The sequence below is a fragment of the Ailuropoda melanoleuca genome, chromosome 1 (assembly GCF_002007445.2).
Source record: "Ailuropoda melanoleuca isolate Jingjing chromosome 1, ASM200744v2, whole genome shotgun sequence".
NCBI classification, from domain to species: Eukaryota; Metazoa; Chordata; class Mammalia; order Carnivora; family Ursidae; genus Ailuropoda; species Ailuropoda melanoleuca.
Genome location: NC_048218.1, coordinates 206,852,798 through 206,922,231, shown reverse-complemented (window position 1 = coordinate 206,922,231; position 69,434 = coordinate 206,852,798). Strand labels below are relative to the sequence as shown.

Below are 69,434 nucleotides of genomic sequence, written 5' to 3'. Positions count from 1 at the left end.
TTTTATTTATTTATTTGACAGAGATAGAGACAGCCAGCGAGAGAGGGAACACAAGCAGGGGGAGTGGGAGAGGAAGAAGCAGGCTCATAGCAGAGGAGCCTGATGTGGGGCTCGAACCCATAACGCCGGGATCACGCCCTGAGCCGAAGGCAGACGCTTAACCGCTGTGCCACCCAGGCGCCCCAACAGAGCTGTTTTTTTAAAAAAAGCAATGCAGAGTCCTCCGCCTTCCTCTGCCCCTGCAGGAGAGGCCCAGTGTCCAGCCTGTCGATGGGCACGTTCGGTAAGGCCTTCAAGGAGCAGATAACTTGTAGGTTATTTACATTATTTGAGGGCGTAGAAATGATGGCAGCTTCCCAGCTCATTCTGTGAAGCTAGCTCGATCCTGACACCCAGACCGGCTGATGTCGCACACAGACGAGCACAGACGACTCACCTGGCCTTGAGAATACAGACAGAGCGCCCACACACGCATGCGCAGGAGGAGCCTCTGAGCTGCCCGGTGACCGGTGTTGTCCCGGTGCAAGAAGGCTGCCATTTATTAAAAAATCACCAAGGAATTAACGTCCGCCAGTTTAAGGAGAGGAGCTTCCGGTCATCTCAGTAGACACCGAAATAGAAATTGAACAAGGTCAGCATACGTTCCTTTAAAATAAATCCTTGGGGCGCCTGGGTGGCACAGCGGTTAAGCGTCTGCCTTCGGCTCAGGGCGTGATCCCGGCGTTCTGGGATCGAGCCCCACATCAGGCTCTTCCGCTATGAGCCTGCTTCTTCCTCTCCCACTCCCCCTGCTTGTGTTCCCTCTCTCGCTGGCTGTCTCTATCTCTGTCGAATAAATAAATAAAATCTTTAAAAAAAAAATAAAGTAAATCCTTAATAAGCTAGAGGGAGAAGGAAACATCTTTAAGTTGCTGGAAACGTAGCTGACGGAAGCCACTGGCGGCCACGAGGTGGTTCCTGGCATTGTCCCCATCAGGGCGACCCCAGCCCTGCCGACCTGGTGGGGGCTCGCGGCGGGATCCTCACCACGGCTTCGGCTGAGTGGTCGGTCTGTGTCCTGAGAACGAGGGAACATTGGCTGGTGTGGATGTTTCAGCCGTGTGGCTCCCAGAATTCAACACGATGCCATTTTAAAATGAACGGGAATCACATGTAATTTCAAGGTCATGGCTCTGTTTGTCTCAGGCTTTTAGTGCAGCCGGTTTTGACCGAGCTGGAGAGACTGTGTACCTTTACCCACCCACACTTCTTTCCTACCACGTCTTTGCCCTTCCTGGAAGAGCCCATGCACTTCCCCTTCAGTGGGGACTCGCTGCCCATATGCACCAAACCAAATGCAAACGGCATGGAAAGAAAAAACCTAATGCATTTCATTTATTTTGCGAACTCTCAACAAAAACAAGATCCTAGTTCTTGAAAAGACCAATAAGTGGGTAAACCTTATACCTGTAAAATTATATTTAAGCATTGACTTTAACGTTTGTGTTTCTAAGCACTTTAGGAAAACTTACATGAGTCTGAGCTTTCCCATATACTTTAAGCTCCATGTTCCCCATTTTTGGTCATTTCTTGCTCAACCATTTTAAATGGTTTTCTAAAAAATTAAAGATATCGTATGTGAATAGTAAACTTGTCTTTCAAAAAGTAGAATAAAGAAAAAAGATACATTTTTAAAAACTAACATATTGATCGTTTGTGGAATTACAATGAAATGTCTATATATTAAATTAAAATTATGGGGATTGGAAGTAAGGAGTTGAGGCTTTTGGTTTCAGGGTGGTTTTAAGTGAAGTTTGGGGTGATACGTGAATTTTGTTTTAAAATGCCTTCATCAGGGCGCCTGGTTGGCTAGTTGGTTAAGCATCTGCCTTCAGCTCAGGTCATAATTTCAGGGTCCTGGGACGAAGGCCCACGTTGGGCTCCCTGCTCAGCAGGGAGTCTGCTTCTCCCTCTCCTCCCTGCTGTTCCCCAACCTTGTGCTCTCTCTCTGTCTCTTTCTCTCAAATAAATAAATAAAAATCTTTAAAAAATTTAAAAAATAGGGGCGCCTGGGTGGCTCAGTCATTAAGCATCTGCCTTCAGCTCAGGGCGTGATCCCAGGGTCCTGGGATCAAGCCCCACATCAGGCTCCTCTTATGGGAGCCTGCTTCTTCCTCTCCCACTCCCCCTGCTTGTCTCTCTCTCACTGGCTGTCTCTCTCACTGGCTGTCTCTGTGTCAAATAAATAAATAAAATCTTTTTAAAAAATTTTAAAAAATATAAAATGCCTTCATCCTGGGGTGTCTGGGTGGCTCAGTCGATTAAGCATCCAACTCTTGGTTTTGGCTCAGGTCGTGATCTTAGCATCATGAGATCGAGCCCCGAGTTGGGCTCTGTGCTCAGCAGGGAGTCTGCTTGAGATTTTCTCCCTCTTCCTCTACCCCTCCTACTCGTGCTCACACATGCTTGCTCGCTCTCTCTCTCTCTCAAATAAATACTTTTTTTAAAAAATGTATTCATTCTTGCACACTCAGCTCTTTGAGACTTGGTTTGGATCTGTTGCTCTGACCTGTGATGGCTTAAAGAGCAGTGTTGAGTCGTGGTCAGTGAAGGAGGTGGGACGTGCCTTGGAGTCGGGTGTGTGTGTGTTGCAGCCGTGGCCAAGCAGAGCCTCTTCTCTGTGGTGGCTGGACAGTACCTTGAAAAGCCAGCCCCCAAGGAGAGGCCACCGGTCCCTTGGAGGGGCCCACTCCTCCATCAGTCCTGTAAGCCCCCAGTCCCCACAGCTCTGTTAGTAAAGTGTTCATAGACTGGCAGCGGGAAGAATGCCCTCGGCTTATTGGGTGAGGACAGCACACCATCAGGAGCAGTCCCTCCGTCCTGTACGGGCTTCAGTTACGTCCTCCGACTTGCAATCTGAGGAGAGGTTTGCTGGGGCATCCGGCCCAGAGCAGGCAGAATGAATCCTGCTGCTTCCGGTGTGGCCGCGAGCTTAGGGGATCGTGAGGTCACTGGAACCAGTCCCTGCTCTTTTCTCTGCCGACCCCACTAGAGAGCCATCTGCGAGCCACTCCTGGCCAGCCTTCCAGCACCTTCCACCTGCCACCTTATCTTGCCTTTTTTAGACTCATTAGCAGTGACAGTCTGTCCTCTTCATCTTCATAGAGTTAAGGCTAGAAATACCAAGGAGTCACACCATCTTAGAATTCATTTTTTACAAATTCTCTCTAAGTTAAAATTCTATGTAAATAGGTTTTATAAAAAGTAATTTATGACTCTAGTGATTATCTCTGAAATGTGAATTCATCGAGTTGTTTTGCTGTATTTTCAGGTTTTTAAAATATGTACAGTAGTGAGCATTTTAATGTCTCCTGCAGTTGTATTTAATTCAGTTACATTTTTTTTGTCCAAGAGAATTAGAAAATAGTCTCAATATAAAATATGCTTGCAAACACTTTTAAAGCTTTAAATTAATGCTGTTATGCTTTAAAAAGAAAATTGCATTGGGCACTTCCATAGATGCATTATTGCTATGACAAAAAACATCCCTTTTCAATCCTTTAGTCTTACAAAGGTGCATAAATTAAAATTTCTTTTCTGATCATTAAATCTAGATTCATCAATATTCTTTTAAATTTGGGTGCTTTGGGGCGCCTGGGTGGCACAGCGGTTAAGCGTCTGCCTTCGGCTCAGGGCGTGATCCCCGCCTGATGGGATTGAGCCCCACATCAGGCTCCTCTGCTATGAGCCTGCTTCTTCCTCTCCCTCTCCCCCCGCTTGTGTTCCCTCTCTCGCTGTCTCTTTCTCTGTCAAATAAATGAATAAAATCTTTTTAAAAAATTTAAAAAAATAATAAATTTGGGTGCTTTGTTAGGATTTTTCTCTTGAGGGATAGACATGCAGTACAGTAATCTTGGACTCATAGTCGGTCCCCTGCATTTCACTTACAAGTTTTTCGGTGACCTGCCATTTAGCAGGCAAGAGCTTGTCCCGGCACCTGAGGGGAACTGGCTGGATCGGGTGCCTCTCCGGTGCCTCAGGAAGCTACAGTCGAAAAGGAAGGCAGACCCACAACTTTGGTACAAGGCATACAACGACTCCAAAAGTGAATTCTTCACAAAGCACTGACGAGAATGTCAAAACAAGCAATTACTTCTGACTTGAAGTCCTCCGAGGAAGGCGTTCCAGGCCCTTGAACTCAACTTGGAAGCTGCATCAGTTTCCTGAGGCCACCACCACAAACTGCCACAGACGTGGCAGCTTCGGACAGGAGAGCTTTACCCAAGGGGCTGGTGGCGGGGGTCCCTTCTGGTGGCTTTGAGGGGGCGTCTGTGCCCTGCCTCTCTCTCAGCTTCTGAGAGTTGCCTGCAGTCCTCGGCATCCCTGGGCCCACGGCCTCATCACTCAGCCTCCGCCTCGTCTCCACGTGGCCCTTCTCGTCGTCTCTGTTTTATAAGATCAGTGGTCTTTGGATTTAGGGCCCAGCCTAATGCAGGCTGACTCATCTCAAGGTCCTTACTGTAGTTACATCTGCAAAGACCCTTATTCCAAATAAAGTCTCATTCTGATGTTCCAGCTGGGCTCTATTTTGGGGAGCCCTGTTCAGCTAACCAAAGGCAGGCAGGGTCTCCGTGGGCCATCATGGGAGGGGAAGCGCTCTGAGAACAGCGCGAGCAGAGCAGAGGCATAAACCCAAGGAGCACATTCCCAAAGCTGAACTTCCCAGACTTCAAGAAAGCCTTTGGGAAAGAAGTATCAATGCGATGTGAGAGTGGACGATTCCTAGGGGGTGTGGTAGGGAGGTGGCTAGAAAGCTGGATTGATTGATATGTGGTGTGTGGTGCAGTAGCGAGGGCTTTGGGGGGTGGGGTGCAGTCACATCCACTCGAAGGGAGATGCTTGCTTTCACGCTGTCCTGCCTGGCACGTACGGTTGCTTGCATTTAAACAGATGCTGCATTCTCAAATTATTTTGTCAACCATCGGAAGTTCAACACTCCGACATACACTTTCTACTTCCCAGTAGTGCTCGTTCGCAGCTGCCTCGCCCCGCGGTGGGCTCCCGTGCTGTTGGGGATTGTGGGGGTTCACATCCGTCTATACCCAGGTTCCTCCCATACCCAGGAGCGCCAGTGCCCCTGTAACGCTCGGTCATCCTGCTTCTGGCCGGTGACATAAACAAGAGCAAGAACGGAACCCTGATAATATCTGAACCCCAGTTGCCCTTTGAATAAGGAGGGTTTGAACTCCTTGTGTTCTCAGGAATTTTAGTAACGCATTCCAAACAACCTGTTACTGTTGAGTGGTTTTGGTTTTTTGGTTTTTTTCCTTTCCGTTTAACTCCACGTTACTCTTATTTTCCATTTCATTGCATTTCTGTCTTCACTTGTAATTTGAGACTTCATCATAGTGACAGTAATTCAGATGGTGCCGCATATGAGCGGAAAGTTTATACTCAATGTAGGGAAGCCATGACATTTTACAGTAGGTCACTTTACCTTCCTAACTTAAATACTAATACTTTGTTATAGATGTAGTTGTGTTACAACAGTAATACTCTCTATCCTTATTACAGAGCAAAATAAATTTTATTATAATTGTTTTACATATGTAACGTTTTGCTTTCTTTGGTTGGGCTTCTTACATTTAAAACAAATGTTGTGGGTCCTCCTCCACGCCCGCACCCCCAGTGTAATTGTGAGGAGCAGGCCCGACTTCCCAGCCACGGGGCTTCCTGCAGAGCGCCTCCCGGGATTCCTCAGGACCAGCAGGACAGGGAAGGTCCGGGAAACCGCCTCAGCCGAGAGGAGCCTCAGGAGCCAGGGCTGAATGTCATGGGCTATCCTGGAGGAACCAAAACTGAGAAATTCTGAACAATGAATGGACTTCTCTTAATAATTTGTTCATCATTATTTTCCTGGTTTGTGAACTATAATAAGTACCATGCTAATAATGTCAAATGCTGGTGACGGATGAAACACGTCTGTCCCTGTCGTGGAGGCTGGGGCGTGCTCAGACATGGAGAGAGGGAGCCCCCCTCACACCGCCTTCGCCGACTGGGACAGCGCTCATGGGGGAGATCGCAGAGAGCCCAGATCCCCCCAGACTCCTGGCTGGTGTGGGGGCCATGTGTCTGAGCAGGGAAGTCCAGGGGGCCCTGGTGGAAGGCAGAGCAGGGCAGAAGGCTGGCAGCATGCTCCCCCGCTGCACACATAGCTGTCCGAGGGGGGCGGACGCCCCAGGGGCTTCCGTACCCATTCTCACGTAGGAGTGGGGTGTAACTCAGAGTATAAAAGGAGTATTATAAATCCATACTGATACGGAAGAATTCCAAATAATGGATGGAGATGCTCTGCCCTCCAGGAGGTGGGGCCTCACTCCGGACATTTTCAGTACGGGCTGCCCATGGTGACTTCCTTGCAAAGACTGCAGGGAGGAAGGAGGAGAAAATAACCACAGTGCAGAAACCTGACAGACCTGCGCTGGGCGATCCAGGTGATGAGTCATGTTGACAGCAGGTGCGCTTGATATGGTGGGTTGAGATGGCACTTGACCTTGTGGTCTCCCTCCCAAAACACATCACCCCAGGACTGAGATCATGAGAGAAGCATCACACAGATCCAGACTGACCGGCTTTGGGAGAGCCCACATGGAGAGCAGAGCGATAAACAGTAACTGACGTCATTGATGCAGTGGGTGAGTCAAGTCCTGGCCACTCAAAGGAGGGATCGGCCCAGGAGGAGAGAGTTAGAGTGCACAGACCACTGTGAATGAGATGTCCAGTGACCGCGATGAGAAGTACAGGTCGAGGTCCTCACGTACTCAGAGGAGGAGGTCGTTAGACTTCCTTGCCTTACTGACGCAGGCTTGGTTGTCCTCCCGTGTGATCTCTCGTGGTCCAGGGCTTCTCCTGCCATGTGGTGTATATCCGGGTGCCCTCACTCTCCACCAGCATGTGGGCTCAGAGGACTGCCTGTTGTGTTCACCTTCACGTATCAACACCAGGGACAGTGCCTGATAGAGCGTAGCACCCCACAGGCCTCTGTCCAACGTGTGTGCGTGCGTGGGTGACGCTGCAGAGTTCTCTTGGGAACTGTTGGGGTCCTGGGCGTAGATTTAAATCCTGCTTTGGTTCCTTCCTGACTTTAGGCCTGACTTTAGGCCAGCTCCTTAGATTCTCCTCACCTCAGTTTGCTCGTACATAAAGTGAAGAAGTTCGGGCATACCCTTCAACGTTGTTACGTAAATTAAATGAGGTATACGATACAACAATGCTTGGCCCATAGTAAACATTCAAATGTTCACTTTTTTGTGGATAATATGGCATTTGAGGTTGGGCTGAAATTGGACAAGAAATCGTAGAGAAGGATGTTTAAGTTAAAGCAGAATGAACAAATTCAAGAAAGTGAGATTAAATACAGTAGGGAACTTCGCAGGGAGCTGTTTGCCTAGATGTGGGGACAGGAGGTAGAGAAATGAGGTCTGTGAATGCCGGACCAGGATGTCCAACTGTTCCACCAGCAGTCAAGGAGATACTTGAGAGGGGGACTGGCCGGGAGGTGATTGGAGCAGTAGGATTATGCATTCCAGGACCTGGGAGAGCAGTCAGGATTGAAAATAGAGATTTGGGAGTGTTCGCATAGTCTGTCATAAATTGGCAAACCAGGCCGCATGTGTGGAGTGTTTACTGTGGGACGTACAAAGGATAACGAGCCCCTGTGCACAGTTGAGGAACTTGGTCGGTGTCAACGCTGTTCAACGCTTACTTTGGTAATTACTAAATACAGTAAAGGAATTTTTTCTTTCCCCGGTATTTCCCAGGTAATCTCAGTCTTCCCAAAACATACAGATCAGTGTGGGCTAAAGTGAAGTTTTGGAAGAAGTCCCTTGGACGTAGTATACTTTGCGCTCAACTGTGAAGACCAGTTAGGAGTTAGGCCCTTGCAGGCAGGGGCGGTGGGCGACCATCCTGGCTAGGAGCCCAGCTTTGGAATCGCGGCATCCAGGTTTAAATTCTGGTTCCACAACTTCTCAGGTGGACAGTGTTGCAGACAGAGGAGACAGTAGTTGAAGGCCCTGTGGCAGAAGAGAGCTTAGCGTCAGGAGGGACTAAGAGAAGACATCGTAACTGGAGGTGCACTGGAGCGCGGGCACGTGACCGCCGAGGCTGGGGCGTCGGAGGGGCCGCACCTTTCGGGCTGGGTCTCATAAGTTACACCAGGGATTCGGTCTCTTTTGGAAGCCATTGAAGTGTTTTCGGCAGAGGAGTGACATGATCAAGGCTGCGTCTGGCAAAACCATTCTGGATGCAGCGTGGACAGCTGTTGAAGAGACTTGGATTGAATGCAGGGAGACCAGGTGGGAAGTGAGGGCATTTATCGGACCCAAGCCAGCGGAGGTGGGGAGAAGTGGATGGACTACAGAGAGATTTGCAGTAAGTCCTGCAGGGCCTCATGATAAACCGGTGAGGGTGGAGGAGGCGATATGCGGAGGAGGAAGCCAGATTCTGCCTCATCGGTTGGATGGTGGCGCCACCCGGTTCGCTTCTAAATAAGCTGAAACCCCCCCCAAATACTTGCCATCCTTTTGCCAACTGTCCACTCACGTTTACAGAGATTTAAAGGATCTGTGTATTTGTCCACATAGTTACCGTTTTCGGTGCTTTGTCTCCTTGGGTAGATCCGTATTTCCGTTTAGCATTTCTGTAAATTATGTATTTCTGTTTATTTATTTGCAAATTATGTGTTTGTTTTTAGTAAAGCTGAATTCTGTGACCTTGCTCAACTCACTTCTTCTAGGTCTGGGAGCTTTTTTGTCGATTCTTTGGCATCTTCTTTGTAAAAAATCATATGGTCTGCCAATAAAGACAGCTTTGCTTTCTCCTTTTCAATCTGTATGTGTTTGTAAATTCTCTCCTTGCCGTACTACCTGGGCGAGGTCTCCAGGACGGCATTGGATAGGATCTGCACGCATGAGCGCCCTTGCCTTCTCGCTCTTACGGGAAGACCTGTCACAGTGTCCCTAAGTCTGCCATCCGCAGGTTTTCATACGCTCTCTCCAGCTGATGAGCAAGTCCTTCATTGTTGCTGATATTTGCCTTTTTTCTTTTCTTTTTAGCAGAAGACTCAGAAAGTGGTGTTTACATGCGCTTCATGAGGTCACACAAGTGTTACGACATCGTTCCCACCAGTTCAAAGCTAGTGGTGTTTGATACTACATTACAAGTAAGTGTGCACAGTTTTCACGACCTGCCATCCACGTGGCTCCTTCGTCAGGGAATTCAAGTCCAGCGACACCAGCAGACATGTCAGGTGTCGTGCTGAGCTTTTGTCTGCATTCTCCACCCCCGTGGCAGCCGTGGAAGACACATGCTGTCACCCTCCTCTTTCTCTAGATAAGGAAACTCGTTCTAGAGTCAACCTAAATCACAAAGTTTAGTCCACAGATTCTAGAATTTAGTAATTTAATCCACAGAGCTGGTGAATGATGGGGTCTGTCCCGTGTGTCAGAGTCTGAGCTATTAACCTGTACCACCTCCCTCAGCATATCCTGATCTTTTTTCTCTCAGTTATTTAGTAGACTATATAATAAATTAATTTGAAATAGTACAAGTTAAAAAGAAAAAAATTACTAAGGTAGATGATCTCTTGAGAAAGAACTTTATTGATCTCTTTTAGCAGAAAAAATTGAACCTTGTTGTTTAGGTATTAAAATTGTGCTTATTGCAGCACATTTTATACCCATATAATGTACAATCACATATGAAAAGTCCTAAATGATACATTCACTGTAATGATTGAATCACACCTAGTGTAATAAATGCCTATATACAGTTAGGTATCTAGTGTCTGTAGTTGTACATAAATCTTTACAAAGGAGTGGCTTCAGTTGTGCTCCCAGAAGCAGCCACCAAGCCAGGAATTCATGGGCAGTCAGTGCTTTATTAGGCTGTGCTCCCGGGAAACCCGCGGAGGGACTGGGGGAGAACCCAGAAAGGCAGGAGCCCCGCCAGGGTGGCCTCAGCTGGCCCCTCGGCACAAGGGGGTGGGTAGGGGCAGGTGCCCTTGTGAGCTCACCCCAGCCTCACCGTTCATCCAGGGCTGTTCTGGGAGAGAGGTGCCCAGACTCCGCGAGCTCTGGCCCTCAGTCCGGGGCCTGTCCTCGTCACTCCCCAGCCTGGTCTGCGGTCCCCCCAGCAGCTTGCCCCTGTGGCTCTGCACAGGACACCTGGGCTCTCGGGGCCACTTTGCCTGCATTTGGTGCCTGCTACACAGGACTCTTGGGAATGTGAATACGGCTTTGTTCTTGTTTAATTTCATTTGCCAGCTGTTTTTTGTCATCTGATTTTTATAAATTGACTTTATATCCTATGACTTAGTTAAATTCACTTCAGACCAGGTAACCTGCACGGTTTCTCCTCAGCCCTAAGATTCTCTGATTCTTTGAGACAACGAGGACAACAGGGAAGCATCCAGTACAGTACTACATGGGGAACGGGACAGATAGTAGCTTCCGGAAATCTAGTCTTTACAACTGTAACCATAGATTTCAATAATAAAATAGCTAGAAATTCTCAATTCCCAAAGTAAAGAACTACTCCAGCAACCCATCTCACCTTCACTCCTATTCCCCAAAAGGCTTATTACTTGTTCAAGACCCACATCTTCTGACCCTGGGTTTCCCACCAACAGCAAAGTCAGTGATGGCTGCTAAGACCTGTGTCTGCTTTCACTCCTACTCAGCTTGTCCCTTGCAACGGAATTGACTTTCTTCCGAATTTAAAATTTAGCCAAAGTGGGTGATACATGAAAAATGTGCTATTTTTGTGGATTGTTGGAGGTCCCTGATCTGGTAATGTCGTTTCCGAGCTGCTCTAGCTGTGAGTGCACCATCCCCTGGCAGTCGTGAGTCCTGGGAGGCTCTCGGCTTTGAGGGAGCTAAACTTTGTCACCAGGGAAATAGGAGGCGGGGGTTCTCATGGGTAGAGCCAAGTTAAACATGCATTTGAAAGGTGTGAGTAGAGTATTTTCTAGACTCAATAGTAGTCGTTGATACATCTTGAGAGCAAAGAAAGCACATAGAGAACATCCACAGGGATGGCAGAGTACCAGAAACAACCCACATATGCTGAGAGATTGGTTCAATAAATCCTGGTGTAGGCATCTCACGGAGTAATACCACGTAGCCATTAAGAAGAACGGAAGACGTGTTTGTCAAGAAACTGTTTTTAAGTAAAACAATTTGCAGAAGACAAGTATTATGACCACGTTATTCTGAGGGTCCAAAATATCAGAGTCCTAAGTCCTAGATGCACCCAGACCTGGGAGATGAGCACAGAGGTGGAGAAGAGTGGAATGAAAGGCTCCCCCAGACGAGGGGAAAGAACAATCTAGGACACAGTTTNTAAAAAAAAGAAACTGTTTTTAAGTAAAACAAGTTGCAGAAGACAAGTATTATGACCACGTTATTCTGAGGGTCCAAAATATCAGAGTCCTAAGTCCTAGATGCACCCAGACCTGGGAGATGAGCACAGAGGTGGAGAAGAGTGGAATGAAAGGCTCCCCCAGACGAGGGGAAAGAACAATCTAGGACACAGTTTCAGCCTCCAGCTTCCGTCTCTGAGGGGCCCGCTCGGCTTTCCACAGCCGGGTTCGGCAAAATTCCCGTTTCCTACTGGAATTCACTGAGGACCAGCATCCATCTGTCCATCCCGACAGAGTGGAAACCAAATGCACAGCCTGCAGTCCTGTCCACGTGCGGTCCTGCTCACGTGCAGTCCTGTGGCCGCTCCACGTGGAGCAGGAGGGGGGCCTGCTTGCCAGGTGAAGTGTCCGTAAAGCAAGCCAGTTTCTCGTCGGCCGCACCCCCAGACCATGGCGTGGAACAAGCAAGAGAAGGCAGCTCCGTCACAGTCGCACTGCTGCCGCTTGCCGACCATTGGCTGTGCTGCTCGATGGTCCGAGGACCCTGTTCGTGGTGGGAGCTCAGGCCGCACAGCTGCTCAGCATCTCACGGTCGGTGGTTCCGTCTCTACCAGGCCCAGTAGCAAGCCAGGAATTATTTCTCAGAAGGACAGTAACTGTCTCCAGAAGAAGGCGTGGTTTCCTGCTGCTGCTTTTCTCAGCCCCGGACGTGAGCCCCCGGAGTCTCCTGCTGGTGCTTCCCGGGGCTTCGTACAGGATCCCGCGTGTTGACGCTGCTGGTGACAGGCCCCTGTGGACGAGGAGCCTAGACTTGCTCTGGTCACTCTGAAAACAGCTTTTATGGGCCACTCGGTGGATGCGTCCAAGTAGCCACTTTGTAGTGCGTGTTGCTTCCAAAAGACACCCCCCCCCCCGCCGTGATGTGTGGCTGGCTGGGCATGTGCTCTGCTCCCGGTCCACTCACCCTGGAAACTCACCCTCTCATTTCCTTATTTCCTTATTCCTCATGTCTCAACACTCTCACTCATCGTCTGAGTGTTGCTGCTTCCTGCCCGTCCGCTCCAGTCGGCACAGTATCCTCAGCGTAGTGGACCAGGTGGCGTGCGGAAGGTCGAAATGATGAACGTCTCTGCAGACGCTTGAAGGCCGAGAGCAGGAGGGCAGCGTAGCCTCCGGGCACGTGGCGAGGGGGCCCCATGCCAGGTCCGAGCAGACGCTTCCGGGTGTCCTCGTAAGTTGCTGTGGAGAGAAAGTCTGTGTCCAGGCATCGTGGCAGGTCCCCCAAGATGCCACATCGGGAACAGTGACCACAGTCACCACGTGATCGATTTGACAGTCATTCACAGCTGGTCCAGAGATACAGTTACAGGCCAGACCGGAAAGGTCTGGAGCCGAGACACAGCAGATTCTTACGTGGCCCTGTGGAGAAGGAGGACGTGGCCCAGCCCTTCCAGAGAAGCCTGGTAGTTCAGAGAAAGATAGGGTCTAGTGCTTTCACATTCTAAACAGTGACACCTCAATAGTGATGAGAGGCTCAAAAATAAATAAAATTTCCCAAGATGGGGGGGAGCATTAAGAATTATGCAGGCCTTTCCTCACAATGGCAATATGACTTTTTTAGCAATACTCTATAAACAATAACTATTTTTAATAGACTGTTTATTCTAAAGTAGTTTTAAATTTATAGAAAAGCCGTGACGTGAGTCTAGACTTCCCAGGCACCCCACGCCCCGGTTCCCCCATTCCTGCTGTCTGCTATCAGTGTCGCAACACTTGTCACAATTCACGAACCAATACTGATACATGATTATCACCTAAAGCCCATAGTTCATTTGGATTTCCTGACTTTTTACCTAATGTCATTTTTCTGTCCGAGGATCACACCTAGACTGTCCCGTGACATTTGGTCTCCTTGGGCTCCTCTTGGCTGTGGCAGTGTTTCAGACTTCCCTTGCTCCTGTGGCTGTAATGGTTTTGAGGAGCACTGGGCAGGTGTTCTGTAGGATACCCCGCTGTTGGGATTTACCTGATGTTGTTCTCGCCATCAGACTGGGATTACGGGTTTTAGAAGGAAGGCCACAGAGATAAGGTGCCATTTCATCCCGTCATGTCAAGGGTGCCCACACTGTTGACCTTAACATGGGTCAGCTGGCTGAGGCGGTGTCCGTCAGGTTTCTCCACGTCCGTGCTGTCCTCCTAGAAGGCAGTCATTGGGCTCAGCACACGGAGGCGACACAGGGCTGTGCTCCACCTCCTTGAGAGCGCGGTAGCCACGTAAGTTAGTTGGAATGCCACTGCGAGGGACGTGGTCCCTTCTCTCCCACTTATTTTTCTATTCAATCATTTATGTCAGCATAGATCTGTGAACATATGTATCCCATTCTATTATGATCCATCACTCTTTTGTTGCTCAAACTATTTCAATCAATATAACTTTTAATAAAATGCAAGAGCAAATGAAGGGAGAAGCAGGCAGACATCCAAGTAAGTGGCTGTGTGCTAAGCCAAGTTCTAAGAGCACGTAGAAAACAAAGAAGGAAGAGCATAGAGCATGAAAGCAAGCTCAGGGAGGGGCATGACCAGGAGGGGCCGCCCAGGATGGTCTTAAGTGGGGACGCGAACTGAGGTCCACCAGTGGAGAGGGTGCAGGGCTTGCTGATTTTAAAAGCAAGAAGGGGGGGCACATGGGTGGCTCAGTCGGTTAAGTGACTGACTCTTGATTTCGGTTCAGGTCGCGATCTCGCGGTCGTGAGATCGAGCCCTGCATGAGGCTCTGTGCTGTGTGAAGCCTGCTAAGATTCTCTCTCCCTATCCCTGCGCCCCTCCCCCCCAAGAAATAAATAAATAAAAATAAATAAATAAAAACAAGAAGGAATGTGAGGGCCAGGGCTATTGCTGGGGATTCTTGCTGCAGGTGCCAATAAAGAGAAAGTAAAACTCTTCAGGTTTTTTTGAGCTTTTTCCCTATCAAGGAAAATGATCTTCAAAATGGAAAAAGTACAATAGATGGTGATTAGAGGAAATTGAAGCCTGAGATGGGTGTAGAGATTATGGGAGGGTGCCCGTCTGCACTAAACCAGTTTGCTTTCTGACCCAGATGAATCACATTCTAGTGTAATAAAGGGATTTAGAAAGCAGATTGCCAAGCTGTTAGTGATATCACAGGAACTGTGAAAAGTGTTCCGGGCCCCAGGCTAGAGAGGAAAGAAAAGAAAACACGTTCCAAAAAAAAAAACCAAAAAGCCTGTGGGTGGGGATGTGGTGCCAGTCCCAGGTAAGATGTGTGAATGACTTATTAGTAAAAGTCCAAGAAGCAGTAATCTCTAGGAACCTATCATGAATTGACAAAAAAAGGTCACAGAAGTCGAGCCCGATTTCCTTTTTGGATAGTTCCATAGGTGAGGTAAAAGCAGCACAGGCGAATCTCGGTGTCAGCTAGACCGCTGACAGCCTGGCACGGTGTCCTGGTGGATAAGGTGCCGAAGTGCAGTCTGTCAGCCCAGTGACTGAATTCATGCTCGTTATGGACCTCAGAAGAATGTGAATTCCATCTCAGCCTGGAGCAGGGTTTCCAGTTGCGTTGGATGCCTCTCGTGCACCATTTTAAAATCCTCGGATGTCACCTGTGCCTCCAGCCACGCCTCACCTCATGCAGGGCAAGGCCTCAGCCCGGGCCCGCCAGCATGCCTCCAGCTCCTTAACCAATGGAAGATAGAAGCCAGTGGAGAAACGGCTCCACCTTGCACCCTCAGGGTGGACAGTCCTCAGAAGATCCCAGTGGACTGGAGTCAGCCTGCCCATGCTTGTGGCCATGTCAGCCACCCGTCGGCATACTGGCTCACCTGCTAGCCTGTCTCACCCCCATCCTCCAAACCTGCTTCTCTGGTCACATTCCCCGGGGAAGGACGTGCAAGCCAGACTCTGCTTTCTGGGGAACCCAAGCTAAGAAACAAGGATTCTTTTCCTTCTCGGCTCGTCAACATTTGGGACGATGACTTCAGTACTGACTTTGCTGACGACATCAGCTACTTCACAGAGGACTTGAAACTCGGGGGTGGGGGGGCAGCTAAGAATAAAATACAGAGAGATTCCTCAACAAGCTAGAGTATTCTTAGGACCAGTGAATAAGTAGATGGTATGCAGAACGAGGGACATGATAGCCTATCAGTGTTCCAGAAAAGAATAAAACTGGGGACCGAGCACTGTGCTGAGGGGGGGGATGAAGAAGCGGTGGCCCTGCCCTCAACAAGCCCGCGCTGACTAGGGAGGGCGCGCCTGCCGACTCCCACAGGCAGCACACCAGGGGCCCATGTGTGGGTTTTCAGAGAAGGAGTTGGAAGTATCTTTATTGTCAAGTAGTATGAAAAGCTTACAATACAAAACACCAGCTTCGGTCCCTGTTCCTCTCACCCTTGTCACACTGCCCAGAAACAACCAGTTCAGCTATGAAATCTAGACTGGACTGCCACATTACCTCAGTTCGCTGACTTCAGACCTGTTTTACTTCCAGGTCAGGCAGATGGGGGTTCCTGCTCCTTGTGTGGCCTCCGTTCTGCCCCCATCTTCCCAGCGTAGCCGGGTCTCTTCCGAGCTTGCTGTCATTATTCTGTCAGTTTTATTCACTGCTGAACCCAGTGGAAACGAGTTACACTTAACGTTTCCCTTTTTTGTACAACTCAGGGTTATTCGTACTCTCCTCTTTTTATTTTAACCATCTATGCCTTTCCACACCTTCTGACTTCTTGATGGAATTTTCTGTGCAGTCAGACCTGTTGGACATGTTTTCAGCTCCATTCGGTGCCACTCCTTCTGGGTCCTTGGTCTTCCTGCTCTGGCTGTCACCCCCCAACCTGCTCATCACTGTCTCCTGAGGCCGGGAATACCTCCTCCCTCTCCTTCATCGCAACACCTGTCTTTTGCACACGTGCTTTCTGCTTCTTTGATTTATTCCCTGCTTCGCAGGGGGAGCACATCTTTCCGTAGCTTCTGTCTTAGCCGGCTCAGGCTACCTTATGTAACACACCAGCACAGCCTGGGGCTTAAACAGCAGGATTGACTTCTCACATAGTTGTGGAGGCTGTAAGTCCAAGGTGGAGGTGATGGCCAATTCAGTTCCCCCTGGGGGGCTCCCTTCCTGGCTTGCAGATGGCTGCCTTCTCACTGTCCTCACAGGGCAGAGCTCTGCCACTAATCCCATCGTGGGGTCCCCACCCACGTGACCTCATCTAAACTCAGTCACCTCTGAGAGGCCATGCCTCCAGATACCATCAATATTGGGAGTGAGGGCTCCCACCTCTGAATGCTGGGGGGACACATTCAACCCTAACTCTTCCCATGGACAGATGCACGGGAGGTAATTATGTGAAATTTTAGATATCTGCCTCTCTCATACTCACTGTGTAGACTGCTGTGTATAGAATTCCATAATGAAAATAATTTTTATTTAGAATTGTGAAAGCATCATTCCACTGCTTCTGGATGCAGTTGTGACTTTTTAAAGTTATTCTCCACCTGTATGTGAGTTTTCCCACTCTGAAACTTTCGGGATTTTCTCTTTATATCTGGAACTCCAGAATTTCAGACTAATGGGCCTCGTTGTGGTCTTTGTGTTCCTCGTGCCGGGCCCACGATGCGCCTTCAGAACCTGGCGTGCGCGTCTCTCTGGTTTGTGTTCCACGTCTTCAGTCGTTTTCTTCCTCCTGTTTTCTTTCTGTCGACTTCAGTTCCCGGGTCTTGGGCTCGTGATCCTTTAATATTCCTGTCCCGCCTCTTTCTCTCCTTGCCTTTGGTTCTACCCCTGGAGGTTTGGGGTCTGTGTTCTGCAGCCAGAGCGTCCGCCGCTTCGGTGCTCCGGGTCCGGTCAGGCTGTGAGTCTGGGCCGCCTGCTCGCAGTGAAGGGTGCGCAGCAAGAGTGTGCGTGGAGGCATGAGTGGGCTTCTTGCCAGCTGTCGCTGGTCGTTCTTCGGCAGCCCCCCGGTGCTCCTGTCCATCTGTATGTCATAGTTTCAGGGCACATTCTCCAGAAGATGGTGCTCGGGGGGTGGGGGTGCGTGGCCGCGGCGGTTCCCCAATCTGAACCAGGCTTCCTGCTCGTGTCTGGCTCCGTCCCCACCCCCGCCAGGGTGGGAGACTCCAGTCTCGAGTCTTCCACGTGCAGGGAGAGACTGTCAGTCAGCTTCTCTGCCCACCCCACCCCTCCCCTGCAAGGCTCCGTCGCTCATTAACCTCCTCCGTCTGCTTTCTGCCCTGCAGACCTCCTACCTAGTTTATCCCATTTCCAGCTGCTTTTCCCTGTAGTTTGGGGTGGGGGGGGACTTTTCAGCAGGAAAACTTGTCAGAATTGTCTTTACTCTCTGCCATTTTTAAGTCTAAGGAGACACGAGGGAAACTCCAGAAGTAACAGGGGATGAACGAGGTACTGTGGGAGTAGAGAGAAGGGAGTGCCAGCCTTGACTGGGGTGATGTGGTTAGCTCTGGTTGTGGTGTCAGAAGTTAAAGGTCAACCGGGTTTTCATAGGTAGAGTTGAAGGTAAGTGCACTTGAAGTAGGAGGAACTTGGTGACGTAGAAACACCACAAAAAAAAAAAAAAAGACCAGTTCAACACGTGAGCTGGGCTGGAGCGAGGCGGTCTTGGATGGATACCTCACTTACGAAGCCGGCCCTCCTCCCGTGCCAAGAGCTATCAGACAGGAGAGATGCCGCAGGTCGGATTAAATCCACCAGCCAAGCTCTGATGTAAAAATTTAGTAAGAAACCAAATTAGATAGTTTTCAAGAGCTTTAGCTGTTCATCAGCGTTAATTTTAAAAGCCCCGCAATCAGCTTAATTACTGAAAATCAGGGTAAAACTGTACAGAGAACAGTGAAACGTTAGAGGAACCAGATTCCCATTTTTTGGAGCACAGATGTGCCACTTGGCGTCAGACTGCCAGAATCTCTTAGAGCTTATTACTGTTTTAAAAAAATCAGTTCTATATTAAAATTTTATTATCCATCTTTCCTTACCTAATTATCACATTTGGTTGTTTGAAAATCCTATTAAAAAGTACATTTAAAAACTGATAACACTTTGAGCAAATTGCCTATCAGTTGAAAAGAAATTTTCAAAGGTACTCAAGACCCCCCAGGAGTTTTTTCCCTGCATATTGGAACCAGATGGGGCCCATCTTCTTTTTATCCTGTGTATTGGTTCATTGGTAACACCCTGTGCCTTCTGTAATTGTGAAGAATGTTCTAAGTATAGCTTTCAGTTGCTCTTCAACTCCACACACATGGTGTTGCGAAAGTCAAGTTCTAGAGGCTTCGTGATGGCCGAGGAGGCACGGCCAGACCCCCGAAGCAGCAGGCGGGGCTGCTCAGCACAAAAGCTCCTCGAGAGGGTCGCGTCCGCTTCCGAATGTCGTCTTGGGTCTTTGGAGGGCTGAACTGTGACTCCCTCCGTGAGGTATGGACGCGTCAATGGTGCATGTGGGTGAAATCAGAACAGTGAATCTCTCTCTGTCTGCTTCTGGCTGGATCACTCTAGGCTGGGAAATGAAAGCGTTTATTCTTTCTGGCTTTTTGTGCTGACACCATGCTGAATATGTTCACATTCAAGCCCAGTTAGTCCGCATGGCCACCTATGAGGAAAACATTCCCTGTTAGACTCATTTTGTAACTCAGAACGCTGAGGCTCAGAGAGGGTCAAGGACCCGAGCCCACAGAAGTTTCTAGTGGGTCTGGCGATTCACCCATTGAAAAGAAGCAGGAGGTATTTTACTTCCAGTTATTTTCCTTAGTGTTGGGTTGTTTTACCTTCTCTTGCAGCAGTGATGGCGCTTTTCCCATTAATTCTTAGCATTTTCTGGGGCGCCTGGGTGGCACAGCGGTTAAGCGTCTGCCTTCGGCTCAGGGAGTGATCCTGGCGTTATGGGATCAAGCCCCACATCAGGCTCCTCCGCTATGAGCTTGCTTCTTCCTCTCCCACTCCCCCTCCTCTCTCGCTGTCTGTCTCTATCTCTGTTGAATAAATAAATAAAATCTTTAAAAAAAAAAAATTCTTAGCATTCTCTTTGCCATTGATTGGACTGCTGCCTCATTGGGGGAGGGGGGTTCCTCTCGCCTGCCCTGCTGCTGACTGCCTGCATCAGAATTCACTGAAGCCAGCACGCCCCGTCAGTCTCTGTTGTCCACGTCGAGGCCTGTGTGCCCCTGGTTGGACCTGCCACACTGAGAATCAGTGCTGTGTGTCCTTCCCTCGGTGGTTTGTCTACACTGGCCTTTGGACTCAAATACTCACTTGGTAGCAGTTAGGGCTGTTTAAGAGCTTTTCAGGTGCGGATTAGTCAGGCAGGGGATCCCAGAGAACCACCTTGTTTGCGTGTTTCTGAAGAACAGTCACTACACCTGAAAGTTGAAACGGACCCCTGCTGGGCTGTCAGTGGGATTGCTGCTGCTTTGAAGGTATACTGGGTCTTTTTCCCTGATTTTCTCCTGGCCTTTGATTCCTGGCGTCTTGTCTGTGACGTGTGCTTAGGTGTTGGTTTTGTTTCTATTTAACCTGCTCGGGGTGTATTTGATTCTTTTTGGTAGATTTGCATTTTCTGTTGAGGTTCACCTATTTGAAGACGATTTGGAAAATGCCCACAGAAAAATTCCAAAATAACTGTGGCGCTCGAGTCACGTGCTGCTCTTCTCTGGGGAATTGCAGCTTCTTGAATCTTGCTGGTGCGCTCCCCCGGGCTCTCAGATGTGCTCTGTATGTTTTGTCCGGCTGCTGTGCTTACCCCGGCTTGGGCAGACTCCCAGCCTTCTGGGATGGGTTTCCAACAGCTGTGGTCATTTACGGTGTCATGGATGACCTTACAAATAATTTAAAAATTGTTTTCTCCAAACAGACAGATTTAGCGGAGAAAAACAATCAGTAATTTGTGGTTACAAAATACCCCCCACTCCCCTGCTACTCCAGCCAGTTTAGAAAAACAAGCTGAGCTCATATTTAATGTGTTTTAAAATCTGTTTCTCTGTGACTTCTCTCCCCCCGCCCCCGGTTAAAATATTCTCCGGGACCACAGTCAAGGCTTCCCAGAGCATCATCCAGGTAGAAATAGACCTTACAAACGGGCCCTCCATCCCTGGGTGCCATTTAGATACACGAGCAGCATGAATTGATTCTTGCTACATGCTGTGGTTCAGAAAATCTTTGACCAGTTTATGGATGACACTGAGCTGGCTGTTTCTCTCTCATGCCACCTGATTGGCCCCCCGCCTCTTGCCAGTCCTGTGTTGTTCACTCGGCAGACGGGGGGAGTCCCCGATGACCTGTACATCATCAGGACACAGTGCGGGGCTGGGACAAGTATAGAAAATAATGAGATTTCCTCACCCACCGTCGTCCCTGGACTCACTGGGTGAACCGAGAACCTACGTAACTCCTGCCAAACAAAGGCAAAATGTGTCGTAATAAAGGCCTAAACCGGTGCTAAATTGTTAATCCTTGTCTGATGGGAAGCTCTGGGTTCCAGTAATTCTCTCGTTTCTTTTCATTATTAAGTTAGCAAGGGTTTGGAATACAGTGGGAGAGAGAAGAACCTTCTTCTTTCGTAGTTACAAAGAAAATAAGCATTGAATTTTTTCAAAGAAACACACTATCACTGTCCCAGCTCCTTCATATCATTTAAATTGTTGCTTATTTCTCTTTGACCTTTTTCTTTTAAAAACATATTTTATATAATTATAATGTATAATTTTATAGTCTATGTTTTTCACTGCCATAAACCTTCTTTCTTTTACTTCAACATGGTCTGCCTAATTTTACTATTTGATACTTTTTCCCCTTTGGTAGTCCGGTATTTAATACATTTTCTTTTGTTGGCAGATATTTTTCCAATTTCAATATTAGAAATAATGCCACATCTTTCATTTGTACTCCTGAAATATAAGAAGAGAGAAAAAGCACAGAAACAGTATGAATGTTTTTGTGATTCTTGATACATGCCTTGACTCAGAAAACTTTCTGATGATTTATGATGCCACCATGGTTTCCCAGCAGCACTTGTATTGGCTGCCACAACTGAACAATGTTGGCCTATCGAGCAGCTCTAAGTGACACTTTAGACTTGCTTTAATCTTCATGTCTTCGGGTATTAATAAAGGGGAACCATTTCCCCATGTTTATGTGTTCTGGGTACTTAGAGGGTCGTCTTCAGTGCTGAGCTTTGGCTTTTCACACCATCCCCTCCGACGCCTGCTGTAGCTGGTGCGATGTCCCTGACGGGCTGTGTCGCGGGGGTCCTGGAGGCGCCGTATGTGAGCGCGCCCTGAACGGGGCCGGCCTGTGACACACATGCACGCTGAATGTCTGTCTCTAGACAGTATGAAAGTGCAAGGATATTACATCTCTCGTACCCCTTCTCAGCCTCCAGGAAGTGAGGAAGGATGCTTGTTTGTTTTGTTACGGAGCATATGAGAGAGGTTTTTATTTCGGGTCGTTTGGTATAACTTCAACGTTTTCAAATGAACGAATAACCACATATAGGAGAAATTAAACTGAAGTTTAATTCTTTTTTTAATAATAATTTTTTATTATGTTAGTCACCATACAGTACATCCCTAGTATTTGATGTAATTTTCCATGATTCATTGTTTGCATACAACACCCAGTGCTCCATGCAATATGTGCCCTTCTTAATACCCATCACCTGGCTTATCCCAGTCCCCCACCCCCCTCCCCTCTGAAGCCCTCAGTTTGTTTCCCAGAAGTTTAATTCTTTTATACGGTTTTAATTATATAAAGTCTCTGTGTGCAAACTCTGTAGATACAATGAAAAAAAATTTGTTTGAAGTGAATTGCATTGTTTCAGTTTCAAAAAAATCTCAGTCTTTAAATATAATACAGAAGCGTTTTTGCCATTGTTAATAAATTCAGCTCTTTTTTGCCTCTCAAACTTACAAAACTTAACATTGATGACAACTGGTAAGATCTGGAAGGATATTTTGGTTGAAGGTATTTCCCCCTCGGTGTATGGACTTTAAAGTATGTTTTTGTTTCTCCCGTTTGTCTTTAGGTGAAAAAGGCCTTCTTTGCCTTAGTAGCCAATGGTGTTCGAGCAGCGCCACTGTGGGAGAGTAAGAAACAAAGTTTTGTAGGTAAGCAATGTGGGCCTGGGAAGAAATCTGAAATGGGAACCTAAAAGCAGAAAGCCCAAGGTATCCTAACAGGTGCAGGTTTGGAATTCTGTCTGGAAAGCACTGCCAAGCTAAAGGACTTTCTGGCTTTTATGTCCAGGGTAAGGTGGGGCCGCTAGCAAATTCAAAACACTTACGTACTCCCACTGAGTTTCTGGTTCATATTTATTTATTTATCTAGCTTCTTTTGATTCAGTACCTTTCTGGCTCCCAGGAGGGGCTTCTATGCCTGTGCCAGTTCCTGTGAGGCCCGGGAACAGGGCACGCGGGGGATGCTGTGCTCAGACCCCTGACCTCGGGCCACCTTTGCTCGCGTGTAGGCAACCGTGGGCCGTCCCCACTTCTGTGGCCTTCTGGACAGTGCAAATGGAGTGACGTAGGCGTGATCGATGCCTGTGCTAAATCATTGCTATCCCATCAGAAATATCCTATAACCCAGTGTGATCTCCGGAATTTCTCATCATACAGATCAGAGTAGACGGCGGGTGTTGTCTCTCCTAGTGTGCGTCACATTGTTCTAAAATTCCCAGTTTGTCACCTCCCGCTGTAGGTGACGGTTCCCTCAAAGAAAGGTTTCATATCTTCATCATTGTAGTCCTGGTGTCTGGCACATAGTAGGCACTTAATAGGTGCTAAATCCCTACTTAAAGAACCATTGTTTGTAGAATGCTTCTCAGGAAACAATCCAAGTGCCCCAGAAGTGTCCAGTGTCTAAAGCTTTTGGGAATACCTTCTCTTACTTTCAACTATTTTATTTACATGTAGCTGCAAGTTTTCTGTAATGTTTTATATTAATCAGTAAGTTTTCTCTCATTGAATCGCCAAATACTGTGGTTGATTCCATGGTACTGTCAGGTTTAATTTCAGCTAAATTTATCTTAGTTTATTGTAGATAATTAACAGACTAATGGTCCTAAATAATATATTAAACTCTGCTTGATACCTTTAAAGTATGTTTTTAGAAGCTTTTCTGGAAAATATGCCAGGTTTGCTTATCCTCTGAAAGTTTTCATAGTTTTATATTTAACATATAATTCTTTGTTCCAGGAATGCTAACAATTACAGACTTCATAAATATACTACATAGATACTATAAGTCGCCCATGGTAAGTGCCGGAAACCCTTACATCAGTCACTGGAGCTGTATGTCTGTGTCTGTAGAGGGGTGGTGGTGCTGGTAGGTGATGTTTACAAATATGTATACAATGTGCAGGGCACATCAGTGTACGTCAGTCACTAAACTTAGGATCTTTAATTGCGGTGTTGTGACTGCGTGGACCCACGAATGAAGGCAGCCCGCCCATGGCATTCTGGTCCGGGTGGCTGTGACCACCTCACTCTCGAGCTGAGCGTGCCACAGAGCTTACCTTCCCAGGCCTGTCCCTGGGAGGGCAGCCTCATGCAGTTACCCCCTAAATTTTTTTCACAAGAACTCTTTGTACTCTGTGGTTTTAAAGAAGTAAAACTTAAAATTGGAGAAATTCAGTTTTGATATTTTTCTGCCAGTTGCAAAAAGACTGCTACTGGCTGATTTTAGCGGGAGAACTCCCCGGTCCCTGGTTCCTGGTCCAGCTGTTTTATAAGAGCATAGTTTGAGAACCACCTAAGGCCTTTTATCTAACACTGTGATTTTTGTGATTCTACCAGCTTGTTTGGTGTTTGGTTTTGGTTTTGGTTGGTTTAGGGGGTTGATTGCTTTGTCGGGGGAGGGTTCTTTTTTGTTTTTGTTTTTTTTTTTTGGCAAGGGTGGGCAAGGACAGAATTGTATAATATTTTTAATACTATTTTGGGTATCTGAAAGGTAAAAGACTAATTGATATTCTTTTTACATGTAATGGTTAATATTGCCCGATAATGAAATTTCTATATAAAAGGAGAAAGTAAAAACATAAGAGATACTCTTAGAATTAAGTTTTACCAAAGATTTTGTAAGTATCCCATATTTATTTCACACAGGGTATCTGATTTCTTAAATACTACCAATGCAAGTGAATCTTGGTTTTCTTCATAATGGTCATATGTCTGCTTTTGAGCTAGCAAAATCAACACAAGTATGATTCACTGGATATATTTTGATAAAATGCAGCTAACCCCCTATTAAAAATCTCAGCAACAGGCACCCGGGTGACTCAGTTAAGCGTCTGACTCTTGGTTTTGGCTCATGATCTCAGGGTTGTGGGATTGAGCCTCACGTGGGGCTCTGAACTCAGTGGGGAGTCTGCTTGAGACCGACTGTCCTTCTGCCCCTCCCCACTCTTGCAAACACGCTCTCTAAATAAAGAAATCTTAAAAAAAATAAATAAAAATCTCAGCAGTAGCTAATTAAATCAGAATTTTTATAAAAGCAGTTGTCTAAATATACAGCCCAAAGTTTTTTTAATTAAGTTATAATTGACATACAATATTATATTAGTTTCAGGTGTACAACATAGTGATTGGATATTTTTATACATTACAAACACAATTAGCACAATAGGTCTAGTTACCATCTGTCACCATACAAAGTTAATTATAGTTTTATTGACTATATCCCCATGACTTATTTATAACTAGAAGTCTGTACCTCTCGGTCCTCTTCACCTGTTTCTCTTGTCCCTTCACCCCCTGCCCCTTGGCGACCACCAGTTTGTTCTCTGTATCTTCGAGTATATTTCTGTTATTTGTTTGTTTCTTAGATTCTACGTGCAGTGAAATCATATAGTATTTGTCTTCTCTGACGTATTTCACTTAGCATAATTCCCTCTAGGTCCATCCACATTGCCGCATTTAAATGGCAAGATTCTGTTCCTTTTATGACTAATATTCCCCTGCGTGCGTGCACGTGAGTGTGTATTTGTGTATTCATCTGTCAGTGGACACTTCGGTTGCTCCCTTATCTTGGCTATTGTAGATCATGCCGCAGTGAGCATAGGGGTACATATATCTTTTCAAATTAGTATTTGCGGTTTTATTTTTCCCAGAAAAATACCAGAGTGAAATTACTAGATCATATGGTAGCTCTGTTTTTAATTTTTCAAGAAAAGTCCATACTGTTTCCCACAGCGGCTGCACCAGCTTACATTCTCGCAACAGTGCACCGAGGCCCCCTTTGCTAGGTGTCCTCGCCAACTCTGTTTCTTGTCTTTTTGATACTAGCTGTTCTGACGGGCGTGAGGTGATAGCTCGTTGTGGTTCCGATCCCCATTTCCCCGATGGCTAATGATGATGAGCATCTTTGCAAAGGCTTGTATTGGGGGCCAGTTTTTAAGCTTTGTTGGACTGCTAATCTTTGTTCAGTTCTGTTACTTAGGGATCTCTGTGGAATTCCCTGGACCTTCCATTCTGCCTGGTCAAGACGCAGTCTCTTCCGTTGTGAGTCTTGGCCTGGCCTCGTCCTTTTGCCCCGGGCACGCGCCACTTAGCACTCAGTCAAAAACGGAAGGAGCTCCCTGCACCATCTTCTCTTCTCGTACTGGACAGCTCCTCCTCTCTGCTGTGCTGCCCACGGATTGCACTGGGCTCTGCTCAGACTTTGATTTCTGTCTCCCAAACCCAGCGGGTGTGTCGTGCCCTGGCTGGGTCACAGTCTAGAGAGAGATGTGGTGATCGTGGGGCTCGGTTTGTTTGCCTGCCTTCTCCCGGGGGTGCCGTCCTGCCCTGCCGATTGCCCAATGTCTGAGAGCCATTGCTGCGTGTATTTTGCCCCATTTTCTAGTTGTTTGCAGCCGGAGACCAGTGTAGCCCCGTCCCCTCCGTCATGGCTGGTAGAGCCCCATGGGTACTTTCCATACCTCTCCATGCTGTAATGTTGATTGCAGTACGAATTCCAGTGTCAACTTTCACTGAATACAGACTATTTGGAGTTAATACTGAGCTTTTTACATAAAATATAGTTCCATTTAATCTGCCCTTATTTTTGTTTAAAACAAAATGAAGAGGAAAAAGGAAAAGCATTCTTAGTTTTTATGCCGAGGCGCCATCCTTCGCCGCTGCCTGTGGTGTGCACCCTGCCGGCACCCATGGTCCGATGAGCCCCCGTCTGGGTCAAGCAGCCCAGTTCTGTTGTGACGAACCATCGTGCTTCTTGTTCCTCTGACAGTGTCCTGGTGTCATCACCGTGCCTGGAGAACACTTCCGCTGTTTTATAGAAACTGAGTTACCAGTTGTTTTTAACACTTGGAAAATGTCATTCCATTGTCTTTTGGCCTCCCAGTGCTTCGGGTCAGAAGTCAGTAGAAATGTGTATCCTTCTGTCCTCTGGATGGTCCACCGTTTGTTTCTGGTTCAAGACTGTCTTTCCCTCGGTTTCAGCGCTAGCAGCCACGCGCCTGCGTCTGGTTTTCCTAGTCTGTATCCTCCAGGGCTGCTGCATTTCTAGGATCTTCTAGGTTGGCTTTTCACCTAATTTGGGAAGTTTTTGCTGTTTCTTCAGATATCTTTTCTGTCCCATTCCTCTCCCCTGGGACTTCAGTCACATGTGTATCAGGCCACCCGACGCTGTCTCTGACCCTGTGTTGTTCTTTCCAGCTTTACTGTCATTGATCTTACCTGTGCTAATTCTTCCTTGGGTGATCTCCAGTATTACTTTCAAACCTTATTCCTGTTGAATTTTCAGTGAGATTGGAGCTTACACTTGAAAGATTTTGTAGGGTCTTTGTAAAATTTTCTATGGCTGATTTTCCACAACATGGAAATGGAACTTTTTTTTTATTCTTTATTTAAATTCAATTTAGTTAACATATATTGTATTACTAGTTTCAGGGGTAGAATTCAGGGTTTCATCAGTTGCATATAATACTCAGTGTTCATCACTGCAAGTGCCCTCCTTAATGCCCATCACACAGTTACCCCATCCCCCAACCCCTCCAGCAACCCTCAGTTTGTTCCATTGAAGAGTCTCTTATGGTTTGCCTCCCCCTCTCTCTCATTTTATTTTTCCTTCCCTTCCCCTATGTTCATCTGTTTTGTTTTTTAAATTCCACGAGTGAAATCACATGGTATTTGTCTTTCTCTGACCTATTTTACTTAGCGTAATACCCTGTAGTTCCATCTACATCATTTCAAATGGCAAGATTTCATTCTTTTTAATGGCTAATATTCCTGTGTGTGTGTGTGTGTGTGTGTGTACCACTCTTCTTTATCCATTCATCTGTCCATGGACATCTGGGCTCTTTCCATAGTTTGGCTATTGGGGGCATTGCTGCTATCAACATTGGGGTGCAGGTGCCCCTTCAGGTCACTCCGTTCATATCCTTTGTAGAAATACCTAGTAGTGCAATTGCTGGGTCATAGGGTGGCTCTATTTTTAACTTTCTGGGGGAACTCCACACTGTTTTCCAGAGAGCCTGCACCAGTTTGCATTCCCACCAACAGAGTAGGAGGGCTCCGCTTTCTCCACCTCCTCGCCAACATCTGTTTCCTGACTTGTTCGTTTTAGCCATTCTGATCCATGTGAGGTGGTATCTCCTTGTGGTCTTGATTTGTATTTCCCTGATGATGACTGAGGTGGAGGATTTTTTCATGTGTCTCTTGGCCATTTGTATGTCTGTTCATGTCTTCTGGCCATTTCTTGATTGGATTATTTGTTCTTTGGGTGTTGAGTTGGGTAAGTTCTTTATAGATTTTGGATATTATACCTTATCAGATACATCATTTGCAAATATCTTCTCCCATCCCATAGGTTGCGTTTTAGTTTTGTCAGCTGTTTCCTTTGCTGTGCAGAAGCTTTTTATCTTGATGAAGCCCCAGTAGTTCATTCTTGCTTTTATTCCCCTTGCCTTTGGAGACGCATCTAGCAAGAGGTTGCTGTCTGTGTTCTCCTCTAGGATTTTGATGGATTCCTGTCTCACATTTAGGTCTTTCATCCATTTTTATTTTATTTTTGTGTATGGAGTAAGAAAATGGTCGGTTCAGTTTCATTCTTCTGCATGTGGCTGTCCAATTTTCCCAACACCGCTTGTTGAAGAGACTGCCTTTTTTCCATTGGATATTCTTTCCTGCTTTGTTGAAGATTAGTTGACCATAGAATTGAGGGTCCATTTCTGGGTTCTCTATTCTGTTCCATTGATCTGTGTCTGTTTTTGTGCCAGTACCATGCTGTCTTGATGATTACAGCTGTGTAACATAGCTTGAAGTCTAGAATCGTGATGCTTCCACTTTTGGTTTTCTTTTTCAACATTCGCTTAGCTCTTTGGGGTCTTTTCTGGTTCTTTACAAATTTTAGGATTGTTTGTTCCAGCTCTGTGAAAATTGCTGATGGTATTTTGATAGGGACTGCATTGGATGTGTAGATTGCTTTGGGTAGCATAGACATTTTAACAATATTTGTTCTTCCAGTCCATGAGTGTGGAGCGTTTTCCCATTTCTTTGTGTCCTCCTCAATTTCTTTCATAAGTGTTCTGTAGTTTTCAGAGTACAGATCCTTTACCCCTCTGGTTAGACTTTCCTGGGTATCTTATGGTTTTTGGAGCGATTATAAATGGAATTGATTCCTTGATTTTTGTTTCTTCTGCTTCATTGTTAGTGTATAGAAAGCAGCTGACTTCTCTGCATTGATTTTTTTATCCTGCGACTTTGCTGAATTCCTGTATTGTTCTAGCAGTTTTTTGGTGGTCTTTGGGTTTTGTACATAGAGTATCATGTCATCTGAGAAAGGTTGGATTTCTTCTTTGCCAGTTTAGATGCCTTTTATTTCTTTTTGTTGTCTGATTGCTGACGCTAGGACTGCCAGTACTATGTTGAACAGCGATGGTAATAGTGGCATCCTCGTCGTGTTCCTGACCTTAGGGGGAAAGCTCTCAGTTTTTCCCCATTGAGAATGATATTAGCTGTGGGTTTGTCCATATATGGCTTTTATGATATTGACGTATGTTCCCTCTATCCCTACACGGTGAAGTTTTAATCAAGAAAGGATGCTGTATTTTGTAAATGTTTTTTCTACATCTATTGAGAGGACCATATGGTTCTTGTCCTTTCTTTTATTAATGTGGTGTATCACATTGATTGATTTGCAGATGTTGAACCTCCCTAGCAGCCCAGGGATAAATCCCACTTGGTTGTGGTGAATAATCCTTTTAATGTACTGTTGGAGCCTATTGGCTAGGATCTTGGTAAGAATTTTTGCATCCATGTTCATCGGGGATATTGGTCTGTAATTCTTTTTAGTGGGGTCTTTGGTTTTGGGATCAGGGTAATACTGGCCTCATAGAAAGAGTTTGGAAGTTTTCCTTCCATCTCTATTTTTTGAAACCGTTTTTAGAAGAATAGGTGTTAATTCTCCTTTAAATGTTTGGTAGAACTCCCCTGGGAAGCCATCCGGCCCTGGACTCTTGTTTGTTGGGAGGTTTTTGATTACTGTTTCGATTTCTTTGCTGATTATGGGTCTGTTCAGGTTTTCTGTTTCTTCCTGTTTCAGTTTTGGTCATATATATGTTTCTAGGAATGTATCCATTTCTTCCAGATTGCCTAATTTGTTGGCATATAACTGCTCATAATATTCTCTTATAATTGTATTTCTGACGTTCTTTGTGATCTCTCCTCTGATCTCTCCTTAGCACAATTTAACCATTTGTCCAAATTAAGAGTTGCTAAAAATTTTCTGTATCTTTAAAAAGGAGGAATGGGTATGTATGTCCATATATGTTTTAAAATTTAAGTGTATCAGAAATTTTCATATTAAAATAATGAAAATATTATAGCTATTTTTTTAATTTAAAGATTTTTTATTTTTTTAAGTAATCTCTGCACCCAGTATGGGGCTCAAACTCATGACCTCAAGCTCAAGAGTCACACACTCCACTGACTGAGCCAGCCAGGCACCTGTATTATGTTTTAAATCTAGAAAACATTTATCTTCAAAGAAATGTAGAGCATTTTATAATTTATATTTCCAGTATTTCTGAATTATCTTGTTTCCACCTGCTGAATTATGGAACTCTGCAGTAGGTTATGAAGTAATTTTTCTTATGTTGCATATGTTAACATTTGTAAATAAGAATTTTTCTTATTTGCAGGTACAGATTTATGAATTAGAGGAACATAAGATTGAAACATGGAGGGGTAAGCACAATTGGGTGTTAAAAATCTTAATATCAGAAAAAAATGTTCTTAGCGTGTAAAATATATTTTAACTTCACGGATCCTTCTCTCTCTGCTTAATAAACTACATAATTAAAACATTTCTATTTAAATCTCAGTAGTGTACCATTACTCTTACAAGTGTGATCCATTCTGTTGAATGGACATTAATGGAGAACCTACACTAAGTCCGTGTACTAAGGCTGGGACATAAGGACGAATGAGCTCACCCAGGCCCAGCTGCTGCCCCGAGGGGAGTCACCACTCACTGCTGAGTGTGGCTGTCCTTGCCCACAGATGTGTCTCTATATAGGAAATGCACCAGGGGGATGCCTCCTATGCCTGACAAAGCAAGGATGTGTTCTTAAATTTAATAATTATTTCTTCACAAATTATGGAGAAACATAGAACAAATGAACCTTAAACTGGAAGATTTGGATAAATCACATGGAAAAATAACCCTTTAAAATCAGAGCACCTTTTCTAAAATGGAGCCATTTTTTAAATTCTCATTCTATGGCTGTGTAATTGTTCTTTGACCCATCATGCTGGATGGTTGGGGTGGATTGGACAAGGTGGGAATCACTGAGGAAAGCAGTCTGACGGACGTTGAGGAAGGGGTTGTATAGGGGTCTCAGAGAAAAAGCCTGGGTAGAAACGGAGGGACCTGTAGACAGAAACATGTTAATTAAAAATTGAAAATCTGCAAAATATGAAGGTCCATTAGAAATCTCTAAAGGGCAGGGGCTCTTTTAATTCCCTCTGACCTGTAAGTTTCATTGAATGGTACAGTTGATTTCTAACGGCTTTATCAAGTCAAACCATACACAGTCAACATGAAATCTGTATCTTAGCACTGCCCATTATGAATATATAACTTAACACTAAGAGAGGTACTTCTTATCAAATTCTACTATATAAGTCATGTTAGACCAAGATTTAAGTGTACTTCCAACTTGATATTACATGGTATCTGGTGGTAATAATGGGAATGTCAGGCTGTTCTTGAACGCCTTCTGTATAGAAACCTCAGGAAGGCAAATTATAATGGATCTTTAGAAAGATAATTTCTATAGATGACAAAGATCCCCAAGATACAGATTTTGAGCATTAGTTTGGTAAAATAAAACTTAAGAACGCCTAAAGAACAAAGTTTGTTAAAACCTACGGAAATCAGTTTTAGAGGATTTCATGAGCGCTTCATCTCTGGAGGGCAACTGTAATTGGGAGCATTCTAGTGACCTCTGCTGGTATTGCTTTTTACACCCAGTTGCTTGCTTTTTCTTCTTACAACATATGTTGTAATACTGTTTTTAGATATTTAATTTTTCCACAATGGCAACATCCTGAAAATAGTTCATATGTTGTGTAAAATAGTCCTAACTATAATTTATACGGCAGTGTTCGGTAAATTAGATTTTATTTCGGTTTTTAATCCTAATTGTTATCTGTAAACTGAAGAGTAATTTATGTGATAATTGCGAACAGCAAATGTGTTACTAATTGCATATTTTCTTTCTATAAAAACAGAGCTTTATTTACAAGAAACATTTAAGCCTTTAGTGAATATATCTCCAGATGCAAGGTAAACGTGTAAAGTTTTTCTCCTCTGAAAATTATTCATTCAGATTGTTTTGTTTTCATGATTGATAGGGTTTTTTAGTCTAGATAGGCGACAGCCTCCTTAATTTCTAATATTAAATTTAATAAATTTAGAGAAATAGGAATCAGCCATTGTTTGTCCAAAGGATTGCTAAGGGGCTGGAAAGACGGTCAGACTAAGCAGCTTTAAAACCAACCGCGTGGGGAGCTTGTTAATCCTGCATGTTCCCGGGCTTCACCTCCGACCTGCTCACTGGCCTCTGGAGGTGGTGCCCAGGAATGGGCATTACAGCAGCTCCCCAGGCTCTCCTGTACCCCGACATGGAAGGGCCATCTCCGTTCGACACTGGTCCGGAGGCGGTCAGAAGAACGCGCTGCCCCCTCGGTAGTGTTCTAGCACATACCTTGTGATCCAGGCCTTCTGGGACGGCTCTGATACGTTTCCACGTTGTATGAAAATATCCTGCAAACTCTAAGCACCAGTGAGAAAAAGTGGAATAGTGATTTTTATTAGTTTATTTCTAAGTACAAAAAACCCAGATAGACGCACCGGTGTCTTGGTTGGCAGCCCCAGGAGAGGCCAGGGCAGCCCAGAAGCGGGCTGCATGAAGTCGGCTCCTATGCGGCGCACGGGCCACAGCTGCCCGTCACTGCTGGTGCCCGTCGCTGCAGTCCTGGGGGTTCGCCCTGCCGTCTCTCAAAGAGCAGCATTAAACGCGCTACTAGAAACTGCTCTCCTAGAGATCTGTAGCTCGCACTCGTATCTGCGATTCACAGAGACTGAAAAATGAAAACATTTGCTGAGATAGCCAGTTTAAAACTTTTCCAAAACACAGTTTTAAGTCAAGTCAACCTTTTATTGCTACGATGTAAAAACACTGAAAATGCTTCTAAAGTAGGGGTGCTCCAGAGCGTTTTGCAACTTTCTTTAAAGCCTCCTAACAACTTTGATGGCTTTTCCCGCAGCCTCTTCGATGCTGTATACTCGTTGATCAAAAATAAAATCCACAGATTGCCAGTTATTGACCCTATCAGTGGGAATGCACTTTATATACTTACCCACAAAAGAATCCTCAAGTTCCTCCAGCTTTTTGTAAGTAGTTTTTAGTGTTTCTAAAGATGTAGTCGCATCTACTTTAATTACTCCAAGTAAATTGGCTCCTGTCACCTCAGTAGGAGACGTTGTTAATTCTGGCGTTGGGATTGTTAGGAGGTCTCCATTTCTCAACTTACTGCTATTTAAATTGTACATTCTTCAAGTTGATTCCAGTTAAAAAGCAATCACCTTTCAGTGCAAGTATCAAAATAATAAAAACACTTGGAATTCTCTATTTAAATTAGAATATTTTATCACTTAAAATATGAGCAGTAAAGCAATTTGCAAGTCCGTCTAATTAAAAAAAGTGCTATGGAAGATAAATTGAGTCAGTATTTATAGCAAATTGCATTATGATGCTTTATTGGTATCATGGTTCTGGAAACATTCAAAAAATACTGTCCCCAGGATTATCTTATTATAAATTGCAGCAATAGAAAAACACAAAATGTATAAAATTTTGGCAAGAGACTACCATGTTGGTCCAAATTCAGGCTATGTTATCTGTAGGTTTTCTCAACTGCATTTGGAATGAAATGTCTTCATAATCATCCATAATATTGGCCTCTTTGGTCAGTATTTTTTAAAGGAGGCTCAGAAGGACCAGAGTTTTGTTTTGTTTTTTTACAAGAGGGCTTTAATTTTTTTCCTTTGGATTACGTGCACTGAGTTTGAGGTTAGAAATAGTTGGTCAGCTGTGACCAGTAGGAGTCCTCATTCGTGGCTCAGAAATCACATGAAGTTTTGTTTTTGTTTTTGTTTTTTTAATATTTTATTTATTTTAGAGGGAGGACAGAGGGAGAGGGGGAGAGAGAATCCTAAGCAGGCTCCACGCTGAGTGCAGAGCCCGTCGCAGGGCTCCATCTCACGCCCCCGAGATTGTGACCTGCACTGAAATCACAGGTCAGATGCTTAACCTACTGAGCCACCCAGGTGCCCCGTGAAATCATTTTTCAAAAGAATTTAATAGGCGCTGGGGCGCCTGGGTGGCACAGCAGTTAAGCGTCTGCCTTTGGCTCAGGGCGTGATCCCGGCGTTATGGGATCGAGCCCCACATCAGGCTCCTCCGCTATGAGCCTGCTTCTTCCTCTCCCACTCCCCCTGCTTGTGCTCCCTCTCTCGCTGGCTGTCTCTATCTCTGTCGAATAAATAAAAAATAAAAATCTTTAAAAGAAAAAAAGAAAAAAAAATTTAATAGGCACTAAAAATCTACATCACATTAGCTTTTCCCTCTCCCCCTACACATTTCCGTTAAGGAAATGAGCTCACATTCTGGGGTGATGCAGTGGAGTGGACGCTCCCTCTCCTGGAGCTCCGCCTCCATCCTGCCAGACAGAGGCAGGGGTTCAGACATGGGGAGAAATCTTGTCCATCAAGCCAGTCCGAAAACTAACACTCTCCGTGGTTAAATGCTAAGGAAGAAAGTAGGAAGTTTACTGAAAAGCATGCAGTTTAGTGGAGAGACCGTGTCAGGGACAGTGAGGGACGTGTGGAGATGGCTGGACAGACATCACCTCTGTCGTGCGCAGGCCCGGGGGGGGCCGTGCGCTGCTCCGGCTGCTGCCTCAGCATCAGGGCTGAACGGGACCCAGGCTGGGGCCGTGTATTCAGGGTCTGCAGGTGCCAGGCTTTTAGCTCGTCTGCCCCTCAGAGAGCAATTGTTGTAAAATAACATTAATCGTGAGAGCCAGGGACTCTTACACATTTATGACATGGCAGCTACTGTCCTAAGCACTTCACAAGACACAGCTAATCCTTGCCTCCTCCCTCTCAGGTAGGTATTTTGATTAATCCCATTTTATAGGTGGTGAAACTGCGAGGTGGAGTGACTTTGCAGGTCACCGCTGGCCAGTGGCAGAGCGGTTCCTGCCCCGCGGCCTCCCTCCCTCCGCAGCCCTGTCAGCAGGCCGCGTGGTAGCTCCTTGGCACAGAGGCGCCTGGCTCAGAGGATTAAACCTGCCCCAGGTCTCCCAGACATGACGAGCTTGAGTCCAACCCGTTTTCGAGGCAGACGAGGAATAACAGCTGGAGGCAGGCCTTGGTGTTTTCTCTTCCATAAAGAGTAGAGGACGTTGCCTCTGCCAGTACTGCCTTATATTTGGGCCAATATGGTAATTAAATTGTGCTCTTAGAATATTCAACTAGAGGTTTTCAGATTAAAATACCGAATTTTAAATAAATTTCAGACCCTGATTTTTACCGAATTGAAATCATTTTCTGAGAAAAAGTGGCTTTACCCTTAGAGACATTTGACAGCTTAAGCGTACAATATGGAACAGGGGTTATCCTGCATCAAGATGGGCTAGATGACCTAATAGGTCTTTCTTTTTTTCTCTAAATTTCTAGGATTCTCATGATTTGAATATTGATGAACTCTTTGACTTGAACATTTTGTTTCTTCTAATTGTTCATCTTTTCCTGATAATTATAAGGTACACCAGGAGGACGGAATCAACTATACCCTTTATACAAGGTGGATTTTTGAAACCATAGACCTTATTTTGTTTTAGTCAAACATGACCCTAGACTTCTCTCTTCTGACTTCTTCCTCCTCTAAAACAGCCCATGAAAAGAAAAGTGAACTTTAAAGCTTCTTTTAATTCTGTTCGGTTGGCTTGGTCTTTGCTCCCAGTAATCACAAGCTGGAGTCCTCCAGAGGAGAGTTCAGGATGCAGGGTGGGATGGGGTGAGGACCAGCTTAGCCGCAGCTCAGATCACCCCCATCAAACACGCTGGGTTTGGAACTGTGTGGGTTCTTCATAAATAATACTTAATGCTGACAGCAGGACCAGGAATTTAACATAAATAACGAAGAATAAAGGATTCTTGGGTGGCTATGGGTCTTGATTTCCAAAGAGACCGCTTGTTCCCTCTTCCAGCCAGGTTTTCAGTGAGTGAAGGGAAGGGGAACGTTACGATGTGTGTGTTCTGCAGTATTTTACTAAGTAGTTAAATATAAGCTTAGAATAGAAATCGGTTTGAACAAAAACTACAATTCTTATATGTAACATTTCCATGTTAATTCAGCCAGCCAGGTAGACTGGTAGAGAACACTAACTTGAATTTGTTATAGTTTTTCGTCCAAGTGTGGACATGTGAACATTAAAAGGTCTGTTGGGCTCTAGAGCATTTGTATTTATCTTCCTGTTTAGATGTCTGATATGCCAAAGCCTGCCTTCATGAAGCAGAACCTGGATGCCCTTGGAATTGGGACCTACCACAACATCGCCTTCATCCACCCAGACACTCCCATCATCAAAGCCTTGAACGTCTTTGTAGAAAGACGAGTGTCAGCCTTGCCTGTGGTGGACGAGTCAGGTCTGTGGGTTTGGTCATACCAGGGCCAAGGAGACCATACTTTGTCCTCTGGGGCAAACTTACTGTTAAATGGTCAACAGATCGGATGGGGTGGGTGGTGGGCAGGGGTTGGGGATGAAAATTTAGATCTGGTAGATCAAGTCAGCACCAGGGAGCACTCAGGTTAATGAGAATTCTAACTGGCTTATTTTCACATTTTCCATTAAGATGTGATTTCATGTTCATTTAAAATTAGATTTGTTATTAGCAATACTTAATTGCTAGTAAGTGTCTGATTAGGATGGATTTTAAATGTTACTTTTTGTCTCTAAGACATTTTTCTAACATCTGTTTTCATTTTTAGGAAAAGTCGTAGATATTTATTCCAAATTTGATGTAATTGTAAGTATTTTTAATTTCGTCACACCTGTCATCTAGAATGCATTTAAAACATACTCATTAATCTGTTTGCGTTTTTCCCAAATTTAATAGCTTTTGCAGATATGTGATCAGAGCATTCCGTAGACTGTCCATAGTAATTGTACTTAACGTTCACTGGCTTAGCAGTGAATAATATATTAGCATTTTATAGGGGCGCCTGGGTGGCACAGCGGTTAAGCGTCTGCCTTCGGCTCAGGGCGTGATCCCGGCGTTATGGGATCGAGCCCCACATCAGGCTCTTCTGCTATGAGCCTGCTTCTTCCTCTCCCACTCCCCCTGCTTGTGTTCCCTCTCTCGCTGGCTGTCTCTATCTCTGTCGAATACATAAAAAATAAAATCTTTAAAAAAAAAAATATTAGCATTTTTATAGTTGTCTTTTCAGTACATGGCTAGTTTATCCAGCACTCCAGCATGTGTAAATATTTTAAATGGTCCTCTTTCCACTCACAAGACATTATTCATTCTGCCAACAGGCAAGGGCTTAGTGCACACGTGAATTCAGGGATCCCTTGCTAGATAGATCCCATTGTTTGCTAATTGGGAACAACTGTTCTAAAGACAGCAGCATTCAGGAGAATGATTTGAAGTCCTATTTTTTAATCCCTGGTACTGTAAATCTACTGGAGGGAGTGCCACTTCTTTCCACAGGCTGCTTTCCTTCCCCCATTCATTTTAAATGCACTTCCTTAGGGTTTTATGGTATTTCTAAGAAATTCTAAGAAAGGGAACTGAAACTCTGATAGCCCCAAATGTGCTCATCCTTTTTGGCCGTAATGTCGGTCCCAGCGTTAAATATTTCTTTGCAGCCAGCTGCCTCAAACCCTTTTGTTTAATGTATTCTGCTTAACGAAGAGACATCCAGAAACAGGCACTTGGTTGAGTCGGGTCGTCCAAGGCTGAAGCCGCGTGGGTCTGTGGGGCCTGTCCAGCGCTCTTTGTCCCCCACTGCTTGAGCCCAGGGGCTCCCCAGGCTCGGTCACCCTGGGGCGCTTCTCACCCTCTACAGATGTCCATCCGCCTCTCCAGAGACTTTATCCACTTGGGCTCTAGAGCCTCCCCGGGAAAGAATGGGGGTTCTTCCGCAGGACAGGCTGTCCCTATTTCACAAGGTTGCTCCACGATGCAGGTATATACCTCGCTGTAAGCGTCCGTTACTATTGGTGATGAAGTAATGCTAAGGGCAGGTGATAACCTGGCATGGTGGGACTCACATAAGATGAACGTGAATGTTTTTTAAAAAGAATGTGAATTGGGGCACCTGGGTAGCACAGTCATTAAGCGTCTGCCTTCAGCTCAGGGCGTGATCCCGGCGTTCCGGCATCGAGTCCCACATCGGGCTCCTCCGCTGGGAGCCTGCTTCTTCCTCTCCCACTCCCCCTGCTGTGTTCCCTCTCTCGCTGGCTGTCTCTCTGTCACATAAATAAAGAAGATAAAATCTTTTTTAAAAAAATGTGAATTGAAATGAAAGGATATGATTCATTGTTACTTTATTACAGAATCTTGCTGCTGAAAAAACCTACAATAACCTAGATATCACAGTGACCCAGGCCCTTCAGCACCGCTCCCAGTATTTCGAGGGTGTCGTGAAGTGCAGTAAGCTGGAAATCCTGGAGACCATCGTGGACCGGATAGTGCGGGCTGAGGTGAGGCAGCGGGGCCGCACTCCTCCCTCCGTCCCCACCCCTGCCCCACCGCGATGCCCCAAGTACTCACTGGCCGGGGCGCTGGGGGGATCCTGAATTGCAGGAAGAGCCAGGGAGACAGAAGCAGGGTGTCGGATATCGACTTTCCCTCCAGAACCTCGCGTGTTCCCTGACGCGTAGGGCATCTGGAAATGTTCATTGAACTGATAAGTCCTGATACCATAGTTGAATCAAACTGGTAAGAGACTTTCATGGTTTAAAAAATACACAAGAAGACAAATGTCCCAAGGCCTTTAAGTTCCATTAGGGTGTTGATGACTTTGAAGTTAAAAATGTGTGATTATATAGTTTTAACAAAGTGAAGGACAAATCAGAATTATCTTTTGATCTTTTTAAGTTAGTTTTCTCTCTTTCCTGATTTAGATGATAGTAGACAGTCTAATAATGTCACCTCCTGACCGTCAGCACTTGTGTGCCCTCGTACTTTACTGTGTGTAGGATTTGGGGGTGTACTTAAATGAAAGGTGAGCAAGATCACTGAATAACACATCTAATTCAATATACCCTCTCCCCAAATCATTTCTTTCCTTTCTTATTAAGGATAGGAATGTTCTCCCGTTTATCACTCTCTAGGACTAAAGGCTGCAACTGTGTTCTTTCTGGAACAATCCCTGAGTAGGCAGAAATGCATTCATAATGATACGTCTGCTCTGGTACTTTTTATTATAAATACGAGAATGCAGTCTAAGAGGAAATGTCCCTGATAATTTTTTAAGCTAGCAGGCGACCCTAACATTACATATGAAGTAGGGTCGCATCAGAATACAGCCCCCTTGCTGGAGCCGTCAGACAGAAACACAGCCCCATTTTCATCATTGTGTATTGAAGACTGCCGCCTTGCCTTGTGCCCACCTTATGGGGGTCCCCCACCCCCATTACCTCTGCTGTGGCTTTTGGAATGTATTTTACTAGCATCTCAATATGAATCCTTAACTTCTACTTGAATTTAATATCCATCACTCGTTTTCCAAAGAGTTTTCATTGACTTAGGAACACATCTTAACTTACTGAAGTCCTTAGAATTATGTGCCTTTTGAAGATCAGAGGTAATGATCCTAATTATTTATAAGGACAATGGACGCCCATATGTTAGAATCCCTCGTAACAGTGAAACATGTTCTAGAAGAGAAAAAGCCAGTTACTGTATATCGTATAATTCTATGCATTTACATGCATATATGTGTGTAGAAAAGAGGCTAGAAGGGCCCACAGCGCAGTACTGACAGTGGCTGTTCCTGGGCGGCAGCGCTCTGGCTAACGTGGCGAGCACGGACAGCACGGTGCTCCTCCGCTCCGAGCTCTCTTGTTTGAGCGTATATTACTCTCAGGTAAAAGAAAAATGGTAATTGGCTCGGCCTCTCAGTTTATCTGGTGAGCAACAGATATTTCTTTGTGATAGGAAAGGGGTCATTGAGGAAAATAAAGATGTAATTCAACGCTTCTCATTATGCATCTTGACTTTTTTCCCCCCATTAAAATAATTTCTTTCATCCAGTGGCTCCTTACCAGGGGACCAAGGCCAATTTTAGCTTAAATATAGCTCTTGGAGAAAGGGCCTACAGTATCAGCAACGATTTGGTTTATTTATATGACATAAATACCACACCAGCTTTTTGATACCCAGGAGCATTCACTAGTTTAGACGCGGCAACAAGGGACAAGGAAATGTTTTTGGTGGTCATTTCTGCCTGGTAGAATTAATTCTCTGGGTGAGATGCCTACCCCTTGACCTTCAGTAGTTCAAAAGAGAGTTATTTAATTAGCATTATTGAACGTTAACAACAAATTGTGTCTCCCATAGACTATACAGCATTCTCTGCCCCTAGATACAAGCCATTTTAATGTATAATTATAGTTCAATAATTGGATTGTATCACAGGATTATTGAAGACCCTAAGGTTTTTTTAGAGAGATTTTTAAAGTTTAAGTCATCTCCACACTCAACATGGGGTTCGAATGCAGGACCCCGAGATCAAGAGTCGCAGGCTCTTCTGACTGAGCCAGCAGACTCCCCTAGAGAAGCTTTTAAAAGTCATGTCATGAGAAAGAACAAAGTGATTTTTTTTTAACCCAAAGCAAGCTGAGATGTGAAAAGCATCCCCAACACAGTATCAGAGACAAACCTAAAAACAGACTTCCTTCCCTTTCCATCTCTTTCCTGTGCCCCTCACGGTGTGTGTTGAGGGGATATCTGTTCCATGGGGAGAGGAAGATCATCTCCAGGGCAACCAGCAGGCGTGTGGCCGCCTCAGGCCTCAGTGCTAAAGCTTGGAAGTGAGAGCTCAGAGAAGCTCGATGCCTGCTCACTCCTCTCCTATGTGAAGGATGCTTTGTTCGAGTAATACCTCACAGCACTGGCCATTCGTTTATAAAAGACCTGAGTAGAACATGAGATGTGAATATACTCTATTTCACTTTATTATGGTTCATTTATCCTCTGAACTATATGAATGTATTAATACATGAACTTCAGGGAGAAGAGACTATAAAACAGTGAACCGTGACCTGTTCTGTTCCGGAGTTCATTTGGACATCTTTCCCATGTAAATCAGTAGCGGATAGCTATTAGAAACTGAAATACTACTTTAAAAATGCAAAATTCTGTTTAAGAGAATATTATGGCTACATTGTACTTCATTGGTTTGGATTCTATCATTCCTATGTTAATATTCTAAAATTTTTGAACAGTGGGACACAGCTGGTGAATTTTTCCTACAAGTAAAGTCAGCATTGCATTTTAACTTTGGAGCCTAAGACCTTTCGTGGTTCTGGACACCATTTCTGTCTCTTATTTGTGGGACGTATTCCTTGTATAGTATATGAAAGACACATTTGCTAATACCCGTTGTAGGTGGAACCTTCTGTAAACTCTGACATGGGAGCTACTTTTCTCGTTTGCAGGTGCATCGGCTGGTGGTAGTAAACGAAGCAGACAGCATCGTGGGTATTATCTCCCTGTCGGACATTCTGCAAGCCCTGATACTCACGCCCGCAGGTATGCATCCCAGCTGCGGGCCTTTCCCTTAGCGCGCGGCCCAGCGGGGAGCAGGGCGGGGTGCCGCCAACAGCTGCTTCTCCGCCCATGCCTCTGCACCACGTTCACTTTCTGTGTGGCTGTTCTTTGTAGTTACACTGCTCTAGTTGGGTGAGAGAGAAAAGGTTACAGAAAGTATTCTTAGGAGCACCCTATCCACGACCACGGTGCCTGGATAATTGAGGTTTCATTGCCAGATTCAACCTTTTCCATTAAAAAACTAAGATCTCTTCAGTTTTGCTTCATTTTTAGGACTATTTCCTGGAAAACATAGGAGGGAAATTCATTGGGTTCTAACTATTGAAACCATCATCTATCCTTAAAAAAAAAAACAAAAAACCCCAAGTTGCTAGTGTTTTGAGAATATAAAACAGAAGACCTAAACACAAACTTTTTTCCATTAATTGTGTATTGGAAATTACACTAACTACCAAACAGCAAATGGCTAACCTCGTTTTCTGCCAGATCAGCTCTGAGCATGTGCTTAGGCCATAGTCAGGGAGCACGCAGGGAGAGGGGAGGAGGGAGCTCCAAAAAAAGAGGGGTTGGTGTCTCCTTTGTGCCATGTTTCATAGAGGTGGGATGAAAGGTCCTAAAACACCAGCCCTCTCTTTCTCCTCCCTTCCCACCCCCATTAAGCACAAACAATCCAGCCTTGGGCCAGACTGAGCTGTGCCAAGACAGGCCAAGACTGCAGACTAAGTCACTCCTGGGAGTTTCAGGTGTACGTCAAACAGTCAAGTGTGCATGTACTAGAATGAAGTCGAACTAGCCAAGACCAGGGTTCAGTTGGCTTGTAACCTAAAGATGCCCATCTTAGAGGTATCCTGCCACGGGGAGAAACCTCCCACCCACGCCGTGAGAGCACCAAGGACGTGACGCCCGTAGAGCAGCAGCACCTGGAGGCTGTCCGCAGAATCGGAAACTCTGTAGACGGGCCCTCGGACAGTCATTTTCAACTTCAGCTGTTAGGGAGCCTGAAATTCACGATAATCCTCATAATCATGAAATACTGATAAACTGACTAAGTGAATGTGAGACTGTGGACAGTATTATTTGTAATAACCCAAAACCGGAAATAACCCAGACACCTAGCAGAAGCCAACTGCATGACCTCCCACAGCACTGACCGTGATCACACCTTGCTGTATTCGTCCTCACACACGTGACATCGAGCGGAGGAACAAGACCAGTCCAGGGCGTGCGATGACGCTAACCGACAACGTAACACAGCTCCCCAGTGCACAGTGGGAAAAAGGCCTCCTCCAGGGCAGACTCATCCTTGCAGGCACATAACTTGGCACCTTCAGAAAAAGGCATCCCTTTCCCGGGCAGCGGGCTGGGCCAAGGCACACATGTGCCCAGCAGCATCAGGGTGAACTTCAGCCCTCCTCCATCCTGTGGCCGAGATTCTTTGTGCACTGCAAACTCAAGAGCAAACAAGTCAAGTTCTTCAGCCTCTTTATGCCTCGTGTCACAGGCCGTAAGAATGAGCATGTTGCCTGGGGCGCCTGGCTGGCTCAGGAGAGCATCTGACTGCTGATCTCGGGGTTGTGAGTTCAAGCCCCACGTTGGTATAGAGCTTACTTTAAAACATTTAAAGTTTTTCAATTAAAGTGAGAATGTTGGGCTGGATGAGTTTACATTTCTATCCACATTTGATATTTTAAAAATTCTAAGTCCCTAATACTGCTCTGTGGGGAGGAACCCTGTTCCACAACCAGAATTTGGGATGTGCGTTACCACAGAAATAACTTGCTAAAGATAGTAGTTGAATTAGAATTCTCTACCATGTCGCGTGTAGAACACTAGGAAAATGCTCCAAGGGAACATCTGGATCAGCACTCTCTTGGACCACAGAGCTGGCCTGCCTCAGATCAGCAGCCCTTGAGACGCTCACACACGGGTGGGACGGCGCGGTGTAAGCATCAGACGAGGAGTCCAGCCGGTTCGCCTGATGCCCCTCGTGCCCTGGGAGCTGCCTGAGTGGGCACGCTGCTCACCTCCTTTAGCCTCTGCCCAGTGAGCTGCAGAGCGAGCAGACTCGCACAGGCCCTGCAGCCCTCCAAGACTCTGACCTGAAACCAAAACCATGCACAAAGCCGTCTGTGCGCCGTGAGGCCCCGCGGGACCCGGGAGCCGCCCCACGGGGTGGGTGTTCGCGGACTAGTCAGTGAGAGGCCCTTTCAGAAAGCGTCCACCGTGACACGAAGAAAAGGTACCAGAAGTTCTTCTTTTCAACAGCTGACGGACACAGTCCTCCACTGAGGATGCTGATTCGCTGTAATGTTTCTCTTTAGCAGCTCCTTGTAAAACTCAGACGGTCCAAACGAACCACACGTGCACACACACCACCAGTGAGGCCGTCCTCTGAAGGCAGGAGCCACAGCTTGTCAGCCCCTTGTTCTTAGAGACTGTTCATCTCTTTCAAAAATCTCCTTGTGTCTGAAGCTAACACAGGAGAGCTGGTGAGATGAGCAAAAAGGTGGCGTTCCCAGCAACCTGTTTGGAAACGCGCCAGCCCGATAGGTGTTACGTGCAAACATCTACAGACCTAACCACTTTAAAACGTTCTCAGGAGTGTGTATAGACGCACATCGGACACGCTGCGGGGTCAGTTCCAGACCACAGCAGTAAAGCGCGTATAGCAATAAAGCGGGACCAAGGAATTTTAAAATGACAACGGACGTGCCTTCATTGAACAATACTTTATTGCTAGAACGTGCTAACCGCCATGTGAGCTTTCGGCGAGTCAGTCCTGCCGCTGCTGGAGGGTCTCGGCCGCGCTGCCGACCCACCAGGGTGCTGGGCGCTGGAGGCCGGCGGCGCGGCCGTGCAGGTTCCTAAGACAAGCGTGCGGTTCGCCGCCTCGACGGCTCGTCCGTCACGGTTTCTCTGCCGCGGCCGGTGCTGCCGGACGGCATTTTACCCGCAGTAGAACTGCCTTCAGAATTGGAGTCCGTCCTCCCGAGCCCTGCCGCTGCCTCGTCGGCTGAGCTGCGGTCACGTTCTCGATCCTCGGTGGTCGTTTCAAGCATCGTCTCGGCGTCTCCGCCAGGACGAGCCGCATCCCAGGAAGCCCCTTGCTTGGCGCGGCCCGAAGCAGCGGCTCCTCGTCCGCTCACGTTCGGTCCGGACTCTGCAGCAGCTCCGTGCCCTCTTCGGGCTCCACGCCTGNCGTGTGTTCCCCGGAGTAGCACTTTTTTTTAAAGTTTATTTAAGTAATCTTCCCCACCCAACGTGGGGCTCCAACGAACGACCGCAAGACCAAGGGTCACACACTCTTGCGACCAAGCCTGCCAGGTGTCCCTGGGGTAGCACTTTCGATTTCCTTCAAAAACTTTTCCTTTGCATTGACAGCCTGGCTGCTTGTTTGTTAAAAGAGGCCTGGCTTTTGACATGCCTTTCTCACACTAAGCTTAATCATTTTTAGCTTTTGATATAAAGTGAAAGATATGTGGTGGACTGTTCCTTTCCCTTGAATACTAGGGGCAAATGTAAGGTTGTTAATTGGACTGATTTTAATATTACTGTGTGCCAGGGACTAGGGAGGCTTGAGGAGAGGGAGAGAGATCAGGGAATGGCTGGTCAGTGGAGCAGTCAGAACACACACATTTATTAAGCTGCTGTCTTATGTTTGTGTGTGGTTCGTGGTGCCAGCAGTTAAAATAGTAACATCAAAGATCACTGAGGGGCGCCTGGGTGGCTCAGCTGGTGAAGCTCAGGTCATGATCTTCTGGGTCGTGGGATCAAGTCCCGTGTTGGGCTCCATGCTCAGTGGGGAGTTTGCTTGAAAGATTCTCTCCCTCTGCCCCTCCCCTCCTTTCCCCTGCCTCTTTCTCGCTCTCAAAATAAATAAATCTTTAAAAAAAGATCAGTGATCGCAAATCACCATAACAAGTAAAATATGAAAAACTTTGAAACACAGAATTACCAGAATGTGACAGAGAACAAATGCTGGTCGGAAGACGGCGCAGCAGGCTGGCTCGATGCAGGGTTGCCGCAAACCTTCAGTTCGTAAGAACTAATCTGCCAAGTGCAGTAAAGCAAAGCACAAGGAAGGAGGTGCGCTGTGTGACAGCAGTACCGTGCACCTTCACTACAACACACGCGTTCCTTCTTTTACAAGTTCTAGCAGTTCTGCTAGAATCCTTTTCTTTTTTCCAAACTAAATCTTGCATGTTTCGACTTCTGACATGTAGCACAGACTCCAAGTGGGCTGCTGTGACTGCAGGTGGGGGAGAGGCGCTTGGAGCCACCTGCTCGTCTCCTGTCCCTGCCTCCCAACATCTAGAATATTCTCCTAAGGCACTGCAGAATACGGTTTAAGACCACCNAGGGGGGGGGGGGGGGGGGGGGGGACCACAGCTGCTGTGTGTAGGACAGGCCCAGCTGCCACGTATTTTTCCATTGCTTTGACACTTTCATTTCTCCATCTCCCAACAGGTGCCAAACAGAAGGAGGCGGAAGCAGAATGACCACTGTGAGCGGAGAAGCCCTTGGAAGAGAACCTGAACAGAGATTCTGGGTCACACTTTGCCTCATGAACACTGACCGTGACAGAAGACAGTCAAATGGCTAAGAATGTATATCAGGGTTTAGTGATGGGTATTTTTTCCAGTGATATTGAAACTGAGCATAAGAAACAGAGTTTATGTGTTTGAAGATTCAGGCTTGCATTAAAAGACTGTTTTCAGACCTTTGTCTGAACGATTTCAAATGCTGTATGTTATTAAAGTGCACTGTGTCCTGAAATTTTTATTACTTTTCATTTCAAAGAATTCACTGGTCTGTAACAGGTAATATGACATAAGGCGAGTGCATGGCCTCTTCAGACCTAGTGCCTTATGTCAGAACACGCGACATGTCATCACCGCGGCCCATGGCAGCTGGAGCCACACGGTGCTGGGGCGTGAGAGTCTTTGGACCTTTACCAAATCAGTTTGTTTTCATTAGATTTGTCGAACAGTTGTAATTTGGATATAAATAATTACTTTATAAAACTTTAATGACAGTTTTAAGTGTTCTGAACTATAATGTAAACAAAACTGCTTTACAACAGCTTTATTTATTTTTACTTTCATGCAATTTTTTACACATCGTGGTGGGGAAGCTTCACCGTACCCATTAATAAACCATTGGTTGTTATTTTTAAATGGCAATTTTCTCATTTAAGTTTGGATCTGGAGAGGATAGGACTTCTAAAATAGCCACTGTTAGGTTTTAAAAGCTGAAGAGTCTGAAAGCACATGTGGAGACCTGCTCTGCTAGACTGGAAACAGGCAGCGGTTATGAGGAAACAAAAGTGCCGGGAAGATGTCTATTTTTTTCTTGTGTATTGAAATGTAAAATCATGACGTTTGTATGACTGCTGATGCGATTGTTTTTGTAAATTTTATTGTGGCATATACAGTATTGTCATATGGTTGAGAAGAAACACAATGTTTCCTAATGTAAGTGCTCTGAAAATGTCGACACTGTATATATATATATATGAGTATAGTTTGATTTTTTTGTTTTGGGGTTTTTTTTTTGGCAGATTGAAAAATTAAAATAAATCTTATTATCGACCATTTTGTTAAAGACGTTCTTTACCATGTCTTTCAGCACATATTCATTAAAAATCTGCACGCAGTTTCCCACTTAGATATTTCTCCCCAAATGAAGAACATGAATTCTATCCCTTTTTCCATCATCAGAAAAAAAAAACCCTTAATGACTTGATTCATAAACTTCACCTCTCTCCATTATTAAATAGAATTTAATGAAAAACTGGTGTGCAGATTTTCGTGCCAAGCGTCACTTTTTTGATCTCCTAAGAGGCCAAACATGAGAGCATATGGGTCCATTTCCCCATAGAAACAACTGTGACTGTGACTTAGGTTAATGATAATACTTGGGAGAAAGCAAAAAAGGCACAAAGCTCCTAAGACAGTTCTGAAACTCAAAGCCTGTTTTCATCCACCGCCGGTTTGCGTGGCGCACACGTGTGTGCACTGACTCCACCACGTGTGGGTGTGGGTTGTGTCTATTCGGCCTCAGAACACGGTCTGGGGCCATTTACAGAGAGATGTGTTGCTGTTTTCTCCTCCCACGAGGCGCAGTCCCGCCCACGGGGAGGGCGGGGCTGTGCGCACGGGCCGCACAAGAGCTCGGAGCGTGCCCGCACTCGGGCTGGGGCGCCCCCGCAGGAGCTCGTCCGGGGCGGCAGCCACTCACCAGACGGAGGGCTGTGATCCAGGAGCTGCTTCCAGCAAGTGATAAAAGACTGGGCTCTGCTAAGTGTCCTCTCGGTGCCCTTCTAGAATGAAGGAAAAGTGCCACTTCAGCCCGATGAAGGAAGGATTCTGAGGGAAAAGCCTAACTGACCTGAGAGAAACCACCTGGGCGCCGTTGCGGGATGAGCCTCAGGTGTTTGCAGAGCCCCGCTCCCCGGCAGGCTCGCGGGGACCCCCTGAGCAGCAGGCATACTGGCATCGGCGGGGCCTGCCCCCCCCGCCCCGCCCCACCGTGGCCCTCACACCAAGGAGGAGCTCACGGCGCCCAAAGGCTTGTGAACAAATGAGTGATGAATATGAAAGAGCGTATCAACACGAACCACATCTGTTCCAGAAATGGACGGCATCCGTTCTGTTTTATATTCTAATCTCTAAGAGAAGCTTAACAGATTTATTGAGCCAATGACATTTCTTAGACTCTCCTACAGAAACCCTTGCATGAGCAGACAGTCCTCTTAAACCACTGGTTCATCAGCCTAGGGAGATGTTGGACCCTAGGGAACATGTGGCAAAGTGGAGACATTTTCAGTTGTCGCCACTAGAGGTGGGGGTGGGGTGTGTAGTACTGGCACCTGGTGGGTAGAGGCCACAGATGCTACAGAGGATGGTCCCCATGACACAGAATACCCAGAATAAGATGCAAGTAATGGGGGCGCCTGCGTGGCGCAGTCGTTAAGCGTCTGCCTTCGGCTCAGGGCGTTTCGGGACTGAGCCCCGCATCAGGCTCCTCCTCTATGAGCCTGCTTCTTCCTCTCCCACTCCCCCTGTTTGTGTTCCATCTCTCGCTGGCTGTGTCTTTCTCTGTCAAATAAATAAATAAAATCTTTAAAAAAAAAAAAAAAGATGCAAGTAATGAGCTTAGACACTCTGCCCCAAATAAGTAAAATCTTTTGGGTATTTTGGTTACATTTGTTACTTTCTTACTGAATCCTTCTGTCTTTGGGGAAGAAAAACTCAGCAGGCAGCGTTTCTGGGAAGGGAGACAATCAAAATAATCCACAGGTGGATTCCATAGGATTTACTTTCAAAGTAAGTTGGAGAAAATTCCAACCCGTAAGGAAATACTTGGAAATACTTGGAAAATAAGTTTCACGGTTAGTTTCATAAAGAAATCTAGGAGTTACAAAATTGTTTTTCACATAAAATTTCCTATAAAATTGGCATAGTTATAACTTTGCATAAAGAGTATGTTTAAGACACATTCACAGGAAACCCCTAAAATCCCCCCACATTGTGGACATAGCCTGATTTTATTTCTTGGACTTAACACACTGCACAGAATTTACCTTAAACATCGACCGAAGCAATGGCATGGGAGGTACGATTATCACTTGGCTCTCAAAGGTATTGAGATCCTTCCTGCAGGGAGGTCAGAGAAAAGCCAAGTATCTAGTTCCTTCTAGAACCCTCCGTGCTTGAAATGCTGCTGACCTCCACCTCCAAGGAACTCACAGATGGGAATCAGAAGACTAGCATTTTGAAATGCTGCTCTGACTTCAATTATGGGCTTCCCTCTCTGGAAAGCCCGCATCGCAATCATCTGCTCTCGTTTGACACCAGAGCCTAAGGACCACCTACGTCTGCCTGGTAGGTAGGAGATGCAGGATTGGTCTCAGCTGCCCCCACTCACCAACGTCAGGAGCTTCTGGCCCTCTCCCTCCCCCTGCTCCGGCACCCGGGACACTGGTCACCACCACAACAGTCCCAGACTGCCACCTGTCACTGGTGCTCCTTTGCCCCAGGCCGAGGGCCACCGCACACACCCCAGCTACCCCTCCTCCCAGCCCCAGGGAGAAATGCTTCTGACCCTCCTCCAGGTGCAGAGCCTCTCCCTCCCGGCCCAGCGCACAGGCCTGAGGACAGGTCCCTTCCTGTCCTTCATACCTCTTCCAAACTGTGCTGCTGAGGCCTGGGAGAAATAAGAAATGGCCTGACGCCAAGCCCTGGGCTGCTCAGGGCCACAGCCTCAGCCGTGAAGACCAAGGGAACTTCCACCTGCTGTGCACGAGGCCTGGCGACTGCCTGGCCAACAAAGACCCGAGGAGGGAGAGCATCCCCCTGCCTGCGGCACATGCACGCCTGGCGCGCTCCTCGCTTTGGCTTCCTGGCCGGCAAGGCTCCCCGAGCTGTTGATAAGCCCAAAGCGCTGACCCTTCCAGTTTACATTTGTCACAGCCATTAAGTTGCATTTTTAAACAAAAACTCTCACCATCTCCGGTGCCTGGGTGGCTCAGTCAGTTGAGCGTCTGCCTTCATCTCAAGTCATAATCTCAGGGTCCTGGGATCGAGCCCCTGGTCAAGCTCTCTGCTCAGTGGGGAGTCTGCTGCTCTCTTTCCCTCTGCCCTTCCCCCAGCTCGAGCTCCCTCTGTCTCTTTCTCTCTCTCTCGCACACATGCACTCTCACTCTCAAATAAATGAATAAAATCTTAAAAAAAAGAAAATTCTCATCATCTCATTTCACTGCTCAGAAACCATTACGGGCCCCGAGCCCCCGCAGCCCTCTTCTCCCACTGAGCCTCCCACCCACATGCTCCCTGCCCTTCTCAAAGCGCCAGGCCTTCCACACCTGCCCACCTGCCTCAGCGGGTCCCCCACCTTGCTTCCCACCTGCAGACATTCAACTGCTCTCTCAAATGCTACCTCCACCCTGGAGGCTCGCAGGACTCTCCCGTGCTCACAGACAGATGCCTCCCTCCTCACACAACCCCAAGCCACACTCCCGTCGGCCTGGTCCACCCTGCATCCTTCCTGGGCGGAGGGGGGCGCTGGAGGCCTCCTGGCACCTGTGGCAGAAGATGTGCTCTCAGCACTGCCCTGCACACCAGGAAACTCGTAACATCCCTCACCTCTCCTGGCCTGGCTTTTCCCTCTGTACAGTTACCGAGAAAGACAAATACGTGTGTGCATGCTGTCCCATGTGAGGGCACTCCCTGAACGCTCAAGGACTCGCCAACATTAGTAGCAGGCGTTGTCCTCAGTGATGCAACGGTCACCCGAGTCCCTCAGGAAGGGCAGGGCATCCTACTCATCTCCATACGCTTACACTGGCTCCTCGCTGGGCCTGAGAGGGGCTTCATGAACGTCCGTCCAACGTCTGGTGAGTGGCCGGTAAAGGCCAGGACATCGGCTAGGATCGGGGGGCTGGTGATGTGCTCCAAGCACGCGAAGCCATTCCGCTAAATTGCCAGGTTACTTGATACAGGTAGAGAGGCGCCCCAGATTGGAGCGCCATCTGCAGATTCCGAGGCAGCCCTCTTCTCCACCTTACAATGTAACATTTGAGCTCTGACCCAGGGATTCCAGAAGAGGATAACGAAGGCAGGCCCCCGAGGGCGTGCACCTGTCTGACACAAAGGGCACCTCCTTCTCAGAGGAGGGGATGTGGACGCCTGCAGACCCCCACAGCACCCGCGGTCACAGGAGAGGGCTGCCCCGACTGGTCGGGGTGGCAAAGCATGGAACAGCACAAGCGCCAAGCTCGCTTCCCTTGGGAGGAGGATGGAGAAAAGAGACAAAAATGAGGCTGGCTTCAGGCGCTGGGAGTGGAAAAGACCAGAGAGACGGGAGCACCAACAGAGCCCCCCACACCTCCAGAGAGGCAGAGGATTTGATAAGCTCACTCCTGACCCTCTTAAAATCCAGAAGCAGCCATTCCAAGATATTTTGAGAATTCCTATGTACCATCTTTCTTTGCACCTTGTCTTCTTTTTAACAGCTGACAACATTTCCAGAAACTTAAAAAAAAAAAAAAAAAGTGCTGGTTGAGGAACAGCCCTTGGGAAAATTTGTAATCAGAAGTGGCAGGTGAAAGGAGTTGGCAGGTGGAAGCGGGTGGAAGATGGGTGGTCCCTGGTTGGGGGATTTCCAGTAAACCAGCCTGAAATGACATCATCCCTGTTGCTTTCCAGAACCACATCACAGAGAATATTTGTTTAGTACTGATCGATTAGAATTCAATATCAGTTAATTTCTTTAGCAACTACCATGCTGTGCACGAAGCACTACCGCGGGCCGGGCACTGTCCGAGGGGTGTGGGCCACACCTGTGAACGCGACAAACCTCAGCCCTCGGGAGCTTCTGTTCTAGAGCGCAGGCCGAAAATAGGAAAAGCAGAGCAACGCACAGCACCTTAAGGCTTTTGCTCCAGCAGTTTTCTCCCCATGGATCAGCCCCCCCGCCCCCAGCCCAGATTTCAGCTCAGCCACCCCCCTCACCACCTCCAGGTCTTGCTGTGATCTCGCCTGCTGGACGAGGCCTGTTTTGACCACATTCTATTAATAACTACTAGCACCATAAATAACAACAATGCAAAGGAAAAGAAGGGGGAGGAGAAGCGACAAACTACTGAGTGCGTTTCCTGCCAGGCGCTCTTCGGGGCCTGCGCGCGCTCTGATCCTTGCACAACATCTGAGGCAGTCTTTATCAGCACTGAGCTGGTAACCTGGCCAGGCTGGTACCACTTGGAATTCGAGGACTTTGGGACTTGACAACAGGCCTCACTCCAAAGCCCATGCTCTTAATCCCAGTTCGACACAGCTACTGTGAGTTGAATTGTGTCCGCCAAAAAGTTTTGAAGTCTTCACCCCCAGTACCTGGGAATGTGGCCTTATTTGGAAACAGGGTCGTTGCAGATGTGATCAAGCTCGGTGAGGTCACACTGCAGCCGGGCAGGCCCTAATCCAATGACTGAAGGCCACGCAACAATGGGGACAGACATGGGTGTGACAAAGCTGGGCACCGAGGAGGTGCCTGAAATGTTCCATAATAAAGAGTTGTTTTCAAAACTTAAAAATTTTTACAGAAGTAAGCCATTTGCTTTCCTTTTAAAAGCAATTTTCTCTTAACCTAGACATTTTAAAATTAAAATACATGAAAGGAAAGATGTGACTGAAAATAAAAAAGCAGAAACGTGGTTTCTCAGATGGTGACAGAGGTTCATTTTCTGGTACCGTGAAACCATTTGTTAGAAATAGGACACACTCCTATTCTTAGCACATTGAAAGGAAAGTTGTCTTCAAAAGAAGCCATATTATAGATTTCAGACATCTTAACACAACACTTAGTGATGAATGATTAAGATTCGTTCATTATACTCGTGCACCTGGTTCTATTTATTATACTATAAATTAGTTGACCCAAATGCTATTTTTTGAAATAAGTTTTTTTAAGAACTGTAAACAGTTTTTAAAAGAGAACAGTCTGCACTTCTATTATTTGCAAATTGCCTGGAGGAAGAGTGCTCCCCACTTCTGTTGGTGAAAACAATATGATGGTGGGAGCGAGCGGGCTCCCGCAGGGCAGGCAAATGACAGGCCAGCCTCCTGCAGACCCACAGCCATTCTCAGGTGGTGGTCACTGGGTCAAAGAACACTCACCTGGGGGCAGCCCTGCTCCTCCAGCCACCCTCAGCTCCCCCTAGCCTCTTGCTCAAGTCCCTGTGAGTACCCCTGCCTCACCGGCAGTCCCTCACTGTCCGCCCCCTGGATGCCCTGCCTCCTCATCCAGCCTGACTTCACCATCCATGCCAGACACCACCAACCACCCCCCCACCCCGTCCTCCTGAAAAAGACCTGCCCCGCCCCACTCCACAGGGTCCTGACCGACCCCCACCCTGCCCCCCCACACCCTGNTAGAGATACCATTTACGGGCTTTGCCGTCCTCCTGCGTCCATCTGGACCAATGACTTCTAGATCTGCTGCCCAGCCAGATGCTTGTCAATTTTATTCTTTCCAAAACCAGCATTTTAGTTTGTTAAAAATATTTAATTCTGGGGGCGCCTGGACAGCTCAGTCAGTTAAGCATCTGTCTTTGGCTGGGGTCATGATCTCAGGGTCCTGGGATCGAGCCCCTCAACTGGCTCCCTGCTCAATGGGAAGCCTGCTTCTCTCTCTCCCGCTCCCCCTGCTTGTCCTCTCACTCTCTCTCTCAAATAAATAAAATCTTCAAAAATAATATTTAATTCTATTTTCTGTATCTTTCACTTCAGTTCTTTATTTTTCCTTCCTTCTGCTTTCCTTAAGTATATTATATTCTTCTAACTTCTTAAATGGGTCACTAAGCTCAGTAATGTTCAGCCTTTTTGGTTGTTCTAATGTAAGCATTTAAGGTTAACTTTTTCCCTTTTACGGCATCCCACATGCTTCTATTTGTAGCATTTTTATTACCAGTTTAAATAGTTTCTAATTTTCTTTATGATTTCTTTTTGACCCATGAATTATGCAGAAGTATATCTCCTACTTTCCAAATGGATTCTCTGTTTTGTTATTGATTTCTAACTTGATTGCATTGTGGTCAGAGACTGTGGTTGACAGAAGTTCTTGAAAATGTGTTGAGGCTTGCTTTATGACCCTCTACGTGGTCGGTTTTCATAAATGGCTTATGTGTCTGAAAAGAAGGTGTATTTCTTTTCATTTGTTGACAGCAATGTCCTACAGGTGGTCATAGAACAACTTCGTTAATTCTGCCGTTCAAATCTTTTCTGTCCTCACTGATTGTTAAAAACGACTTCACCTATCAACTACTAAAAGGTATTCGAATATCCTGTATGATTTCAATTTCTCCTTGCAATTCTGCCAAGTTTTGCTTCACATATTTTGCATAAATAGAATGTTATTGGTTACGTAAAAGTTTAGAATGGTAACACGTTCCTGGTGAATGAAACCTTTCATCATTATTTAGAGACTCTGTTCACAGTAACAGTTCTGCTCTAAGACCTATTTCATTTTATATCAATGCAGCTTCACAGGGTTTCTTTCGGCTGGTATTTAGTTTATCCTTTTCCCAATTTTACTTTCAATTTTTCTGTATAATTTGATGAGTTCTTACAACCAGGGGGACTTAAAACCTGGGCTTTTAAAAATCAGCAGGCTCCGCTGTGAGCCTGGAGGGCAAGAGGAAACAGAGTCCCCACCCTTAAAGAGAAAGCACCACAAACAACCCAGGAGGTACAGCAGAGAGGCAGCAGTTCGGAAAAGGTCTGGGGCACACCAGAGGGAGAGCTGGTACTGGTCTCAGGGCCCACTGGGGGAACTCCTCCAGGAACAGAGCAGCTGGCTGGCACCATTTCCCTCCCCCACGCCCCCAACACAAACACATGGCCACCTGCGGGAACAAGCACAGCGCCAACACTTGCTACCTTACTTGCTAATAGCACAGCCCCAGCCCACCCCCCATCCTCCACCTCCTCCCCCACCCCCGTGCTATGACAGATCTGCCCCCTTCAGCCAGGACTGCCTCAGTCCTGACGCTCTGGGCCCCCTCCCCCGAGAAGACCAGCAGCTGGCAAACCCTGATAACACTGCACCTCCCCCACCCCCCTACCCACCTCTCGCTTTGCTGAGTCACCCCCTCCAACCCGACTGGCCTCAGCTCCTCTAGTGACAGGTCCCCTCTCGCAGAGGACCTACACGCAAACCTCACAAATACTGCGTTTCTTGCCCTGTGAACGTTGCAGATCCACCCCCTCGAATACGCTCTTGGCCAGAGCCCCTCCAAAGCAGTACCACAAGCCTGGCAGTGCGTAAGCAGCTCCAACAGAGGCCAGCACTACTCCAAAGTGACTCCTGCCCCAGCGAGAGGGAAAGATCACCACACACACCAGTCAGACTGCAGCCCCAGCAGTGGCCTGGGGGCAGACAGCTGGTCTGACTACAGGCCCCGCCCACCAAAAAGCGTCTCAGGGGACAACACANGGTCTGACTACAGGCCCCGCCCACCAAAAAGCGTCTCAGGGGACAACACAGGGAAAGCACCCTGCATTTTGGTGCTATTGTATCTTGCAAACACCTGGTATGACTCAACTCAAACCTCAGGAGGCCCCAGAGTGGCCCACTAACACCACAGGGACCACACACTGCCCACGACAGGCAAAGTAAACCACTGCAGATGACTAGACTGAGGGAAAAAGCAGCTCAGTCACAACAGCAGGGCACACACAACACACATAGGAGACACTCCTGAAGAGCAAGGTTCTGGTGAACGGGAGACACTGCAGGGCACACCAGGACTTCTTCAGAAGGCTACTACGTTCAAGAGCAAGAGACATAGCTGACTTTCCTAACACAGAGAAAGAGACACAGAGTGAGATAAAATGAGGAGACAGAGGAATATGTCCTAAATGAAAGACCAGGACAAAACCACAGCAAGAGACCTGAGTGAAATGGAAATAAAGAATACGCCTGTTAGAGAATTTAATCTAATGATCATAAAGCTACTCACTGGACTTGAAAAAAGAGTGGTGGACCTCAGTGAGGTCCTCAACGAAAAGAACCAATCAGAGATAAAGAAGACAAGAAATAAATTAAAGATACATTAGATGGAGTACGTAGTAGACGAGAGGGGGCAGAAGAGCAAATCGGTGACCTGGAGGACAGAGCAGTGGAAAGTAATCAGGCTGAGCCCGTGAGAGGGAAAAAAGTTATACAAAATGAGAATAGACTTAGGGAATTCAGCAACACCATCAGACACAATAACGTTCACAGTATGGATATCCCAGAAGGAGAAAACAGAGGAAAGGGGGCAGAAAATTTATTTGAGGAAGTAATAGCTGAAAACTTCTCAAATCTGAGGAAGGAAACAGTAATCTAGTTCCAGGAGGCAAAGAGATTCTCCAGCAAAATCAATTCAAGCTGGTCCACACCAAGACACATAGAAATTAAAATGGTAAAAAGTAGTGATAAAGAGAAATGTTTAAAAGCAGCAAGAGAAAAGAAAGCAGTTACATATAAGGGAAACCCCCATAAGGCTATCACTGATTTTTTCAGCAGAAACTTTTCAGGCTAGAAGAAAGTGGCATGCTATATTCAACATAATGGAAAAAAAAATCTGCAGCCAAGAATATTCTATTCCAGCAAGGTGGGGAGACGGATAAAGAAGGAATAGGAGAGATAAGGAGCTTCCCCGACAAACAAAAGTTAAAGAAATTCAAGACTACTGAATCAGCCCTATAAGAAATGTTAAAGGGGATTCTCTGAGTGGAAAAGAAAGACCATAAGTAAGAGTAAAGAAAGCAGGAAGCACAAAAGCAGTAAAAATAAGTATATCTGTAAAAATAAGTCAAGGGACTCACCAAATAAAAGGATGTAAACTATGCCACCATAAACTTAAAATGTGGGGGGAGAGGAGTAAGAATGCATTCATGCTTTAGTGACTATCAGCATAATATAGACTATTATATGCAGAAGACGTTGTACACAAACCTAATGGTGACACAGATCAAAAACCAGCAAAAGGTATGTGAAAAACAAAAAGAAAGGAATCCAAGTACATCACTCAAGAAAGCCAACTAATCATGAGAGAAAAGAGCGAGGAAAGAAAGTAACAGAGAATAACTATTAAAATAACCATAAGACAAAAAACAAAACAAAAACCAACAACCATAAGACAAGTAACAAAATGGCAATAAATACATATCTATCAGTAATTATTTTGAATGTAACTGGACTAACACTCCAACCAAAAGACATAGGGTGACAAAACAGACCCACCTATATGCTTCCTACAAAAGACTCATTTCAAACAGACACATGCAAATTGAACGTGAGGGGATGGAGAAGGATTTATCATACACAGAGATGTGAAAAAGAAATCCAGGATAGCAATACTTATATTGGACAAAATATCCTTTTAAACAAAGACTGTAACAAGAGACAAAGGACACTATATAATCATGAAGAGATCAACAAAAAGCTAGAACAACTGTAAATATTTATGCACCCAAAATGGGAGCACCAAATACATAACGCAGTTACTAACAAACATAAGAAAGTAATCAATAGTAATACAAGAGTAGTAGGGGATTTTAACTCCTCACAGCAATGGAAAAATCAGCAAAATGGAAAATCAACAAGGAAACGGTGGCTTTGAATGACACATTGGACCAGATGGATTTAGCAGACATGTTCAGAACATTCCATCTTAAAACAACAGAATACACATTCTTTTCAAGTGCACCATGGAACATTCTCCAGAACAGAGCACATATTAGGTCACAAAACAAGTCCCAACAAATTCAAAAAGATTGAAGTCATACCATACATTTTCTCTGACCACAACTAGAAACCACCACAAGAAAAAAAAATCTGAAAAAAGCAAAAATACATGGAGGTTAATTAACATGTTATTAAACAACAAGTGGGTCAACCAAGAAATCAGAGGAAATAAAAAAATACATGAAGACATGAAAACATAACAGTCCAAAATCTTTAGGATGCAGTAAAAGCTGTTCTAAGAAGGAAGTTTACAGTAACAGGCCTACCTCAAGAAAAAAAATCTCAAACAACTTAACCTTATACTTAAAGGAACTAGAAGAAGAACAAATAAAACCCAAAACCAATAAAAGGAAGAAAACAATAAAGACGGGATCAGAAATAAACAAAATAGACACCAGAAAAATAGAACAGATCAATGAAATTAGGAACTGGTTTCTGAAAAAAATCAACAACACTGATAAATCTTTAGCCAGACTCATAAAAAAGAAGACGACAATGACAAAGAAAGAGAACTCACACAAAATCAGAAATGAAAGAGGAGCAATAACAACCAACACCTCAGAAACACAAAAGATTGTAAATGAATATTATGAAAAAATTATATGCCAACACATTGGACAACCTAGAAGAAATGGATAAATTCCTAAAAACATATGACCTCCCAAAACTGAATCAAGAAGAAACAGAAAATTGGGGCGTCTGGGTGGCTCAGTCGTTAAATGTCTGTCTTCGGCTCAGGTCATGATCCCAGGGTTCTGGGAACCAGCCCCGCATCTGGCTCCCTGCTCAGTGGGAAGCCTGCCTCTCCATTTCCCACTCCCCCTGCTTGTGTTCCCCCTCTCTCTCTCTCTGTCAAATAAATAAATAAAATCTTTAAAAAAAAAAAAAAAGGAAGAAGAGGAAGAAGAAGAAGAAACAGAAAATTTGAACAGGCCCGCAATGAACTTGAATCCGTAATCAAAAAACTCCCAACAAACAAAAATCTAGCACCAAACTGCTTCACAGGTGAATTCTACCAAACATTTAAAGAAGAGTTACTACCTATTCTTCACATACTATTCCAAAAAACAGAAGATGAAGAAAAATTTCCAAATTCCTTCTGTAGGCCAGTACTAAAATTACCCTGATACCAAAATCAGATAAAGACACTACAAAAAAAGAGAACTACAGGCCACCCCATCTCTGATGAACATACATGCAAAAATCTTCAACAAAATAATAGCAAATCAAATCCAAGAACACTTAAAAAAAAATCATTCACCACAATCATGTGGGATTTATTCCCAGGATACAAGGGTGGTTCAGTATTTGCAAATTAACCCATGTGATACATCACTTTGATAAGAGAAAGGATAAAAACCATATGGTTGTTTCAATAGATGCAGGAAAAGAACTTGACAAAGTACAACATCCACTCATGATAAAAACCCTCAACAAAATAGGTTTAGAGGGAACATACCTCAACATAATAAAGGCCACATGTGAAAAACACATAGCTAACATCATACTCAATGGTGAAAAACTGAAAGCTTTTCCCCTAAGGTCAAGAACACGACAAGGATGTCTACTCTCACCACTTTTTTTCAATATAGTACCCGAAGTCCTAGCCATACCTATCAGACAAGAAAAAGGAATAAAAGGCACCCAAATTGGTAAGGAAGAAGTCAAATTTTCACTATTTGCAGATGACACGATAATATATATAGAAAACCCTAAAGATTCCACCAAAAATCTACTAGAACTGATGAATGAATTCAGTAAGATCACAGGATACAGAAACCTGTTACATTTCTATGTTAATAATGAAGCAGCAGAAAGAGAAATTAAGAAAACAATCCCATTTACAACTGCACCAAAAAAATAACAAAATACCTAAGAATAAACTTAATGAAGGAGGTGAAAGACCTATACTCTGAAAACTATAAAACATTGATGAAAGAAACTAAGGACAACACAAACAAATGGAAAGATATCCCACACTCATGAATCAGAAGAACATTGTTAAGATGTCCATACTACCCAAAGCAATCTACCAATTTGATGCAGTCCTTATCAAAATACCAACAGCATTTTTCACAAACAATCCTAAAATGTGTATGGAACCACAAAAAACTCCGAATAGCAAAAGCAATCTTGAAAAAGAAAAACAAAGCTGGAGGTACCACAATTCCAGATTTCAAGTTATATTACAAAGCGGTAGTGATCAAAACAGCATGGTTCTGGCACAAAAACAGACACATACATCAATGGAATGAATAGAAAACCCAGAAATAAACCCACAATTATATTTTCAATTAATCTTCGACAGAAGGGGAAAGAAAATGCAATATGAAAAAGACAGTCTTTTCAACAAATAGTGTTGGGAGAATTGAACAGCCATATGCAAAAGAATGAAACTAGACCACTTTCTTACACCATACACAAAAATAAACTCAAAATGGATTAAGGACCTACAGGTAAGACCTGAAACCCTAAAAATCCTAGAAGACAGCACAGGCAGTAATTTCTCTGATATCAGCCATAGCAAGATCTTTCTAGATATGTCCCTGAAGCAAGGGAAACAAAAGCAAAAACAAACTATTGGAACTACATCAAAATAATTTTCTGTGTTTCTGCACAGCAAAGGAAACAATCAACAAAACTAAAAGACAACCCACTGAATGGGAGAGATATTTGCAAATGATGTATCTAATAAAGGGTTAGTATCCTAAATAAATGAAGAACTTCTACAACTCAACACCAAAAAAATAAATAACCCCATTAAAAAATGGGCAGCAGACGTGAACAGGAATTTCTCCAAAGAAGACATCCAGATGGTCAACAGACACATGAAAAGATGCTCAACATCCTCATCATCAGGCAAATGCAAATCAAAACCACAATGAGCTGTCACCTCACACCTGTGAGAATGGCTAAAATCAAAAACACAAGAAACAAGTGTTGGCGAGGATGTGGAGAAAAGGGATGTCGATGGGAATGCAAACTGGTGCAGCCACTGTGGAAAACAGTATGGAGATTTCTCAAAAAGTTAAAAATAGAACTTCCATACGATCTAGTAATCACACTACTGGGTATTTACCCAAAGAATACAAAAACACTAAATCAAAAGGATATACATACCCATGTTTATTGCAGCCTTACTTACTATAGCCAAATTATGGAAGCAGCCAGTGTCCACTGAAAGATGAACGGATAAAGAAGATATAGTATCTTTTCTAAACATATAAATATATATGTAAATACACACACACATATATATGTATATGTACTTACATAATGGAATATTATTCAGCTATAAAAAGAATGAAATCTTGCCATGTACAACATGAAGCTAGAGAGTATAATGCTAAGTGAAATACGTCAGAGAAAGACAAATACCATATGATTTCACTCATATGTGGAATGTAAGAAAGGAAACAAATAAAGACACAAAATGAAAGAGACTCAATGAAAAACAGACTCTTAACTATAGAGAATAAACTGATGTTTACCAGAGGGGAGGGGAAAGGGGGTGGGTGAAATAGGTGAAGGGATTAAGACTGCACTTATCCTGGGGCATCTGAGTGGCTCAGCTCATTGAGCTTCGGACTCTTGATTCTGACTCAGGTCATGATCTTAGGGTTGTGAAATCGAGCCCCATGTCCGGCTCCATGCTGGACATGGAGTCTGCTTAAGATTCTCTTTCTCCCTCTCTCTCTGCCTCTCCCCACCGTGTGTGTGTGCTCTCTCTTTAAAAAAAAAAAAAAAGGTACACTTACGTTGATGATCATTGAATAATACATAGAATTGTTGAATCACTCTGTTGTACACCTAAAACTAATTTAACACTGCATATTAATATACTGGAATTAAATTTTTTAAGTTAAATTAAAAGAATCATGTATTTTTTTAAAAAAAAACTGTTAGAGGGGCGCCTGGGTAGTGCAGTCATTAGGCGTCTGCCTTCGGCTCAGGGTGTGATCCCAGCGTTCCGGGATCGAGTCCCACATCTGGCTCCTCTGCTGGGAGCCTGCTTCTTCCTCTCCCACTCCCCCTGCTTGTGTTCCCTTTCTCGCTGGCTGTCTCTGTCAAATACATAAATAAATAATCTTTAAAAAAATAAAAATAAAAAAATAAAAAGAAAATAAAACCTGTTAGATATCATGATCAAAATTTTCCCACGTATTTGGTGAAAGAGAAAAGTATGACTACATAACACTAGCACTAACTAGTCCAGAAGCTAGCCTGTAATTCTATTTTTGCTCTTTGGAAGTAAGAAATTTTAAACATTTTAAAAGATGAAATTAAAATGACTGAGTACATATAAATATTTCATGATGATTTGATAAAAGGGGTTTTAACACTTTTGAACAGTGCATACCAACTGTGAAAGAAATATGAAAGTTTTATCCTTGGTTTCTATCCAATATATATTGAAAATTTGCGGGTTTAAGAAATTTTTTCAGCTACATTTAATGGGATCAGCTTAACTATCATAGTGCTCTGGCTATTTCAAGTTCTTTTCCTTCTAGTTAATGAAACAACAGTTAAGAGATGACTATTGAGAGAAATTGAAATGAATTATGGTTTTTTTTTTTTAAGATTTTATTTATTTATTTGACAGAGAGAGAGACAGGCTGCGAGAGAGAGAGAATACAAGCAGGACGAGTGGGAGAGGAAGAAGCAGGCTCCCAGCATAGGAGCCTGATGTGGGGCTCAATCCCCGGACTCCAGGATCATGCCCTGAGCAGAAGGCGGACGCTTAACGACTGAGCCACTGAGGCACCCCCAAGAATTATGTTCTGAAAAGTTTTTTTTTTCAAAGCTGGTTTTGGGGGATATTATTTTTCTTTTTTTTAAAGATTTTATTTACCTATTTGACACAGAGAGAGAGCACAAGCAGGGGGAGCTGCAAGCAGAGGGAGAGGGAGAAGCAGGCCCCCCGTGGAGCAGGGAGCCCCATGCAGGGCTTGATGGGATCCTGACCTAAACTGAAGGTAGACACTTAACCGACTGAGCCACCCGGGCACCCCGGAGAATATTATTTCTTATCCACATTCTCATTGCTTTGCTCTCATAAAACTTTCCCTCAGAACTCATATATGTTAACCACAGTCCAGGGATCGGAAGAGGAAAATAAATGAAAAATTGTCGTTCTTACTGCCCCTCCCCATATTATTCCTGAACATCTCGACTCACGCCCAAATACTTCACTTCAAACACGAGGCTTCAATCTTAACATGAACATGTATGAGAAAAAAGAATATAGAAAGTTCTAAGCGTCAGTGATGTTTCCATTAATCACTAAAGGAGTTTTTTCCCTTTACCTGGTGCTCCAATATTTTGTATGCCCGGGACAGTGCAGCCTGGTAAGATTTAGGACTGGTGAAGGGTCTACCTGACTTCCGTAAGTGGGAAAAGAACTGCAATGAACTCAGGCATATTCCCAGGCAGACCCATCTAGGAAATAGTATTCATTTAAGTTGAAAATCTGGAATTTGATCCTCTTTAAATTACCTGTTCTTTTGTGTCCCTTGGAAAGCTTTTACGCCCTCCTAGGGTTACCTGTGCTTGTTTGAACACTTTGAATTTTTAAGTGTGTACTGATCCCTCCAGGGACTAGAATCAATTTGTCCCCCTTCTAAGTACATTTCTTAGATTTCTACCAGCTGACATAACACATTTAGAAGCCTAAATGAGAGTGCCATTAGAGCATCATGTGAGGAAATCTGGATTAAATTGGCCATTTCTCAGAGACAATCTGAATCAAATTGGAAAATATCTGCCGATCTCATTTAGCATCACAATCAAATAATGTGGGAGTTCCGCTTTACCAGCTTCTGAACTCACTCTGCTTCCAGGAGAAGTATTGTATTGGGTTCAAGTTACACCTAGCTAGCAGTTGCTAGAAATAACCTCTGCGAGGGGAGGTGCTGTGCTCCGCTGCTTTCCGACTAGGGAAAGGGGCTGACTGGGTCTTATGCAGCACCCATAGTGATGGTCCTCAACTTAATGACTCTTGGGTATGGGGAAAGGTGTGGGGTGGCGTAGAGGTCCTAGAACAGGGTCTGGAGAGGAAAGACACTGTATCTTTATCTCCTAGGTGGCACTTCCCCTCGAGGCTAAGCCTGGAGAGGAAGAGACCCTGCCAGCAGCTGAGGAACTCAGCCAGGGGCCTCTGTGAGGCAGGGCAGCCTTAAAACCACGTAGTGTCCCAAATCTGGGAAGGTTTGACTACAGGAGGAGAAGAGAGAGAACGAACACAGCAATCTCACCAAGAATAGAATTAGCATAAATTCTAACCTGAGTTTATTAAATGTCAGTGGGAAAGGCATAAAATTTCATTGCTTTTATTTTAAAAACCTGTTCTATGAAATTTGTTTAACAGATTTAATAAATTATATTTATACCAAAATAATGATTGGCATGTGTCTTTCTGGAAGCCACCAAAGTACCCAAAGATAGAAAGCACAACAGCACAGTGGTTAGAAATGCAGGTGCCAGAGTCAGACTCCTGGCATTCCAACCTGCACTTGATGGACGTGCAATCTCTCAGGCTGACAGCCCTAAGCCTCAGTTTTCTGTTTGTTAAGCAAAGATACCAAATCATATCTTATCCCCGTAGAGCTGGTGTGCGGATTAGTTGAGATAATGCATATAATGCAGCTGGAACCCAGTAAAAGCTCCATAAAATGCTATTATCGTAGATCATGACACAGTCAGTAGTACCATGGAATTCTACATAGAGTTATGCTGGAGATGGATGCATATTTGTCAAAGAAAGATCCATACATGGTATGGACAGTATTTCATTTTTTAAGCTATAAATAGATATGTGATTAGAAGTAAGTCTAGAAATGCACTATGCCAAAGCATTAACAGTGATTGCCTCTGGATGATGGATTTTCAAGAGTTCTATTATTATTTTTTTTTTTTAGAGAGAGAGAGAGAGACAGCGCGTGTGCACACGGTTGGAGAGGGGCAGAGAGAGAGAGAGAGAATCCTAAGCAGGCTCCATGCCTAGCGCAGAACCTGACATGAGGCTCAGTCTTACAACCCAGAGATCATGACCTGAGCCAAAATCAAGAGATTAAGCCAGATGCTTAACCTACTGAGCCACCTGAGTGCCCCCAAGAGTTTTATTACTTCTGCCTCGTGAGTATACAATAAGAAGTCTGTGACCCAGAAGAAGGTCCTCACCCAACCATGCTGGTACCCTGATCTCAGACTTCCAGCCTCCAGGGCTACGAGATATAAACCTGTGTTTGTAAGCCACGCCATCTCTGGCACTGTTATAACAGCCCGAACAGACTAAGACACAGTGCCTTAAGAGGCCTGAATCGAAGGTTAAGCCTTTGGTTGTATGAACCTACTCAGTAATGGTGAATAATCTTTTTCTTTTTGTTTTTTGAGAATGGTTGACACACAAAGGTACATCCGTCTCTGGTTTCTGTCATACTAGTGATTTGACAAGTTTATACATCATGTTATATGTTCACTGTGAGTGTAGTTACCATCTGTCCTGTTACGTCGCTATTACAATATCATTGACCATATTTTCCTTATGCTATGCCTTTTATTCCAATGATTTAATCATTTCATAACTGGAGGCTGTGTCTCCCTCTCCCCTGCATCCATTTTGCCCGACCTCCCGTCCCCTTCTCCAGCAGCCATCAATCTGTTCCCTGTATCTATCGGTATGATTGTTTTAGTTTGTTTTTGTTTTTAGATTCCATTTCTGATTGGAATCATACAGTATTTGTCTTTCTCAGTCTGACTTATTTCACTTTGTATAATACCCTCTAGGTCCATCCATGTTGTCTCAGATGTCACGATCTCATCCTTTGCTGTTGGAAATAATGCTGCGATAAACATACAGATACACAGATCTTTTTGAGTTAGTGTTCTAGCTTTCCTTGGGTAAATACCCAATAATGGAATGATTGGATCATATGGTATTTCTATATTTAAGTTTTTGAGGAAACTCCATATTGTTTTCCACAGTGGCTGCATCAATTTACATTCCTTTGGTGAGTAAGCATGACTGCCTCTGCTCTTTACCCTATTTGCAGCCAGGTTACTTAAATGGGAAAGAGGATCATGAGTGAAAAAACTAAAATTATGAAATGTTGACTGTTGCCATAATTAACAATTCTTGTTTAGTGGAAATCTACTTACACAATCCAAAATTTGAAAAGTAATGAACTATCATAAATTCTAAGATGTATCTTCCAATATTACAGATTTTAGTTATCCCGCCCTCTAATATGTTTCTTGCCTGTAGTCCTCACTGGTCCTCCCATCTCTCCTTTTATACGTATCCTGGCTAAACACTGACAACACTCATGGCCAACACAGTACCAAGCCCTCTCCGTGATACCGAGAGACACTACAGGCAATAAAACTATTTCCTCTTATTGTGGTTCCCTTTGTGGTGCTTCAGAAGATTGCATTTTTTTTTGTTACAAATTAAAGGTTTGTGGCAACCGTGAGTCAAGCAAGTCTATTGGCACCATTTTTTCAACAGCATTTGCTTCTTTTGTGTCTGTGTCACCTTTCAATAATTCTCACAATATTTCAAATATCTCATTATTGCTATATTTGCTATGGTGGTCGGCGGTCTTTGGTGTTACTACTGTAATCGTATGTGGGTGCCACATATCACGCCCACATAAGATGAACTTAATAAACACTGTGTATGTTCTGACTGCTCCACTGACTGGCCGTTCCCCCATCCCTCCCTCTCCCTAGTCCCTGAGACACAACAATATTGAAAATAGGCCAACTAATAACCTGACAAAGGCCTCTATGTGTTCAAGTGAAAGGAAGAAGCACAGCTCTCTCACTTTAAATCAAAAGTTAGGAACGATTAAACTCAGGGAGGAAGGCATCTCAAAAGCCAAGGTAGGCCAAAAGTTAGACCTTTTTTGCCAAACAGTGAGCAAAGTTGTGAATGCAAAGGAAAAGTTCTTGAAGGAAATTACAAGAGCTACTCCAGTGAACACACAAACAATAAGCAAGGGAAACAGCCTTATTGCCGGCGTGGAGAAAGGGGCAGTGGTCTGCCCAGGAGACCACACCAGCCACACGCTCCCTTAAGCCAAAGCCTCATCCAGAGCCAGGCCCGGACTCTCCTCGGTTCTAGGACGGCTGAGAGGTGAGGACCTGCAGAAGGAATGTCTGAAGCTGGCGGAGGCCGCGTCAGGAGGCTCAAGGAAAGACGCCGTCCCCGTAACACAGGAGCGCAAGGTGAAGCAGCGAGCTTTCCAGAAGCTCCAGCTAAGATCAGCGATGAAGGCGGCCGCACTAAACCACAGACTGTCCGCGTAGACGAGACAGCCTGCTCTTGGAGGAGACGCCAGCGAGGACTTTCACAGCCGGAGAGGAGAAGGCAGTGCCTGGCTTCAAGCTTCAAAGAACAGGCGGACCCACCTGTGAGGGGCTAACGCGCCTGGTGACCTGAAGCAGGAGCCGGTGCTCGGTGACCTTCTGAAAACCCTAGGGTGCTTAAGACTGATGCTAAGTCCCCTCCGTCTGTGCTCTAGAAACGCAACAACTAAGACACAGCCAGAGGACAGAACCAGGCGTGGAGCCCGAAGAGGGCACGGAGCTGCTGCAGAGTCCGGACCGAACGTGAGCGGACGAGGAGCCGCTGCTTCGGGCCGCGCCAAGCAAGGGGCTTCCTGGGATGCGGCTCGTCCTGGCGGAGACGCCGAGACGATGCTTGAAACGACCACCGAGGATCGAGAACGTGACCGCAGCTCAGCCGACGAGGCAGCGGCAGGGCTCGGGAGGACGGACTCCAATTCTGAAGGCAGTTCTACTGCGGGTAAAATGCCGTCCGGCAGCACCGGCCGCGGCAGAGAAACCGTGACGGACGAGCCGTCGAGGCGGCGAACCGCACGCTTGTCTTAGGAACCTGCACGGCCGCGCCACCGGCCTCCAGCGCCCGGCACCCTGGTGGGTCGGCAGCGCGGCCGAGACCCTCCAGCAGCGGCAGGACTGACTCGCCGAAAGCTCACATGGCGGTTAGCACGTTCTAGCAATAAAGTATCGTTCAATGAAGCCATGTCCATTGTCGTTTTAGACACAATGCTATTGCACAGCTCACAGACCCAGCGTCGTGTGTAGGGAACTTCCACGCACGGGGAAACCAACACAGTCCTTGGACCTGCTTTATTGCAGTATTAGCTTTACTGCAGTGGTCTGGAACAGACCCCGAAACATCTCCCAGGCGTGCCTACACTGAGAACAGGTGACCTAGGCCTTTGTTTGGTGTCCTGGGTCTTGTGAAGAAACTATAGGCTGGTGCCCTGTGGCCGTTGTGCTAAAAGGTGCGGAGAAAGAAACCTCAGCCCTGCACAGCTGGCATTTCGGAGCATGGCCTTCCCACTCTGGTCTAGCTGTCTCCCCAGGAACAGCACCTACTGTTTCTATCGTGTGCCTTTCTCTGCTTTGTGCCTTCTCTGCATGGCTCCCGTCTCCCTTCATGTCTTTCAGCTTCTGCTTCTAACGGCCAACTTTTCATAATTTACATTCAATCTCCAAGAGGATCAGACTGAGTCAATCACCATGCAATACAGATGACCCTTTTGAGCAGAACTTCGAGCAGACCACAGATCAATGTATAAACTGGCTGTCCTTGGGTCAGGTGCCCATCCGGACCCAGCCAGCAGTGGGCCAGAATTATGAAGTCACTAGCACAGAACATGCCAACCCATGTAGGAAGAAACCCCCAGAAGAGTCCCATGGGCATGAAGAGCCTTCCAAGATCTCCCCTGAAAACAGCTGTATAATTAACCAGGCAACACCTGCCCTGATCTGCTCAGTTGAGTTGGAAATAAAACTATCCACACAGACACAATGTACTGATGTAGTGACCTTTATCTAATATTAGCTGGCAAGTAACTGATAAGCTTCTATATCTCAGCAAACACTGAGATAAAGTTATACTCCAAATCAGAATGGGATATTTCAGTTTATAATTTATGCATTGCTAAGCTAAGTCCCATAAGGTAATTCACTGTTCAACCAGGGCACACAGCTTATTCCCCAAATTATCTGGTTTAAATATTTTTACCATTTAGTATATGACATACCAAATGACAAATTTTCTTGAACCATTGACAGTTGACTAATTTTATGCCTGCATTAATCTTAAAAATTTTAATCCTCATGGAAAGAAATTAACAGCCAAATTTTCTTATGCACAATAAATTCAAGCTGACTTCTTTCTTGTAGTTTATCTGGGCACATCACCAGTTGTTGTTGTTGTTGTTGTTTTTGAACATCTAAACCATATTGCAAGTTTCCTGTTTGACCCTGACCTTGGTCATGCTGACATCCGACTAACAAAGGAGACTTATGAACCAAGCCTGGCTTTGCCCAGTT

The 69,434-nt window shown here is 45.4% G+C and overlaps 1 protein-coding gene across 2 annotated transcripts; it reads left to right on the top strand.

The window, feature by feature from the left end:
* Positions 1 to 9,050: 9,050 nt before the first annotated feature.
* On the top strand, positions 9,051 to 47,368 carry PRKAG2 (protein kinase AMP-activated non-catalytic subunit gamma 2). Of its 2 annotated transcripts, none has more exons than XM_034639756.1 (11): positions 9,051 to 9,202; positions 22,447 to 22,528; positions 23,615 to 23,673; positions 30,559 to 30,604; positions 32,153 to 32,207; positions 33,191 to 33,317; positions 36,473 to 36,638; positions 36,982 to 37,019; positions 38,555 to 38,701; positions 41,663 to 41,756; positions 46,242 to 47,368. In XM_034639756.1, exons 1-11 carry the CDS (start codon positions 9,122 to 9,124, stop codon positions 46,271 to 46,273), a joined length of 927 nt encoding a protein of 308 aa, XP_034495647.1. In that variant the 5' UTR covers positions 9,051 to 9,121; the 3' UTR covers positions 46,274 to 47,368. The 2 variants fall into 2 exon arrangements, with proteins under 2 accessions (XP_034495647.1, XP_034495652.1); XM_034639761.1 differs by lacking the exon at positions 9,051 to 9,202 and adding an exon at positions 11,432 to 12,632.
* Positions 47,369 to 69,434: the final 22,066 nt, after the last annotated feature.

What these genes read in the sequence shown, in the direction of transcription:
- PRKAG2 (XM_034639756.1), top strand. Translation starts at nt 9,122, where the DNA reads ATGCGCTTCATGAGGTCACACAAGTGTTACGACATCGTTCCCACCAGT. An exon ending in TCAAGTTCCTCCAGCTTTTT is followed by an intron (nt 33,318 to 36,472) that starts GTAAGTAGTTTT and finishes CTTCCTGTTTAG; the next exon opens with ATGTCTGATATGCCAAAGCC. An exon ending in ATTCCAAATTTGATGTAATT is followed by an intron (nt 37,020 to 38,554) that starts GTAAGTATTTTT and finishes ACTTTATTACAG; the next exon opens with AATCTTGCTGCTGAAAAAAC.